At 44.6% G+C, this 71,395-nt stretch overlaps 2 protein-coding genes across 2 annotated transcripts in view; both read left to right on the top strand.

Moving 5' to 3' along the window:
• Nucleotides 1–2,104, top strand: part of GRAP2 (GRB2 related adaptor protein 2) — a 14,016-nt gene extending 11,912 nt beyond the window's left edge. The window contains exon 7 of the mRNA XM_009952902.2: nt 1,878–2,104. Coding sequence (XP_009951204.1) covers nt 1,878–2,057 — 180 coding nt within the window. The 3' untranslated portion in view covers nt 2,058–2,104. The remainder of the gene's footprint in view (nt 1–1,877) is intronic.
• Nucleotides 2,105–22,634: 20,530 nt separating this feature from the next.
• On the top strand, nt 22,635–40,999 carry SACK1F (scaffolding CK1 anchoring protein F). Its single transcript, XM_009954820.2, has 5 exons — nt 22,635–23,090; nt 27,072–27,239; nt 34,654–34,775; nt 35,362–36,074; nt 40,935–40,999. Exons 1-5 carry the CDS (start codon nt 22,635–22,637, stop codon nt 40,997–40,999), a joined length of 1,524 nt encoding a protein of 507 aa, XP_009953122.2.
• The last annotated feature ends 30,396 nt before the right edge of the window (nt 41,000–71,395 follow it).

A 71,395-nucleotide genomic window follows, 5' to 3' on the forward strand; every position in this document is an offset into this window, starting at 1 on the left:
CCAGTCTTAGTTAACATGCAGACTTAGCAGAAGAGGGAACTTAGAATGAGCTCAACAAAACAGGCATCTGGGATGTTGTGAATGAGCCCAAGATCACCCATGGGTTTGGATCAAGCATGGGTCCAGTTCAGCAGAAGACATTTCTGAAAACCTAGTGATCTTTCCTGTCCACTGATGCAAGGGACTATCAAGTATCTGTGCCACCACAGCCAGGCTTTCCTAAGCACAGTAGTTAGATGTACAGTACTCTTTTTAAGTCCTATGGAGAGTTGCCTCATGATATTGTGCCATCTACAGTGCTCCTTCTGTCTTGCAAGGCACTTGTAGTCATGCTGTCTCTTCCACTACTTTTTGCTTCAGTCCTGAGAAGACCTGTCATCACCCAGTTCTGCTTGTCTACACCTGGCACATCCTCTCGGACCTACTCTGCCATCAAAGCAGGACTTACCTACCTGTCATCTTTATCTGTCAGAGCCTCTTAGCACAGTGGATGTGGGCATGATCCAGATATGTCTCTGTAGACATCTCAGACTGGTCCCCTTCCTGGATCCATACCCGGCAGTTGACCTTAAGTAACCACCTGCTCTGCAAATTCCCACTGTGGCAATGCCTGCACAGAGCATGGTGTCTTTCTCTGCCTCAGCCCATGATTCCACTGCCAACTCCAAATTATTTCTCCATCAGCTCCTACAAGTGTGACCTAAGGCACACTCCACTTCCTTGAGGTAATATAACAGCTTAGCCCAGAACAACCAGAGAACCTAGATCCAAGGAAAGAAGGGAAGGACAGCAGACCTTTCTGAAGTGTGAGAGAAATAAAACAGATTGGATTAGGAAATTCAGAACAAATTGGGAAACAGGGACATGTCTTCTTTTGGCAAAACCCTGAATCTTTATTATAATCCAGCTCAAAATACAATGGCTTTTATCACTCAGAGGCTGTGGCAATGAATAACAACACGCCCTTGCCTGCCACACCTCATCAGTGATCTAGAAGCCACAGATCCAATTATAGGAAGGTATATATGTCCAGCCAAATAACTAGGAGCCAAGACTAAGCAGGGCCCTGAATGGAAGATTTAGCAAAAGTTAGTCTGTCCTCAAACAGATCTCTCCATGTGTGCCCACAAAATATACCTCCCAAATTGTCCACACCCTGTGGTGTGGGCGCCAACAATTTCCCAGAAAAGAAATGGGATGTCCTTTAAAATCTGATTTCTGGTCAAAATGGGAGATTGACTGCAAAGTCTCTTAAGATGAAGTTCTTGGGGAGAGTCCAAAGAATGCTTAAGACCTTCCCCTCTGCCCCAGAAGTGCCTGAAAGGACAAGTATCATTCTTTACCATGTTCAGTAGACTTGTCTGTGTGCTGGTTCTCTTGTTTTACCTCTCATAGATCTTTGCTGGCCAAGGACACATTTCTATATCCATACCAGCACAAGCTTACCTCCCTAGAGCCATTTACTTATAGTGTATAGCCCAACAGGACTCAGGCAGGAGCCCTTCTCTGTGCTCCCATAACTGGCTTCAAACATGGCTTCCACAGCTGATCTCACAGGGCGGAGGAGACAGAGCCACGTGAACATTATTTCCTAAGGACCTGCTCTCAGACTGACTTTTCACCTTATGGTGTGAATACTCACGAATATACTGAGGCTGCTGAGAACCCAAGCGCCAGCCCTTGGGTGTCCCAGTAAATTGGCTTGTCCTTCCTGGCATCTTGGCCACTTCCTGGTTTAATTGCAAGATGGTCTCAATTTCAGCATTGCTTGTCCTCTCTCAGTGAACGTATGTACTGGGTCATAAGAGGACTGACAGGAGGAGGATCTTTAAGAGTTCTGACTCATTGTTCCCTGCCTGTCTCTATCTCCTTTCCAGCGAACGCTATGGGTCCGTGCCTTGTACGACTTTGATGCCATGGAGCATGACGAGCTGGGCTTTCGCAGTGGCGACATTGTAGAGGTCCTGGACAGCTCCAACCCATCATGGTGGAAAGGACGTCTGCGTGGGGAACTCGGTCTTTTCCCTGCCAACTACGTTACACCGGTGCCCCTGTGAGAGCACAGTATGCCCGAGAGGGCCACATTGGAGCTGCTCTTCTGACATGACAGGGACAGAGAAGGAGTGCATCTTCCCTTCTCCCCAGGACATATGGTGGTTTTGGTTTTGTCTTAATTTATTGGCAATTGATCTTTTGAAATGTTGGTATGAAAGGCAACCCTTTGAAGAAGACAGGATTTTTTTCCCCTATTTTTTATATTCATGAAGGGGGGGAAGCAAAAATCCTGGACTGTTCATTGAGACCTTTGTTGGATCCTCCTTGCCCTGTCACTTCTTGGGCTAAGTATTGATAACTTCCTGCAATTAGGTTTGTGCTGTGGAAATGCACCTCAGACAAGTCAGGCTTCAGTATTCAGGCAGCCCTACCCCTTCCTTTGGGATCTGGTAGCACTCATAGTTTCTTCAGGCTCCATTTCACCTTTCTTTCAGAGGCAGGAGGAACAGTCAGGTGAACTAAATGATCATTGGTAATCACATTGATCCTTCAGGTAGGGAAGGAAAGTGAGGAGGCCTTAGGTTGAAGTGCAGAGGAACCTTGACTTTTCTAAATAGTTTCTGGCTTACCCCTCTCATACTTTCTGTGGGTATGGACGCTATGGATATACCAGATGAAGGTATATATATAAACCTGTAAGTTTTTGTAGAAACAAAGCGGTGGTGAAGTTATGAGAGGGTGAGAAGCTGATTTCTTTGCTTTTTCTGATAGTCCTGATCTTCTTCCTGCACTCCATGACAACAACTTGTCCCATTCTCAAGCTGCTCTCTGAGGTACCTACACTTCTATTAGACATCCTGGTTAGAGGAGGTCAGGCCCTTTAGCTAAATTATATCCACTGGGTCAGGTAACAATGAATATCCCTCACTGGTTCCTTTTGTAAAACTGAATTGGGGAGGGGTTGGAGAGAAGAGGTTTTTCTGGTTTGGTGGCAGAAATTCTTTCCCTGCGAACGTGGGGTGTTCAGGATCACTGTGTACACAACTCTGACTTGCTAGTGGAATGCTTCATCCAACAGGTTAAGCTGTTACTTCACAGTATGCAGAGAATAAAGTTGTGGCCATCAAATAGTCTATTCTCTGTTCCAGTTTCTTTTGGATGAAATAAGGTAAATGAATAGGTTTTCAAATCATTGCTGAGTGAATGCCCAGATGTGATACAAATGTACTGCAAATGCACATTAAAAATTATCCAAATCCTGTGAAGGAGACACTGCTGCATAACCACTGCTCAGGCAAGTTGATATTAAATAGGCTGCTTGAATTTTTCACAACGTGGGACTTTGGCAGTCAGCAAGGAAGTGATGATTTATCATTCTTGGGAAAGAATGAAAAGGCAAGTGAAAAACTAAAAACAAATCAGACCCAGCAAGAAAAATGTTCTTATCTTTTTTCAGTCCCAGTGGGAGAAAAATAAGCCAAGAAATAGGTTCTTGATAAAGTCCAATTCAATGCAGCTGGCCTAAATAAAGCTGCCAGCTAGACAGAGTATTAGCAGAAAGAACCCATTGTCAAATTTTTGAGAGAACTCCACCAAAAGCAGATTATTAATGGGTGAAGTAAAATGGGAATAATTAACAAGGCATATAAGCTCTAAATAGAATAGAAAACTTTGAAAGACACAGTAAGAGCTTATCTCCATTGGCTACTAGGGTAGTTCAGGAAATGGAGAGACACCATATGACTTCCTCGGCTGGCCGTGTCCCTGTTCTCTTGCAGGAGCTCTGTTTTGGGCCTTTAGCACCTCCTTTTGAAATGAAGTCCATGAGATTTCTTTTGGAACAAGCTACCTTATTATTGGGTTGGTGTGAGGGTGTAACCTCAGTGACTCAACAGTTTGAAGAGTGTTTTGTTGTCATTCACTCTTTCCTACTTTTTTTTTCCCCCTACGGTAATATCAGATTTGGAAGACAGAGGGTTAATATTCAGTGAGAGAGAGGATTAAGACCAGGGGAAGATGGAATCAAAGAAACCAGAGACCAGCAAAGGCAGAGGAGGCATATGAATGATGAATCTTTCATATTCAGGTCTGGCTGAAACAGAAGTAATGGTATGTTCGCCCTTATTCCCACCATGTCAAACCATATTTCAATTATTTCCCTTTTTTTGGTTAGTTACTTTTGAAATTAGAAGCAATATCTCCTTTTCCTTTCCTCGGTCCTCTGAAGACCCTCTTGGTAGCGAAGCTGTAGTTGCACAAAATTAATTGAAGATAATGCACTTAGTTTGATAGCTCTTCACACATTTGAAACCCCTTTACAGAGATTAACTAATTAAGCAAGTCTAAGTAGTACATTGTAAGTACCCCCATGTTAACTCATGACTCGTTTGAGGGAGAGGTAAATTTTCACGTGATTTTTTTAATTGATGTTTAAGGAATTAATACTTAAGGTAATTAGCATTAAAGGACTGCACGCTAATTATGGACAACATACCAGAACCACAGTAAAATCATGATTTCCCATTATGAGCAGCACCTAATGACACCAAAATTACTAGGAGGCAAAGGTATCACAGCGTCTGTGATAACTACACTAGTGCCATGTTCTGCACTGCCTTGTGCAGCTGGCCAGGCTTTGGTCTGCAAGGCCCAGACTCGCTTGCCTCTGCTTTTGTCCTTGCCTGCTCCCCAGAGCAGAGGTAGTGCTACCTGCATTTACTGTACACGCCAGTAGCTGGGAGGCACAGGCGTCAGACTGCATTTTTGTACCCTCCCACAGCAGAAGTTGTTTTCTCCCAGCAAAACAACAACACAGAAAACCACCATGGCCCTTCCCAAGTCAATGGAGTCTCTGGACATAAGGAGAAGTGTGGGCAAAGGGAAGAGTTGCTGGGGCAGAAGGTGCTGTAGTCACAGCATGGAGGCGTTTTCTATACCCCATGTCATTTTCTGCTGTAGTTTGCCCATGAAGTGGTATCTCCCACAGACCAGGCCACTTAAGAAGGAAAGACAGAGAGAAAGAGAGGCATCTCCTCCATCCATATATCCTGCCAACCTTCCTGCTCCTTCTTCCAACAGGTTTTAATTGAAGTCCTTGCTAATATTGTGGCGCTTCACTTACGCCTGTCCTGTGAAAACCTCAGATTCTATTGCGTGCAAGAGGCACATGTTAGCGATGTAGGACAGGAGCCCTAAGATGACTGTGATGCACTGAGTTTAGCTGACATTTGTCAATGTTTTGTAAAGAACTAACCCTCCAGGACACATCCTGAGAGTGCCACTGCGAAACAAAAATGGGAAGGAATCAAAAGAACCCAGAGGAGTATTTCGTTTGGTATTTTTCTTAAGCAAGAAAGACAGTTCATGAAAAAAAGAGATTCTAAACAGAGATAAAAGTCGGAAAAGTATGTGGGAAGGCAAACATCATTATAACAAATGAAACAGAGGAAGCTGGACTTGCACATGGAAAAATAAGCTTGATGAGCACAGCTGAGATGCACTTTCTCTTATCTGAGTGAACTTTTCACCTACATTCTGCTGTAGATCCATATTTTGTTTAGAAATGTCTCTGTGATTAATAAGGCCAAGTGAAAATCAGTAAATGGAAATCCCCCTTCATGTGAAAGCTGTCCAGGAGGTTTTCTGTGCCACAAAATAGAGACATGTCTGACTTGGTGTACATGCTTTCTATAACAACTGCACTCACTGGAGTGTGCTGCAGACACAACCGGAACACGGCTGGTTCCCGTCCGACTGCTGACAGCCTAAGAGCACCAGGGAGACAATCCTCAGTGCTGCCACAAAGTCAGCACCTGCTTGGGCTGCTAGGCCAGTCCCCCCTGTACCAGGGATACAAGAAGTTCCTGGGTGGTTGTTTTTTTCCAATTGAAAGTAGTTCTCAATTTCAGTGGGCTGTGCAAGGAATTTGGAGCTTTTCACAACAGGCACCTGTTCATCACCTTTTCTATTCAGCAGCACCTCTCATCCTTCCTCCCCAATGGGATCCTGATGCTGCAGGCTCATGGAAGGCCATTTTGTCTTCAGCCCCTGTGGAGAGCAACCAAGGATGTCAGAAGCAAAAGATCCAGGAGCTAAGACCATGAGTCAGGAGAAATCAGCCTTCAACAGCAATGTGGTATCAGCTCGGACATTTTGCGCTGCAAGAGCAATGCTCCAGCACCTGTAGTCCAGCAGTGAGGCGAAGGGTGAGCTCTGCCCTGAGTGGGAAGCAGCAGGTCTTTAATTACATCAATATCACATCACAGGGACAATAAGGATGTCTGGTGGGACAGAGATGTGGCCACCTGGGCTAGGGCTGTGCTCAGATTCTTGCTTTGCTTCTTGCAGCTCTCTGCCAAGGAGCCTGGGTTACACCAGACTAGGTGTGAGAACTATTTGGCAATGCTGTTCCTTCTGATGCTGCCTGTCCGTGGCCAATGCAGCCAGGAAGTCTACCCGCACTTCCCGCCAGCTGCAGCCCATGACCTCGCTGGCCCTGGACGCTCTAGAAAGCCCATCACCCAGCTTTTGCCTCAGTGCTGACAGAAAGTCCTCTGCAGACATCTCATTTCAAACACTTGCTCAAAGCAATTGGCTTTGCTGCTTTTAAATGAAACCCTATAGAGATCAGTTAAAACCATTAGCGTTCCCTAGATGATCCAGGCAGTAACATTTACTGGTTAAAACATACACATTGACTAAAGAGTTTCTGACACACAGCCACTCCTTGCTGCTGAAAGCTTTAAGTTTCAGTAGGGAACCGTGAACTGAGTGTACGATAAAGCCTTTGATAGCACTGAGGAAGAGGGCAGAGCATTGCCAATTTCTCCAATTTTTAGAGGCAGCTTTCATGTGACAGAATTCAGGAGCCTTAATTTGCATCAAACGCAAAAGAAGTTTCTTACATAAGCAGAACTGACAGTAGAAAACAACCAAGGACTTATCTGTGAGCTACAGGACAGCAGGGGAACCGGCAAGTGAGCAGGAAAAGTTCACTGACCTTTGTGCAGGGCGAAAATTCAAAGCACATTGTCTGCTGTCATTGTGCAAGTGAGAGACACTTGGCGGATGTCCAGCCTGCTAACATGAAAATGCAAAATTTCATAAATGGCAGGCGTGCAGGGATCCTTGTAGACATGCAGAAATAAAATTAGCTTGGGCAACAAAGGGAAGAAGAAGAAACAAACAAATTAAAAGATCTCTAGATATTTTGCGGCTTCTCACCGCTAGTCCAAGCAGGCTTGTTTCCACCAGGATTTATGAAAGATATAGCCATGGCAAGTTTGTTTGTCACAAACAAAAATGAGAGTAAATCTGTGGTGGAGAAAAAATGCCGTTTAGGACATGAGTACTACTGTGCACTTAAAGCTATAAAATGGTGACTGTCCTGATATCATGACTTAAGTTCAATTCCCTGTTTAAGAGGTGCTTCTGGGAAACCACTCAGTGATATCCAGACACAGATAAAGAAAAAGAAAAATCTACTGATCTAGAGGTCATCGGCATTGTATCTTTTACGTTTGTGCTGTACTGAGTGTGTCTGACTTGGACTGTAATTTCTCTGTTGTACTGGCCAGTCCCTCTCCCTTGTCAAATTCCAAGAGCGGCGCTACTGCAGCACCAACAGAAAATAACAAACAGCAGGAACCAGTCCATGGTGACCCTTCTCATGACTGACTCATTACTGCCGGGCGCAGCACACCAAAATTTTGGTTGCAAAATGCTGAATCAGAAGTAGACTGCATCAACCTTTTTATTATTTTTTTTTATTTGTTTCACGAAAACTTATGGGAAAAAAAGAATCAACTGCAAGTTTGCTACCAGCCCCAAGGGACTGGGGAGCTGCCTTTTGCTCTGCCCCTTCTAGAGTCATTTTCATCAGAGCTGAATGCACCTGTACCACCGACAGCTCATTCTGAACTAGCAGCTTTTTACACTCACTTGGCAGAGGTGTGAATAAGAGGGATATGCGGCAGCAGAGAATCAGCTCTCTGCAGTTGCATATCTATATATCTGAGCTTGCCATTGTGATGGCAGCTATTTCCCTGTTATCGGATGAAGATGGTCTGCTAATAACAATGGCCACGATTTCATCAGAGCAGGTGAGTCAATCTAACAGCTCACTGCCACCTTGCAGAAAACGATCCCCTTGTTTTTTGCTGCGTTAATGAGTTGAATCAGCTTCACCGAGGGCAGCTAAGGAGGCCCAGAGCCAGCACCGGGTGAGCAGTGAGAATGCACAGCCAGAAGGGAAAAGGGTAAGATAGAACCTCCCAGTCCTGGCAGCAGGAGCTATTAGATCACCTCATCCTAGGCTGCAAACTCAGCAAAATGAAAACTTACTTGGCTTTGAGGTTGCCATAATGCCTTCACATGAGTAGGGAACCCTTTCTTTAAAGCTTATTTGAGAGATCGGGGTGGGGGCAGGAAAGAGGAAAGAACTCAGATCTGCTACAAACAGTCTGTCCTACATCTCCTCTGTGGAAGCTCATGGAAAACCTTTCCATTTAAGCAAGCAAAGCTGTAAGACTTTTTTAATTTTTGGACTGTAAACGAAAGCAGGAAAAAAACCTAATTCCTAACAAGGTCACAATAGTAAAACTCTCAGTCATTCAAGCTATTATCAACATTACCTCTACAGGGAATGGACCGTGCACAACAGTTTCCAGGAGAAAAAAAAAAAAAATAATAGCAAGAGGCACCTTGCTGCCCTGTGAAATAGCTAAATTAGTGCCACTTGTTGCTGATGCTTCTCTTTCTGGGTGGGGTGCAGCTATCCGTCGTGTTTATCAGGTTGGAGAGCACACCAGTGCTTACAAGTTTAAATCTTCAGCATCAGCTGACCAAAAATGATAGCTGCATATTCACATTTAAAATGTGCATGACTTGAAGAGCACAGACATTTCCCAAGCACTTACGCAGCACAACGCTCTCTGGAACACCAGTTGTAAACATCTTGAATTTAGAACTCCAAAAATAAGAGGTAAGGCTTCAAGACACACAAGTGGGTGGTTTGCACCAACTTTAGACAAATTCTGACTAAAAACAAAATGTGCATATTTAAAAGAGAAGGTTCATAACCACTTGAACAGCATAGCAAGCTTGCTGTGGTCTCTACCACACAGTCTCCAGCTCAAGGCTGGCAAGAGGGCTGGATACAAGATTTACTGGGCGAAATAACCTGGCTTTGGTTATGGGAAGCTGGAGAACACAGTCACGACTATCCCTTCTGAAGCCTTTGGCTCTGTCGGCGAATTGAAGGCCAACCACTATGACGAACGAGAATCCATTACTAACAAAAGACTGGTGGTGTTTATTGTCCTTACAATAAACATTTAAATATGAAGCCTATTTTTCTGAAGTGCTGGCTTCCCTGGGTCTAGAGGAAGCTGTCTCTGAACAGCAGCCCATTTCAGCTTCAGTGTGCAGCTGTGGGACACGCAGGCTTGAGTGTGGCTCTGGGAGGAATGGGGCACATGAGACGATGTCTGAGCAGGCAAGTGGGACTGAGCTTTGTCTGAGTAAGTTGCTGTTCTATGTTTTAAGCCCATGGAGCTATTCTGATTTTTACCAGCTGAGGTTCTGCCTTGTTATTCCAGAAAGAGATCATACTTCAATTTGATAAGATCTTCATGTAGGGAGCCAAAGGGTGTGGGTAGTGATTTACTCCTCTTTGAAATTATAATTATCATCTTTCATCTATTTAAAGAATCTTTATATTTACCTGTGTAAGACAGTCTAATACGGTCAAAGCCTCGTGGTTTTCTTTTCTCATGACTCAGACAAAGCCAACCACAGCTCCAAAGCTCTTCTCAACGTACTCTTCATATTATGCTTTATTGTTTCTACCTTCCTTATTTCTGCAGCCTCCAGCTTATTGGAAAAGCTGCTGCAAAAGGGTTTTTTTTTCTAACCATGTCTGTACAGGGACAATGTGTCATTTAGCAAAAACAGCTGGTTAACTTAGAGCTAGTTCTGCTCAGTAAGTAACTCAAGCTGGTGACAGAGGCATGACTGTTTCACAGTAAGTGGTCAAGCCAAGCATCCTGCATGGATGCACGCAGTCCACACAGCAGAAATGGAGGACACTGTGTCTGGTGGAGGCCCAGCCAGTGTAGAGTGACAGACCTCACAGGGGAGTCAGTGAAGAACGACTGTGTTGCAAATGTACATAAATGACTATCCCATATAAAGAAGAGCTAACATTTTGAGGAATGCAGTGCCCAAGGAGGCTGAAGACTAGCACATACAAGACACGTGTTCAGAGAGCATTAACCAAGACTGACTAACCCATTTTTTAATGCAGCTGCCTTTTGTTCATGCAAAATTCAAATTTATGTTGAGCATCCTGTTACTTAGAGCGTGGGTGCAAAACTCTTCCTGATAGGATGTGAACTGCTAGTGTAGACAAGGCTTGGCCGGCTCAGTGCTGCAATCACATCAACCTCTTATTTGCATCCTGCCGCTGTCTCCTTTTGCACTCTCATGTTAGCTGGAAGCTCTTGTCTTCATTGTAGTAGCTTCTAATCTCTTCATCCTGCAGCCCCAGCTCAAATGCTTCATTATCATCCTGGAATTCATTCTACAGTGTTTGTGAAGTTTCCCGTCCCCATCATCTTCTCTCTCAAGAGTGTGTAGGTGTGTAGATTTGCTTTCCATTTCATTGCACCTATCATGGACATTAGTGTGCTCTCTCTTTTTGTGTGTTGTTTTTAAGTTTTGCTAGTGTTATTTTAGTGTTTATTCTTACTACTCCCAAGTTGCCATAAGCATTTGGGAATGCTAAATCCAGAGCAAGATCAAGGCCCTGTAGTGCTGGCACTACAGTCTTGACGCAGAGCTCTTGCAGCTTCCAGCTAGTGACAAGAGGAGGGTACAGGTAAGTAGACAGGAGTAGCACAAGGAAGCAATGAGGCAGGATAGATCACTGTGATGGCCAAAGCAGCAGGCATTTTTGACTCATCTGAACATCTCAGTGAATGTTATATGAGTAAAGTATTTCCCTCCCTGACCTGAAAGCCCTTTTAAGACTTGTTTGTGCTACAGGACCTACAGGAGCACCACTATGCAAGTACTAACTCCACGGTCAGTGCTCCCTGGTGCTTCTCCCCTCCCTTCTCACAGCTTTGCCCCCAATGAAGCAGTGAGTTTCCCCCACGTCCAGTGAATGGGGCAGGGGGGAGCTGGACCCCTGCAGACGTGGACAGCCAGTCCACGTGCTGCAGGTCTGGCATGGCCTTGCCAGCACAGGTGATCTGATCCTTTACCCCCCAGGTAAAGAGCACTGAGGAAAGAAGAGTCCTTAAAGCAAAGACCACTCATCTGTGTAGGACCATAATTTTTACGCAGAACAATCATTTTGTCTCACCTTGTCAACTTGTAGTTTGTAAGACAGGGCTGGCCTTCCCTCCCTGTCTGTACAGCACATAGACACTCAGGTCATGGACTAGTCTGGAAGTGCGGGTCGCTCCTGTGGTATGAATAATTGATTGCAATTAATAGGGGATGAATCTGAGAGAATCCCTGTGATGCGGGAATCCAGAGTCAGCAAGTTTGGCAGAACTCTGTGAAGTTTCAGCCTTGGCATCCATGTCTGTGTTTTAGGAAGGAGCAGCCTGTCCTGGCTCAGTGGCAGAGCTCAGACAGTGATCAGAAATAAAAAAGTAACATATGCCAACTAGGGGAAAAAAACCCAAAGGGACCGCAATTGTTCTAAAGCAGAAATTATGAAATGCAGAAAATCGACACAGAAAACCAAACGCATCAAGGACACAAACGCTGCCTGGAAAAGCTAAAAACAGGAAAGGATTTTAAGAAAATCTGGAAGAGGAAAAACTCTAGCAATGATACAGACTTAACATTATTTTTATTGATTCAGAGAAGACACAGGCCTTGTGTCTTTATGGAATAAGCAATGTATATTCATCCTGGCAAACTCTGTCCTATATCTTTGTTCCCAGTCCCACCCAAAACACAAGGGGTGAAAGAAAGACAACATGGAAATCATTTGCCTGAACATACTTACGCTGAGAGATGATGTGACAAGTTCAGAAAATAAGACAGGAGGACTGACAAAGGGGGAAGAGGATAGTTTTCATAGAACCATGACTCCCAAGTCCATGAGAGCCTCAGTGTCACGTGGAATGGAGGACAATGAAATGGGAAGTCACAAAAGCCCAAATCCTTAGACAGGTCTTTATTTTCACATCCAATTTCTTTATATTAATGGCATCTAGTACCCATTAATGGCATCTAATGCCCATTAGTTGCAGTGGAGCTCCCTTGTATAAGCGGGAATTCAATGTCTAACTACACTTGAGGATCTTACCCTCCAAAATGGACCCTGCCAGACCCTGCAGAGTCCCTGGAGCCTCTGATGTCCAAGCGGTGCTGTAGGGAAGTACCACGTGGGATGGGAACAGAGCATCCCGTCCCTGCGGTGGAGGGGAGTTGCAGCACACAGGATACCCCGGCACAGGCTGCTGACACCCTGGATCAAAGTTAATTACTCGTGTCTTCATTTTCGTTCTCTGGCTTTCCCACTAATACTTCTTCCGTATTTCTGTGGTTTTGTGTGTGCGGCTGCCTGTGGTCCAGAAGGTCTATTATCTCCCATCCTGACATCTTGATAGGCAGTAGAACGAGTCGGATAGAGCACTAAGAGGTAATTAGCATTCAAATAGGTCAGGAGCTCGCTTGGGGTTCGTGCATGACTGGGTTTTCCCAGCTTCTTGTCAGAAACAAGTGTTGATAGAGCGAGTGCGGTCGCCAATCATGAAACTGCAAACATGAAATCAAACCTTGGTGGTGCTTCAGAAAGTACATGGGGGCAAGGAGGAATTCACCTTGTACATTTGCTCATCTGCAGGAAAGGGAAGTCATAAAATGCTGCTCAGAAAATACAGATGTGCTGCAGAGTGCTCGCTGTTTGCTTCCTGCACCTCTCCTCTGCTGTCCAGGGCGACCTCATGTTCTGAAAAGTTTCCTTTTCGGTGGATGTAATATGTCCAGCACCTCCTCCTGTCCTACAGCAAGCTTGCTGGTCCCTTATTTTCATTGTATGCTAAGATGTATGTAGACTACCGCATGTATGTGTGCATTTGTAGAAGATACTGTTAGTACCTGTTTAGATTTGTGTGTATGTGTGCTTGTTAGGAGTTTCATAATTTCTCCTGGAGTTTCCTTATGTGTAAAATGGAGATAATAACACGTAATTACCTACCTTGCAGGTCTGTTGTAAGGACAAATTAACCAATGCTTGTGTGGGTGTTTGCAGATGAAAAGCATGATATTAAGACTAAATATAATGATTGAATGTTACAGAAGAGAGTTTGTATTTATTATGGTGATTGAATATGAGACAAGAGCACTTTGTGGGAGTTTATTTCTTGTGCAGTACCAAGTATTTGTGGAAGGTGGGAAACTGGGGGAGCTGAGTTTGGGGTAGGTGTCAAGAGATGGTTAAAGTTAATCTTTAACCTTATAGCCTACTGACTTTCTTCTTCTCTCAACTAAAGCTTCAACTAAAGCTGAAGCTGAACAAGGGACAACAGAACAGAGGAATGAAAACAGGGCCAAGCTATAGAGGAAGGAAATGAAAATAAAATACAATTCAAGATCATGATTTCTAAGAACAAAAATGTAAAAACTGAATAGGAAAATAAAAGCTGGGGGAAATGAGGACAAGGAGAGAACAGAAACCTCAGGGGTTCATGATGTTACATTATCTTAGCACATGGAATTATGAGAAAGTAAACACCAATTTAAAAGAAGCATCAGAAACAATTGATGGAAAGCATGTGCAGGGAAAGAAAAAAAGAGTGGAATGGAAAGAAAGCAAGAGATGTGCTTAATTATTTTTTGTTTTCGTTTCATTAAGTGTAATGGCACTATTTCCTATGCATTGTTGAGAGGCATTTCTTTGCAAACCTTAAAGATGGTGTCAAGTATTTCAGGCACTTTTTCCACGTGTTCCATGGGCAGGTTGGTGAGAGTTAAGGTGCGGATGTGTTTGTCAGCCTGAGAATGCCCCTGTCTGCTTTCATTTGGCTTTCATGCTGTCTCTGGAGAATTAATGGAATAAATTCATTTCCATCGACTCCAGTGAATCTGTACCAGGAGTGAATCAAACCCATTCTCCCTGCTAAATGCAACTGTTGCCCTGTGAAACTCTGATTTCAGGTTTTTCAGGTTAAACCTGGAATGTTTTGCGATTAAACACTAAAAAATAAAACCAAGGCTTAACTGTTATAATCTCTCAGTGCGTATGGTATGTTGGTGTGCAAGCTGTCCAGAGGAGTGGGCAAGGGGAGGTGGACCATGAGAAGGAGGAAGGAGTAAATAACCACTACACTGCAGAGTTCAGGGATCAGACTGCCATTCTCTGCAAAGTGCCCTGGGTTGGAATGAAAATCATTGAGAAACATCCCTGCAGGGTCCTGTGGCGTCTTTGCCTTTGCTCCCTCTTATTCACCCCCTCTCATCATCACCCTCCCTTCTGCAACACCTCTCCAAATCCAGGATGGCTCCAGTTCTTCACCTGGTCCTTGTTTCACACCTCTTCCTTGCACCCCAAAACTTATTTTGGGCTGACTCATTCTCACCTCAACTCATTGACCTAAATTAATCCTTTGTGTAATTCAACTGACTAAAATTGACGTAAATGGAGTTACATCAGAGCTGAAATTAACCCAGTCTGACTAAAATAGCACCTGCCTTTTCTACCGAACCATTGCTTGTCTCTTCCCCACCTCCACCCACATATCATGATTTTAACATTTCTCTCTCTTCATTGCTCTTTCTCTTACCCCGCTGCCATGACCAAGTTGTGTTCTTGGCGGCTGGTGTTGCCCTCTCATCTCCAGCATCCTATTCTCCTTCATCCCCACAGGCTGTCGGTCCTTGTTAACAGACAAGCCTTACCTGTGCCCAAGTCTATGCAAGCTCATCTTCCACCGGATTTTGCTGTCCTTCATGACAGAGATGCACGGGCTGAGTTCAAAGCCTGGTTGCAGTGCGCACTCCATATGCCTGTAGAAATGATAGTCTTGTTCCAAAGAATTTGCAAGTCAGAGTGCCAAATCGTACAAAGACAAGGGAAGTTAAATGAAGGTGAAGTGATTTGCCAAAGGCAGTGTAGCAGGACAATGGCAGAGCTGTGGATGTCAGACTCAAAGCTCCTCTTCCTTTTCCATTACTATCTTTATGCCAGGATAGCATTTCTCATAATCTCTTACAACCCCTACCTTTGGGACCTCACTCTCACACAGTGGTTAAACATTTCCTTCTCTTTCTTTCTCATCCCCTCTGGCTTTCTGGCTCCTTTCGGCTTGCCCTTGGAGCCTGCTCACGTTGGCTAGGCTTTCCTCCCTCCTCTTGCAAAAACCCTGTGTGTCTGCAGCACGCTCCCCTCCGGTTGAGCTGTACTTTTTATGTTTGGCAGCGTGCTCCCCCGTTCGCATCTGGGTGTCTCTTTGGGGCAAAGATTTATTCTGTAATTACTCTAGCTTATTTATTATCGTGGCATATATATCTGCTGCGTTATGCAAACTGTAAAGGCTTCTAGTTCTAAAGGTCACCATGGGTGTACCTTGTGCTTACCTTCTGAACGCAGATGAGCTCAGGACAAAAGAGACCAGCAGGCCACCAAGGAGATGAAGGCAGGGAATCACCCTGATCTAACTAATTTGCCAAGGCAATGTTCATAAAAGTAGGCTACCTAGCACTGCAGACGAACAACCCAATCCAGATTTGCCCTCTTCCAACCGACTGAATTAGCTGCCCAGCATTGCTGCGTAGTCCCACAGCAGTATGTAGCCGCATGTCCTGGACCCCAGAGCACGAGCCTATCCATTTCTCATCCTAAATGTCAGGCCTACCCAGTCTCCCATGCTGGGACTTGTGTATGGCACTTCTCCCGTGGGTACCGTGACTGCCTCCCGTTCTGCAATGCTGAGTGCCAGCCAGAGCTTCCTGGAGCTGGCAGACAGGTTGTGATGTTGCCTTGCCACGGTGGATTTGGCCCCAAGCTCAAAAGAGCCTTGCTGCAGCTAATGCCCATTCAGATGAAGCCTAACTGGAAAGCAGCCATGCTACCTGGTGACCAAAGCCACCAGTACTTCCCTCACATTGCTTGTTACAGCGTTGCCCCAAGCATTGGCATGAGTGATATTTGAGCTGTAATTTGCTATTCACATTGCTCTGCAGTGTTGAAAGAGGATCACAAGGCACTTACCTTACATGAGAGGATGAAATGACCCTACTACATCCTATACACAACTTGTAGGAAGAGCAGAAGGATAAATTAAATGTTTGTGAGAAATGTAAAATGCTAAACCATTAGTTGCAGTCCTTCCCAAGGTCATCCGCTGTCTAATTGCATTTCCTGCCTTACTGTGACTTAGGTCAACTGTCAGCATGAGAAAAAAAATCCAATCACCACTTCCTCTACTAATTGGCAGCCTCAACCAAGTGGAAGTAGAGCCATGAAGACTAGACTGTCTCATCCTGCCTGTCAGAGCAGATATACTCTGGTAGGGATGGGGATCTGCCACAGGCTACACTCTTCCCCAGGGGATGCAGCCGTTTCTCAAGCAGAAGAAAATAAATACAGGAGGGTGGGGAAGAAGGTGTGGGGGTCTGACAAGCAGAAACAATTTACTCAGCCAGCCTTGCTGGAAGAGTAAAAGAAAAAATGTCCATGGTCACTCTCAAGGGAAGAGATCCCATAAAAGGATGGGAGGGCAAATAGAAAAGAGCAGGTGAGGAGGATAGGCTAAACACAAGGAGAGATCTATGGGTTCTCCACCGTCAGGAGAAGAGGGAAAAAGGAACATGGATAAGCTCAGAGCTGTGGCTTATTTCTGCTGCAGCTCCTCCTCCCCCTCCCTTCCTCCTGTGCGTTTTGCACGAGGGTGCAGCACGGTAACCAACTGCAGCCTCAAAATAAAGAGTAGTGGAGGCCAATCTGTCTGAAAAATACTGCTCTGTAGAAAGGAATCTCTTAAATATCATGATCAAAATGTTCAGATATTAAAGACAAGAATGGTTTATGAATCTGGATTAGCTCAGAATCCATTTGATTATTTTTAAACCTCTAAGACTGAAAGCTATAAACCTTCCTAAGAGAAATGCCACTTATTTTAAAATGAGCAGCGAAATCTTGATTAATTGAGTTGCAAAAGAAATGGATGTAAAAACAGGCACTGGAGGAACATAAGTGCATTATGCATTTGGGTTTTGCTTTTGGAAGAATTCAAAACCAGATCCTTTTGCCAACGCTGATCTGAAAATACAATATTGTAAGCCTGAATTCAGGTGTCCGTAGACCTAGGGAAGGACAGCCTGGGTCACTGTCCCTGAGAGACTGTCTCAGGACCAAGACCATCACCGTGCCTCAGGCTGGCTGGCTTAGTTCTTCCCTGCTGCAGTCCAAGCTAGGAGTGTCTCCTGTATCAAACCATACGCATTATGCTAGTTTTGCCTTGCGTGGCTTTGGGGTGGCCGGACTGCACACCTACTTGGAGCTTCACAGTTCTATTCTTTCCCCATCCTTATAACAAACAAGGCTTCCTCTTTTGCCATGGCTTTTTTTGGCCGTCTTCCAGGATGGCTAAAACTTTGTGGGTACCAGAGCCTCGGTCTCTGCTTCCCACTGCTCTCCTTTCCTACATTGATTATGCAGCTTTTCAAATGAATTTGTTCACGCTTGGATGCATCATGTCTCTCTTGCATCCCCTCCACTGACTCCCTCTTATCCACTCCATAGCACTGGGACACCTCATCTTTGTCGTCAGCACGTAACTCCATCGCCCACCTCATCTTGCTGCACTGGCTGGTGGCCTGCTCCACCATATCAAGATTACCCCATTAATTGCTTCCTACCAATCTGCCCCTCATCCCTGCAGCCTCTCCCTGGGACACCCACCCCAGCCTTCCCTCTGTGCTCCACTCCTCTTGCCGTTGACTCCCACCTGAGCATTTTCTTCTCCAAAGAGTCCGTACGAACGCACACTGACAGGTGGCCAGTACACAAAGTAGGTAATGCCGCAGACTTGTTGCTGCCTTAACTTCTCAGGGCCCCCATTCCTGGTGTTCCTTTATCTATAAAGCACACTGTGATTTGAAAGCTACATAATTATAGCTGCAATTAAGCATCCTATTCAGAGACTGCATTGCTTATTCCTCACTGTTTTCTTTAGCAAGAGCTTCCATTCAGGGTTTGGCTCATGTGCAAAGGAACTCTACACTGTCTTTTTTTTTTCCTCCTCCCCCTTGCAGGAGAAACCAAAGTAAATGTAGGTAATGTTGGTTTGGTTTTTTTGGTTTTAAGCTCTTCCCTGTAGAAGTCCTGTGAAGTAGAGCAGTATTTTCCTCATTTTACAGATAGGGAACTGAGGCATAGCAGACAACTTGGCCAAGGCCCCACAGGGTAGCTCAGCCGAATTCTGAATTGCAACCAGTTTTGAGCCCTTGCCTATATGGGAGGTGAAAGATTAAGCAAGAGACCTGAGTCAGCATTATTTTTTACAGGAAACTGCCTCAAACCCTTGCCCTGGGAATGGGAGCAGCCGAGGAAAACAGCTAAAGGCCTTTCTGTGCATGCTCAATCAGCAAATACCTTGCTGCAAGAAATGAGCCCACAAACACAGTTGTTCCTTTCTGCTCTCTTCAGAGGACTCTCTTACCTATTTACTCTCACATGGAAACAACAGCTGAAAAACTGAGTGGGAGGCCAGAAGCACTTCACTCAGTTGCGGCAATTCTCCAATTCAGTAGCTAGGTTTTCTCCCTGAGGCAGTGTAATATGACAGAAAGGAAGCATCTGAAAGCATTTCTTCATCCTCCGGATTGCAGTCTGTCACTGCTGCTGCAGGAGTGACACACCTACCTTCCACCGCCTGCAGCCCTTTGGGTCGCTGGAGGGAGAATGGAGAAGGCAAACGCTGCTTCTTCTCCACCCTGAAATCACCTTGTTTCAGGCTTTTTAGCTCTGCCAATACCTGGACGTGACTAAAGCACCCATTCCTGTGCCAGGTTGGCAGCAAATGAAATTTCAGACTCGGGACGAGCAGAGCGCGGCTTGCTGCACATGTAATAGTCTTCCCACAAACTCCTGGATTCCCGTCCTGAGAACAGAGTCAAGAAGATGTAATCTCCACCAAGTCTTGCTGTGGTGCCAGCCAGCGCAGGGAAGGAGCATAGTGTTTAATAACAACCATGGCACAGGCACCTATTTATTTACCCTTCCATCTCAAGACAGTAAAGCCCCATCACCCCAGGCTAACCTGCAGCTGGGACACTGAGAATTGGAAAACACTCCCTTGTATCCTCCATCCCTTAAGCCATCCTGTTTTCTTTGCAAAACTCCTTTTTAACCACTTGCTGCTTTTTATGGCAAAAACAAAACAAAACCCCAAATTGTAGTATGGGTGATCAGAGACATTTTGGTAAATCACGTTGTTTTGTTTTGAAGGATATCATCCCTCAAAAAAAGGCTCCTGCTATACAGCTCTCAACCACTTTATCACAAAATGATACTTTCTTTTTAATATCTGCCCCCGTCTTTACTCCTATTTTGCATGTAGATGCTGACTGCTTTTGGGAGAATAAGATGTAGGTGAGGGGGAAGGCATCAGAATTTTATTCCTAAAGAGCTGAGCGCCCAAAGGTTTGTAACAAGAGCTTGTAGCAGTTTATGTCACAAGAAAAACACTGCTGGGAAATTTATCAAAGAATATATCATGAGGTGGTCTATTTAGGGACTGAAATTACACAGGAAGGACTGGCAAGTGAGTTGTATGCTCAGGACAAGCATGGCTACAATTCATTCTAAATATAAGATGTCATATCTTTATCTAATGCACAACTTGCACTGCCTCGCAAAGGAAAGTGAAGCAATTAGGCCCAAGTAACCAGAATATATGTGGGAGGTGTTTGAAGGCAGAAGATTTAAAACACTGTAATGGGGTTGGGGGAGGGTTACAATAAGAGGTAATATTTCCTGATAGGTTAGTTTACATCCTTTGGAAAATGTTTTGGAACCAGACCAGAGAAGTAAGCCAGACCTTAACCGTGACTTGGCTGGGACGACACCCAAACAAAGGCAAAAAGCAAAGAGACCCAACCCTGCCTACGCACACGCAGCCCCTCCAGCGAGTAATCCCCAGGAACAAAATAAATCAAAGGACTGATAGTGTAGTTCTCCATGGATTTGCAGCTGCACAATTCAAAAGCAGGCTTCCCCTTTCTTCTTTCTGTTGAGCCAGTGCTAAGGGCAGAGAGAAAAACCTGAGCTGAAACAATAATGACTCTCTTCTGGAGTGGAAACTGGAATTCACCCCTCCATCCCAGAGGGGCAGGGCCAGGCATAAGTATTTCCCCTCACCCTGCCTGCCACGTTTCTTCTTCTCCAGTCCCGAAGGGCTGGGTTATCGCTGTGTCGGAGAGGGCAGTTTGTTTGCACAGCCCTTTTTACCATTCTTTGAGGTGAGGCTGTCAGCCAGGGGGTCAGCGTATATCAAAAGGGACTGAATCATCAGACCTTAGAAAAAACTCCGCATAGGAAATATGATTGGTTGGAATATATTGCTGCGAGAACAGGGAGGGGGAACGGGATGGGACATGTGCACGCGTTGGGAAAGGGTCTCTCCCAGCTTTTGCACAGATCCTTGCCCCTATTTATCATATCAACACACAGACCATGCTTTGTCTTTTAGAGTGAGCGATGGAGGCTAAACATTTCATCACAGCAAACTGAAAAATCTCTGCTGCTTTTACTTGGATGTGGGAAATGTTCACTTGCTTTTAAATATGAAGCTAAACATATATTTGTGAACCTACTGTCGCTTTCATGTGGGAGCCTTAGCTGAACATAAAGGATTACATTGTGCACCTACCAATGAATAGAGCACCTAGGATTAAAGAGATTTTATTTAGCCACACATGAAATAGCAGAGCTGATGGCAGCCTCTGGTCCAGAAAAAAAAAAAAACAAAAAAAACCCCAACAAGTAGTTTAGTAAGCACTGGAACTAAAATAAGCCACATCTCCTGTGTATTTGTATTCATGGTTGATTGACTAGGGTGTCTAAGTTGGCATAAACTTCATTTCAAGCCTTTTGTAGAGATTAGGCACTTATTAGTGTTTCCACTTCTATGGAGTATCTGAAATCTAACAAGGCATGAACCCATGTTGTAACTTTCCCTGTTGGGGACTGTGATAGGGTCTCTTTTTTGCTATCAGGCCACTTATTTTCACAAAATTTGTAGGGAGGTAATTACGCTTCTGCCAAACTTGTTCAAAATCAGCCAGTGGGTTCAAAAGTTATTAGAGAGATGGACAGACAGGCAGACAGATGCAGACACCATGACCACATAAGCTTCATTTCTGTCGGCAATTAGGCTAAAAAAGCCTATATTGAAATTAATTTTTAAAGGGGATTTGATAGGCAGAGGAGTAGACCTCTGCAAAGTGCAATTTCAAATTTTAAGTTAATTTCATGGTAGGAAAAGCTATTGATGACAGTCTGGAATATTAAAATTCTCCCTTCTACCTAAAGAAGCGGAACAGCACAGGATGAGCTCCGGTGCACCACCTCATCCTCGAATTTTTAAGCTAACTCACTGAGCACAGGTGATTGCTTATAGAGAGGAGACAAAGAGCAGCTCCAGCAGCTCTGTCCCTACAGTTTTTTGTGCATGTGAGCACTTAGGGCTAATCACATACGTAATGTGCTGCAAATGTTTGTATTTCACCACTGCCTTGCCTTTATCCCCGTTTCCTTGCTCATCCCTGCCAGCTCTGTCCCTGGGCTGCAAGGGGGACGCATGGCTTTTTATAAACCGCAGTAGGGCCTGAATCTTGATTAGGGCCCCTAGCAGCTATCGCACACCACGCAAAAATCATAATTTAATGTTACAGCCCCCAGTCTCTCAGCTGGGACGTGCGTGTCGAGCCGGGGGTATTTATTCATGCTCCCAGCCTACAACTGGGAGCAGGGCTGGTTTATTCCCAGCTCTGACACCAGCCTGCTGGGCGGCCTGGGGCAAATCGCTCTGCTATCTTCCCATCTGTAAACAGGGTACGTACCTCCTGCTTTTGGGGAGTCGCTGAGCTGCTACTGCTGCTTTGGAAGTGGCTTTCGAGAGGGCCGCCTCGCAGCCAAGCTGCAGCCGAGGGACCAGGGCTTGCGGCCACCATGGTGCTCTGCCCATGTCCCCGGCCCCACTCGCGTCCCCTCATTCCCCGTGAGCACCCCTCGGGTGGCTGCCACGTCTGAAAAAGAGCGGAGGGGAAGCCTTTTAAATAGACTTTTGCATCTGCACCTCAAAATCCACCCCGTGGCCCAGGCCTGGTTCTCCTCCAAGAGCTGTGGTCAGGGACCCCGGCACCGGCCATACCGGGGGCGGGGGGAAACCACCCCTGTTCCCTAGGGTCCGGGGCCACGGACGGGTCTGGCAGAGGGGTAGGACAGAGGAGGGACAGCCGCGTCCCCGGGGCACCACGGGTGCGTGAGGGGCCGGCGCAGGGCGGCGCAGCCGCTCCACCCGTCGGGGCGGGCTCGGGCAGGCCAGGTGAGGCGGTGCCGCCTCTGCCTTTCCCTCCTTCCGCAGCCGCCCGGCGCTGCGGGTGCCGGCAGCATGGCGGAGTCCCAGGTGCTCCTGCTGGACGAGTCTCACGTCAACGAGAAGGTGACGGAGGCCCAGGCCCGCTTCTACTACAGCGAGGAGCAGCGCCGGGCCCTGGAGGCGCTGGTGACCCGGGGCGACGCGGCCTACCGGGAGGCGCTGAGGAAGGAGCAGCTCCGAGACTTTCTCTCCAGCCGGGAGCTGCAGGCCCTGCGGGGCAGCTGGCGGGGATACGACGACCCCCAGGAGGGCAGCAAGGTGGTGCGGGGGCCCGGCGGCGAGACCCTTTCGCTGGCCTACTGGCCCGAGTGCTCGGACACGGAGGTGCCCCCGTTGGATTTGGGCTGGACCGACAAGACCTTCTACCGGGGCATCAGCCGGGTGGCCCTCTTCACGCACCCCCGCAAGGAGGAGAGCGCGCCTCACCTGAAGGAGGTGGTGCGGGAGATGATCCAGCAAGCGCAGAAGGTAAGGCCCGGCCGCCACACGACGGGCCGCCCCTGCCCGCCTTTACGCCTGGGCCGGGGGCGCCCGGGCTGAGGGCCTGGCTGGGGGATGCGTGGGGAGGAAGGGAGGCAAGAGCCCGCCAGGGCCGGGCTTTCCTCGCTGGCTCCTTCCAAAGCGGGAGGAGGACGTTTGCCCTCCTGCTGGTTGGCGTCCATCTGGGGTTTTCCCTGCGGTTTATTGCCGGTCACGTTATGGTTTGCCAAAGCGGATACCCGGGATGGGGTTGAACCCCTGCACGCGCGCACACACACACACCCCCCCAATATTGGGGTTTTCTACCCGTGGTTCTCTTTGTCCTGTCCCAGTCCGGTTCCCTGGCTCAGGGGAAGGCAGGTCGTGATGCTGGTACAGCCACCCTTCCTGTACGTGCAGGTATCCCTAGTTAAACATAGGGCAGCAAGTTTGTTTATGGGGTAGTGGTGTTTTGAGTTTGTTTTGTGGCCTCAACACCATCCAGCCTGGACTGCAAGCAGCCAGAGTCTAGACAATATGCGGATGCTCCTCCTGTTTATCTTTGGCTGGAAAGGACTGTTAGCGGTGACAGGGCACCTCTGGCAAAAAAACAAACCAGCCGTGGTGCTACAAGAGCTTGCCTTGAATAGGTGGGGGCAATGACGAGGGTTTTCTAGGTGTGGGTGAAGTTTCCAGGGAAGACGACCCAGGAAAAGATCTCCTGCAGAGCTGACATCCCCCCTGGGGAAAGAGGATAACAGTGTAAGAGACTTCATTCCTGCTCTTAGTTTTGCCACTTTCTGTTTTTTTCTGCTTTCTAATTCAGTGGTTACTTCCACCTCCACCTGCTCCCCACTCCCCTCGCCCCAGCACACGCTGTACGCACAACTTTTGCAGACTTGTTAAAACCAAATCTGCTGGGAAATACAGAAAACTTTCCAGAGAGGCATTAATCCAGCGGGTGATCTCCTCAGCTCCCTGCTTGCAGAAATACGTGCACACCCCGTAATCCTGTTCAGCGACTGATGTGATCAGTCGTATAGAAGAGCCAGAAGCTGCAAAATCCTTGCACTCTGATTTAGTGTGACTTCACGTTCTCTTCGCGCTGCTACAAATGCCTCTACAGAGGCTGCAAGGACTGGGAAACTCTGCTGGTTTTGGTAGCTGTGCCTGGCACTTAAAAGTAATTAATTCCTTTGTAGATTTTTTTTTTTTTCACTGACTGGACGAACTGTGCCCCTCCCAGCCCAAAGGTGGTTTCATGTTTAACAGCCACTTGAGCGTTTAATGGACCTTTTCGTAGATAACTATGCTTATTGTGTTCAGCTGAGCTGGCCGTGGCAAAAAAAGTCTCCCGGTAGCAGCTTTTCATTCAGTAGATGAGAGCTGGGTTTTGTGTGTTTTTTGAGGGGGGTCTAAACAGATACAAGTAATACATGGCACATGTCTGTGGGTGGCTTATAATAAGTGTTTTACAAACATATGTTAATTAAGCTACCTTGCCGCAATGAGATTAGCAAGTTAACGCTTGCCAATTTTTAAATACCTATGAAGAGCTAGGCACACCTATGGGCCCTATAGATAAATTTATTATCTATAGGGTAGGTAGAGGAATGGAGAAAACCTCTTGCAGGGGTAGACAATCATGCTCTGACTTGCTGTGTTTGGGAACGCTCCTAGGTAATCTTGACAGATCACCAGCTATGGCAGGGATTTGAGAAGACTAACATAACAACAGGGGTTGCCCACTGCACGTGTTGCTGGTTTAAAAGTGCCAGCTGCAAAGCAGCTCATCTGCTTTTCATACAGGACTGCAGTTTTCATGGGTTTAGTCCCCAGTCTTGCAAAGAAGCCTGAACTGACCCAGGACCCCAAAGCCTGGAGGCAACCATCCCTTCATATTGCAAGGCCAGTACTAACAATTAATGTTTGTCCAGGATGTGGTGTAATTTCTCAAGTCATTGGACTCATTGCAAATGGAAGGGATAGAAAGAAAACAAACTCACACTTCTGCTATCTATTCTTGATCAATTCCCTATGTGGATGTTCTTCAAATGGATATTATCTGGCATTCTTGCTCCTAAATAACTATATCCATGCCACAGTGTGTGGAGGGGAGAGTGAGCATAATAGGTCTGAATTAGCCACAGAATCGTAGAAAACTAGGTTGGAAGGGACCTCAAGGGTCATCTAGTCCAACCTTTCTTGGCAAAAACACAGTCTAGATAAGATGGCCCAGCACCCTGTTCAGCTGAATCTTAAAGTTGTCCAATGTTGAGGAATCCACCACTTCCCTGGGGAGATTATTCCAATGGCTTTTTGGTCTCATTGTGAAAAACATAATGTGTGAACTCTTTGTGGCTTTAATTATAATCTGCCTTTACATGAAGTTGTTCAGGAATAAAGTCGCACAAGTTCACTGTATTTTAATTTTCAGAAGTTCTGGTAACATTCCCTGCATCTTGCTACTTTTGCTGGGCAGTGAGAACCAAGGCGGGACCCAAAATCCAGTTCTGCCTAGCAGAAGTTATTGAGGGATTTAGTATAATGTAGCTCCACGATAGTTCACCTGTATCAGGAATCTACATGTTAATTATGAACATAAACACAATGTCAGCTATTTTTTTTCCTTTTCTAACAAAGAAAAGCTTGTGTAAGCATTGCTGACAGAAGGAGCGTGACAGAGCAGATGTGTTGGTTGTTGTTGGCTGTACAAGCAAAGACTCAGCAAACACAGCAGGGGACGTTTACTGTGGCATCACTTTCCCAAAAGCAATTTGTTCAAGGGCATTTTTCAAAGAAAAGTGGTCTCTGGTGAGAATTATTCCCCTTTCCTTAAGAGGCTCCTGCAACTTGTGCTGCACCTCTTCTAAACTTCAAGTGAAGACAATCCTACTGTTCAATCCTGTCTTCATCTCCATTCACACCTGTACATGCCATCCCCAGCACAGCTTGGCTCGTCACTGTGACCCCAGCACCTGGGAAATTAAAATATAGGCAACTCTGTTCCCAAGACACTGTCATCATGAGAGCTCTGACCTGGCAAGTTGATGTTTGCCAGCAGGACTAGGAAAACAGTAGTTCCTTCATTCATAACCTTTCAAATGTTGAGGAGAATAACTCTGTCAGGCAGAAAAGTGAATTGATATTTCTAATGGTGTAAAAGATAGAGAAAGGGAGAGAAAGACAAAGCATGTAAGATCAGCATTAAAGTTAGCCATAACCTTCTTGGTTTTGTTGTTACTCATCCTACGAATGTTCAGGCTTGTCTGTCATGTCAGTGCAACCTTTTGTTTTTATGTAAAATCTATGCCTGGAAAGAATGATTAGTTTTATACCAGAAACAAATGTACATGTGAAGACAGAGACGGATCATTTTGCCTCCAAATCTTGAACGCACACTCCAGTCCCTTCCTGACTAATAGGAGGTGTTTATGTTTGAGCTCTGTAAAGGGAAGGCAGCCCTGAGAGCAGACTTCTTACAGAGAACTGGGAAAAAAAGAAAATAAAATTCTTGTCTGCACTATGGCTGAGGATTTAGGCCATGATTCCTCTGCGCGTTCATTCTTCCATTACTCACCTTCTGATTAAGTGTTAGAGTTGTGCTTTTCACTCTTCTTTTTCAGTCCATTTTCAGAGTTCTTTTTGGTTTAAGTGGCTTCTCACAGAGGCAGCCTAAGTTTCGCAATACAGAGGAAAAGCTTTGGCTTTGGCGTTCCTCAGGCTGCTGAAGTAAGCCATCTTCCCCTAGAAGAACTCTCAAAGAAATGCATTCAGTTTCTTTGAAAGTGTATCAGAGCCAAGCCATAAAATTACAAGATTATTGGTAGTGCTTGGGCATGTACATCCTTGTACTTTTGTCCCCCCTGTATCCTCTTCCTCCATATTCTGCTATCAGTGCTGTCCTTTATTTTGCATCAGTGTGATGGGCCTCCCTTTCAGTTCCTAGGATTTTATTCAGTTGTCTGTCTGCTGTTGTCTTGTTTCCAGATTATTGCAGTGGTCATGGATGTATTTACAGACCGGGACATCTTCCGCGATATCGTTGATGCAGCATATAAGCGCTGGATCCCCGTCTATATAATCCTAGATGAGGAAGGTGTGAAGCTCTTCCTGGAAATGTGCAGATGCCTTGACCTCAGTGACCTGCAGATCCGGGTAAGGTATTCAATACTGAACCATTATTTCCTGCAGGTCAGTGGCCTTTTTCAGTTCTAATGAGTCTTGGAAGTCACTTGGACAGGCAAACACCTCTCTTCCTCCCTGTCACATCACAGCACTTAGACAGGGGTTGATGGAACATAGAGGGATAAGAGAGTTGTTTGCTAATACAGAAGGCAAGAGAAAGGAAAGATTTGGCTTTTTTGCCTTTCACCTGAGACAAGGGTCTATGTAGTTTCTTGGCTTTTGTGACCTAAAAATTCTTGTTTGGGAAGAAAATTGTCTGAGGAAATTCCTGTGGGTCTCCTATGCAAGGATTCAGACTAGAGTCCAGAGTAGCTCTTTGAGTTGTTGTCTGCATGGATCCCAGTTATAGGACACATATACTCTGTGAAATCAAGACTTTCGTATCCAATAGTGCTCATCTGGGAGTGAACGAGCTTGTAGTCCTCCTTTGCCTGGGAACATACAGGACTGAGGAGCACAGCTGCTCCCCAGTTCCATATCAGAGTATGCCTTCATACAGTGCACACAGCACAGCAGAGTAGTCAACCTAGTTTGGTTGGCGGAAGCAGCCTCACTAGGGTCTCATTCCTTTACATACAGACTGAAATCCTTTATGTGTTTATACTTAGTATTGTATTCCTTGCTTTTTTCATGTTTTTTAGTCGCTGTCACTATTAGAAACTTTCCGAATACTGAAAAAGTTGCTAGGTTGGAAACAACATATGGGATGCTGGACTTGCCCCTCTTGTGATCCAACTGTTCTTCTGAGCAGTAGGAAAAAGAAAAAAAAAAAGTGCCTTTTTGCCTAGAGGAAGGGCAGGTCTTCCATAAACACTCAATTAATAGTTTTTTTTTTTAAAAAAAAAAAAAACACAATCAAAACTGAAAAAGCTCTGAAGGTTATAGAGGCTTATATTAGGAGAACCATCTTAAATCTGGATGAAAATGACTTGCATATATCTGAACAGTGCTCCTGTGAGCTGCCACTCTGCTCTGAGTTTCTGAACTTCATCAAAAAAGACATCCAGCCGAGCAGCTTTCTCGTCTTCCTTTAAAAGAGAGATGGAAGTTTCTTTCCTCTGGTATCTTTGAAAGCAAGACACAAGCATCATTATAATAGACCTGTTTCAAGCTTCAGGGGTATTCTGTGGCCTAGACTCGAGTCTTTTTGGTACAAAACTGTGAAATCACAGCAGTACTTCCATTTGCTTCGGTGCCTGTTTCCCAGTACTTTTCTCATTGTGTCATGTGCAGGAATCGTGGCTTCAGTACTGCATATTTTAACTCCTGGGTAGAGTGAATGAAAAGATGCTCTGGCATTATAGAAAAAGTTGCAATGCTATTGGAGAGGTGAGTTCCTTTTGTCTGCCTTCTCTGTCTTTGAACAGTAAGCAGCCCCTTTCTGCTCTTCCTCTTACCTCTTTCTCCATAGGTACCTACGCAGACTTTACACTCCAAAACCAATCATCACAGTGACATGCTACAGCAGCGACTGGGTCCTGCAGCAGCCTAGTTGCGTTACCCTTTCCAAAGAGGCAGAGTTCGAACTGATGCTGTCAAAAGCAGGAGAATACTTTTCTGTGTCCCTTCTGTGCTTCCTTCTCTCACAGCAGCCCTTGCTATGTTTTTTATTAGACTCCTTCAGCTAGAAAGAGTCCAAAACCAAGCTGAGCTGAAGGAGGTCCACTGAGAAGAACCTTTTAACATCCTTCTTTGACCTAGTTGTTCACTCTTCTGCAGAGCTCCAGCCTGCAGAGTGCTGTCCTTCAACTTTTCTCCCTCTTTTCCCAGCTATCTCATACTGTATCTTAAATTCCCCTTACGGTTGTTGTATTCCTTTTCCAGTATGGCTAAGGCTCTAATCTCGTTAAGGTTAATGCAGTTTATTCCTGTCTATAGTACTATGGAAGGACTGGGAAGAGTCGTCCTGTAAGGGGAAACAGGTCATTTGCCTCTCAAGGAAGATGGCCTCTTGGTATCCTGTGCAAGGCTGCCCTGGATGTACCTCTGCTGCTGCTTGGGTCAGCATGGCAGAAATAATCATCTGGTGATTCTCCTGACACCAGGCTTTAGATGCCCAAGGAATCTTAAGCAAGGTTAAGGCTTCCCCTTGAGGACCTCCCCTCAACACACCTCACTGATGCAATGTGTCGAGGGTTGTTTTGAACTTTTAGTGTTGAAGACCCAGATTTAAAGCAAGAAAGCAAGCTGGGTCTCCGGTCTTGTTCAGGCAGAATCATTTTGTCCTGCATTGCTTGATCACAGAGCATGTTGGAATTGCTGAGGAAGAACGAGAAGCTCTAGTGCAGTTAACTCTATCGTTCACTCATTTCTTATTTATGAAATCTTTCTCCTGACATCCGCTTTGATGTATGAGATTCTTCTACAGATTTTCAGCAGCAGGGAAAACGTTCTTTCCTTACAGTCTTTTTCTGTAACCATTTTGCTTTCTTCTAAAAGATTTTCACCAGTGGGCCACAGTTTGTCAGCAAAGGTACTGCATACTCTTTCTTCCTGTCATTTTTCCCACCTTTCCTTTGGAATGCTTGTGCGAGATATACAAGATGGCTTTTTCTCAGAACGTTGCAGCAATGTGGGTTGTAACTTTAAGGTTTAGAGGCAAGTTCTGATCCCAGGGAAAGAGAGAGATGACACACTACCATGGGCTGTCATTGCTGCAGGGTCAGGATGCTTATTCTGTCTTCTGTCATCACCAGATACTCAGATTGTTCTGTAATTCCTGCCTTTTTTTTTCCATTGCCCTGTTCATCCAATGCAGAGTGAATACCTCAACAGTCCTAGTACAGGAGATTTACTGTTAACATTGGATTTTGTCCTTTGTCTACATACAGTGCTGGCCGTTTTTCACAAAATTCCTGGCTGTTGTATCATTTTGAGATGGCAAGGTATCATGATCTGCTGACAGTCTCACAGGAGGGGAAACTGCTGTAGGAAGACAGAGCCTCACTCTGCAAAGGCAAAAAGTTCTTTACTGACTGCAAGCATGAAAAAACCCTCGATTTTTGTCTGAAGGCCAGAGATCACTAGAAACGCATTTAAATTCAACCATCGGCACATTCATCCTGGGATGTTAGTAAGATTGTGCCTTGTGTGTATGAGTCATGTGGCTTCCTGAGCCTACAGGACATGGTTTGCCAGACTTCTGTTATGTTTGACATAAAACTGTTCTTCAGAAATCACAATGAATCAAAGTTCTTATAGATACAAAATTCATAGCCCCACAAGAAGGCCTCCTTTTGTTGACCTGAGGGTGAGTGTTCTCACCAGTTTTTAGATGCGTTCTCTTTCTCCCCACGCTTCTGCTAACCAAGACCCCAGTAACCCTGCTGAAAGACAGGGAGTTCATCTACAGCTCCAGGCAAGCCCAGGGAATGATTACCTGCAGGAAGTTCACCTTAATGTTAATTTTTCCATTCATTTTCTCAACATGTAAGGAGTTCCTCCCCTCACTCCAGGAATTCTTAAAAGTTTCTGCCTAAGAAGTTTTTGGAATTTCATTTCAGTATTTCGTGTCTTTCCACCAATTCCTAACTCAAGTGAGGGAGAAGCTGAGTGTAATGTGATGCAGTGCTGTTGGCTCTTTAATTACCTCTTAGACAATTCTTCTAGACTGCTTGTGACCTTTTGAAAATGGGGGCTTACACAGCTCTCTTTTTGCAAAGACCGAAATAAATAATACTCAGTAATGACCTTGGCAGGCCAGGTCCAGCTAGCTGCATTCCATCTTGTTCTACTTGTATACCTGCAAGATTTACTATTTTACTATTTACCTTTTCCAAAACTGTTCAGAGCAAACACATAGGATAAGTCCACTGTATTTCACCGCATTACTTGGTGGCTGCTTCCAGATTGTGGCTGCTTTTGTGTCCCTGTGTCAGATGAGCACCTGCCACCCATCTCTCTGACCTGGAGGTCTGATCACCAGAAACAAGAAAGTTGCAGACCATGAATAAGAAAAATTCCTTTACTGTTGTTACTATGGTCCTGTCCACATGAATCCCATTCCTCTTTCCCCCTTCTGTGGTACCGCCATCTAGAGTTTTAGAGTTGGAAATAACAGGCATCTGCCCCCCCACCCCACCCCAGCTGTGTGCTCAGGTGAAGCAGAAGTACAAGAAAACAAAGGACAAGAGCTACCCCAACAGGTTCTGTTGACTGAAGGGATCTGATTTTTCCAGGGACAGCAGAAAGGGATCTCCACACTTTGAAAAACACAGGCAATACAGTTGATTTTGCATCAGTGTTGTCTGTCAGCTACTGCTTTTGTCTGTTGCCTCTCCTTAATCTGTTTTACATCTGTTGGTTTACAGATGTTGTTCATGCCATCCATCCCAACTTGAAATAAAGGTCCCTGCTTACCTTGCCCGTATATGTCAGTAGTTGTTCCAAGAGGGAAGGTACACACAGGATTCCCTGGTGGAAGTACCTACAATGCGCTTCCCTTTAGGGTCTGCCTTGTGTATCCCCTGTACTCAACTCCAGCTTGTGAGCACTACTGCCCGGGTCTGTCAAGTGACAACTAAGTGTCAGTCACAGCACAACCTATTACTGACTTTCTAAACTGGGTCTAATTTAACTTTCTGTGGATTCAGGTTGAGTTTTAAAAGTGCATCACAATAAAGCAAGAAAGACTGATTCCTTCACTGTTTGCATTAGGATGCTCTGTCAGGCTTGACTGTTACCAGTCCGTATTAAGTTGCTGCCAGGGAGACGTTAGTCACTGCTTGTGATGAGGAGTGGTGCAAGCCTGTGTAAAGAAAATGTGGAAATGTAATCCAGACTGCAGCTTCCATAAGCCAGGATATGACAAATGTTAAGCAGGCTTCTGCAAGAATCCACATCTGGAGGGGTCCCTTCTATCTGGTGAACTAACTGGTCTTCTGCACAAAATATTTGTTACTCCTGTGACACCAGTGCCCCCCCCCCCAGAATGGCTGCAATCTCACCTCATTCGTATTTGTCTTTCCTCTTTTGTTGTTGTGTAGTCTTCAATACATGAACCCAGGCTTGTTCTTCCTCTGTACAGCTTGATTTATCAGTCTACAAATGCTCCAAGATCCTTCAAGGCAGAAAACATTATACAAATAACCTGTTAAGTGACTCGATGTTTATATGACTTTGTGCTTGTTTTCTGCATTTCAAGATGTATTTATTCACTCCTGTGCCTATTTTGTTCAAGGAGGTTTATGAGTTCAGCTGTTTGGTTCTATCCCCTCTGTGCCTTTCTAAGTGTTATGTGTAGCTCAGTTACTGCAGAAACTCAAATGTGCTTTCTTTCCACCAAAAGAAGGGATATAATTTACAAACACAATAAAATCCACACTTGTTACATGCTAAGAAACTTTCTGCTCACACAAGCTGATACTTCTTGGTTCACAAAGGTACATGACATGGACTGATTTGAAGAACAGAGGTCCTTCTTGATACTTGCAGTCAATATTCCATGATTTGGCAAATCCCACATCTAATTTTACTCAGCAAGGAAAAAAAAATATTTCAGGTGATCAGCCAGCCAACTACAAATGTTATTCTAAATACTGGAAAGGGCACCCTTTCTCCTGTGCTCTACCCAACCTGCATTCAGCATCCCACACATATGAGTCACTGCTAGGCCTTGGGCAAGTCACTTCATCTTTTTCTCTCTCAGGCGCCTCATCTTTAAAACAGGGTAATAATACTTTCAGCAGTGTTGGGAGCATTAATTAGCTAATGCCCACACAGGACTCCAGACAGATCAAGCAACAGATGAATGCAAAATAGTAGTATCATCAGTTACTCTTAGTCAGAATTTGTACTGCCACTGCTGTATTTTAGTGGGGGAAATAGGAGCAGATTCAAAAGGCAAGAGTCATATTCAGAAAAATGTTTTTGAAAGAAACCTGCATTCTTATAATCACTCGTTCCTGCATGCTGATTTTTATAGCCTGTCAATATTTAAGCTGTCAGTGAGGTTCATAGTAATAGGACTTAGCTCTTTGTGGGATCCGAGGCTGTGCTAGCATTAGCCAAATCCTCATGATTCTCCTGCTCTGCAGATGGGGGACAAATAAGGCAAAGGTGAATTAACTTTCCCAGAACATCACAAGCAATAGTGTCAGAACTGTGATTACACCTGGGACTATCTGGCTCACAACCCTGGATTTATTACTCCAGATCACAATACCTTTTAGTTTTTCGTTGTTTAAAGAATTCTTCCAGAAACAGATGGTAGAATGAAGAAAATGGTCTAAATTTATGTGTCAGAGTGACAAGACAATTTGCTCTAAACTTATACTGACAGTCAATGTTTTGGGGTGGGGGGATATTTCATGTTAGACAGTTTGGCAGTTCAGCCTCATGCAGCCAGGACCCATGAGCAGGATAACACTCAGTCCAATGTATTCTTATATAGTAAGTGCAGGCACACGTTTGTTGTTGAAAATTGTGTAACCTTAAATCTGTGTTTTCTCCATGCCTGGTAGTGCTTTGTTTTATTACTTGTAGGTTTGCTGGTCAAAAGGTGTGAGACGGGAGGTTTGGGGAGAGATGTTATCTTTTTGTAACTACTTCTATTCATTTCATGAAAAGTTTTTCCTCCCCCTTCTTCAGAAATTCTTCTTTGCTGATCTCTTCAGGACGTCAGTGAACTGAACTATTTGGGGTTCTCAGCAAAATTATAAAAGAGTTCTCCTTTTGTTATAACAGGCAGGAAACATCTGTCTTTTGAGCAATAGAATTGTTTCCTCCTCTCTTCTGTAATAATTAAATTGTCTGGTCTTCTAATTTGCCCAGTTTTGTCAAGCCACTTGTTGCTGGGAATCAGAAGACAAGCACAAAAAGAACCTAATATAGACCTGTTTCATACACTGCCCTCAACTGTGGCCTTTGCACTGCACAGGTGTTGCAAAGTTCCTTGGTTTTGTGGTCCTGCTGATGCAATCTGGAGAAGAGCTCACGAGTGCCGTGGAACAGGGATCAGGATTCAGAGAGTGCAGACGTGACTTGGAGATTCCTCTGATTCATTCCCCTGAACTGGGCTGAGCCTTCTGAGCTACAGCACAGGATTGGAGGTGGAAGATTATTTGATTTTGAAAGTGTTGACTTGCCAGTGGCCTAAGATGAATAGCTGAAGACAGCAGGCAGGCTTACAAAGATGCTGACCCATTGGACAGGGCTATAAACTGATGGACGGGAGTGACTTAGATAGACAGGGGATGACAACAGGTCTTACGGCACTACGCTTTCCTTTCTGCAGCCCTTCTGATTGCTGGTGGCTGATACAAAATGAGCTGTAGTCCCAGAAGTGGTGAGATAACGTGAGTGACATGTTAAGACTTGGAGCTGGCAATTATCTAATTCTCTGCCCTATTGATTGTGACATTTTGTCTTTTCACCTCCCTGTTAGAATATCCGCATACGTTCTGTGACAGGAGTTGGGTTCTACATGCCAGCAGGGAAGATCAGAGGCACACTGGCATCCCGATTCCTGATGGTGGATGGTGAAAAGGTGGCCACTGGATCATACAGGTGGGTCGCTGTTGCTTAAGGCAAAGCTGCATTCTTTGTGTAAAGAATGCCTTGTGGCTTTGCTTGAGAGTCTTCTCCCCATGTCATTCCCTTTCGTATCCCAGTCTCTAAAATCTGTCTGGCATCTGTAGAAATTAGGGTGGGACGGCAGAGAAGGTGGCATAAAGCACAAGGTGCTCCAGAGAGTACGGAACATGCCCATGCTAGTGGACCGTTTCAGTGGGCTAGGGATAGTTCCACACTGCATCAGGTAGTGGTCTGCAAGGACTGCCCACCAGCCATTGTGCTCAGTTCTCTTCAGCGAGGTTTTCAGTCTGGAGACTCCCCCTCTTGATGCAGTGTTGCTTTTTTAAAATGATACACTGTCCTTCAGAGTTTTAGGGCCTTTTCTTCCAGATCTGGTCTGCATGCCTAATGAAGAAAATAATAAAGAGCTTCATGCATCTGTCCTGACCCATCCTGACAAGGACACATGGGCAGATGGCACAATGCTACATATTTCCATGTAGTGTCTTAGATATTGTTAGGTGGGCTGGGTCAAGTATGCCCCCCAAAATCTAATGTTTGTTCTGTTTCCTACTCTTAGCTTCACATGGAGTTCATCCCACATTGACAGAAACATCCTGCTCGTGTTGACAGGACAGCACGTGGAGGTGTTTGATGTTGAGTTTCGTGAGCTCTATGCCATCTCAGAGGAAGTTAATTTCTACAAGGAACTGGGTATTGCTAACCCATTCCTTCTCGGAATTGGGAAGCCAGGCCTTCATTCCTCCACCGTGGCTCGGAAGTTCATTAACCCCAAATACGGTTTAGTGGCAGGGGCAACCCGTGGTGATATGATGCTCTGGGCTTCACGACACAGGCAGGATAATCAGGGGAACATGGAAAAGGAGGAAACAAGTGAGTCAAAGAAACGGTTAAATCAGTTTCTGAATGACTTGGTCACATTGGAGCAAGAGTTCCCAGAAATTGATCCACCTTTGGAGAACTTGAACAAGCTGAATCGGAGCCCTCAGAAACTGTTCTCCCGGCTCCACATGGACCTGAAAAATAAATCCAAATCCAGAGAGTCTATTCGTGACGTGAAGAAAGAAGATGCACAGGTCAATTCAAAGCAAGGAAAACGGTTTGCCAGTGGGCTTTTCAGTCGCAAGGCCAAACGATCTCCAGGCTCAAGCATTGAGGCAAATTCTTTTGCTAGTGAAGGACATTCAGGAGAAGACCTTGGGAACATGAAACTGGAATATGAGCGTCTCAGCATTGGCCATGCAAGTGTTCGGAGCACTGGAGGCATCTCAGGTAAAACCTCTTCTACTAGCATATTCTGCTTCTGTCTGTCTTGTTCTGAGTTTGGCTGATTGGTGCAAAATATTTAGTACAGGCTCCTGTGAGTAGATCCTCTATATTAAAATGAGCAGAGTCAAAGAAGAGTAGAAGTATCAAATGATACAGGCAATGCAAGTTGAAGGCAATTTAATGGCATCCTTATTGTAAAGTTGGTACTTCTCCTGTAAATGTTTTCTGATACTTCTCAGCAGGTGGGTATGGGGCAAAGGGAGAGGAAGGTGAATGTCTCCTTGTGTGAAAGAGGTTGTGTGTACGGTTCATGAAGTGCGCTGTCCTAATAAACAGGAGCAGTATGTTCACTGTTGTAGTGGCTAGCAGGGTGCAGAAAGGTTTTCAGTGTAACCCCTCCTTTCCTCATTTGGGTTTAGTCGGGTATGTTTACTGTGACAAGTTGCTGGTGGAGAAAAGAGGAAAATGTGTTTACATTGAGTTGAGGGGGCAAGGAGTAGAGGAGAGGGTGGAAATCTTTTTAATTTGCTCCTTTATCACTTTTTGAAGTGGGGAGAAAGGTGTCAAAAATGGAGGCTATGGAGAAGTACTAGATCTCAGATTTTCTTTCTTTGCTGACACACGATTGATATTTGCACTAAGTCCTTGCAAGGCTTCATCTGGTTGAAAACACAAATGATAAAGATTTCTCCCAACTTACAGGTTCATCACTAACTTCCCAACATTTTAGATGTTTTGTCAGATTCAAGTAAATCTATGGACTATTCAGCCTGGTTATCTTCCTTTCTCAGTGAGCTGTGCTGGATGTCAATACATCCTGCGCCAGGAGAAAAATGAACTAGTTCCAGGGAGAAAATTTCTCTTCAACTTGTCTGGCCAGAAACCATTCTGTGCTCTGATGGATGCAAAATGCAGGTGTAGAGAGACTGAATTCCTTTGAGACGGCCATGATGTGAAATGGAAAGACATTCTCCTGAGACCAAAAAGAAAAGCAAGGTGTTGGGAAGGTCAACAGCAGCGATTGATTAGGTTCTTAGAAATATTTCTGTCTGCATGAAGGACAGACTCAGAAATGCCAAATGAACACAAGAGAGAGGAATTGTAAGAAGGCATGGATAGTTTAAGACTATAGTAGACCCATTTTAGGATGTGTGTTTGGCATTGGGGAGGCAGAAGTAAACCCTGGTCTAAAGAGGTCCTCTCTCCAAATCACTTTGTCTTGAGCACAGACAGTACATGCTGCTGGGCCCCATTCCTCAGAACCCAGAAAAGCGAAATCAGTGGAGATCTATAGTGAGATGTATGGTCATCTCCTTTCAGAGGAACGGACCTGAGGGCTTGCACTACCCTCTAGTGACAGAAATAGAGAATTGTGTAATCTCTGATTTGTCAGCACTTTACAATATCAGAGATTCCCTGCATTTCTCACTGTCAGCTGTTTTAAAGCAGACAGCCTGCCATTCCCACATGTCATGATGAAATTAGGCCCAGATTAAGGCACGGAAGAGGTGGATGTCTCTAGTCGAACAGCGAGGTACTGTGCCCTTCGGGGGCGTTGCACAGTCAGGGCAGCAGGGCTGTCCCTGTTCCTTTTAACACGGTGGATCTGTGCCAGACAGTCTGATGCTTGATCTGGACCATTTCCACAAAGACACTATCATGCTGTTATGTTCAGGTTTTATTTATTGCCACTGCTACTACCTGAGGGCTGCCACCTCTTTCAATAAAGGGGAAGGAAGAATTGAGAACAGGTGCAGGGAAGGCGCAGAGGTTCAGCACACCAGCCTTCCTGCTGTGCTCTTCCTGACCTGGTAAGTCTTTCAAAGGGTCCGTGCAAGTATTTTTTTGCTTTATGCAAAATGAGAATGCCTGTTCATGGTGGCAATGGGAGGCTCCACTGCTTTTGAAGTATGATGTAAGTAGACTTAGGTCATCTGATGTTGTAAAAGGCTGGAGGAAGATCATGCTTGTGTGTTGCTTTTGAATTGAATCACTGTTCTTGAGAGAAAGCTTCTCTAGTCTAATGGTCCCAAAGTGGCATGTGAACAGGGATGGGAGAAGGCACACTGCGAAGATGGAGACTCATGAGAAAGAGAAAAAAAAATTAGTTACCCAGAAGATCCTGCAGCTGCTTGATCAGTAGCACGTGCTTCATTAGGATATAATAAAAAATTCTTGAACGTGGGCATGGAATAGAGTTCCAGCTTCAAGACAAAACACAGGAGGCACTTTGTTCTTGGGTAACTGTAGGACTGACTTAGTATTAAAAGTTTAAGTTGTCCTTGAGCAGGTCTAGTAAAAATTGGGAGGGTGGGAAGTGGAAATGAAGAGGGAGAGGGTACTTGGTATGCAGTCAGGTTAGGATGCAATTATTCAGAGCTTCACAGTTTGAAATAGCTGCCCTTACCTTTTGTAAAGATTAAACAGCACACTTAAGCCCTGTGGGCCTGTCTGTGCACACATCCTCCAAAGTCACTGTTAATTCTGTAGTACCACAGAGACACATCCCACCTTGCAAATGCATAGAGAGACCAGATCCACACCCCAAGTAGCGTAGCTCGAAGAGTAATTGAAAGACATTATTCAAGCAGGCTAAAGGTCAGGTTCAGTCTTGGAAGAGCAAATGGTGATGAAGAGAATGTGAACTGGGAAAGGAAGTGATGAAAGTGCATTCTGCAACAAAGTCAGAAAATCTGACTCAGTATTTACATGCTAGAAAAGGATGCCTACAAGTCAGAATTGGGAGTCTGGAAAATACAAGGGCCACAGATAGTAATGTCCCAAACTAAGTGCCCAAATTCAAGTTAACATCCTGAGATGTTGTGCTAGCACGCTGCACGGACATGGTGCTTTGTCTTACAAGGCTTTCTTAAACCACATCATCAAATTGACACAGCTCTCAAATTTCGCTGTTGCCCGCTTAGGAACACAACAGCAGCAGCTCTGAACCTGACCAAAATCTTGTTAATTTTAAGCTGCTGCTGGGCAGACTGTGATCAGCAAAGACACTGACGTCTGTGTGCAGTTTCTGGGAAATACTGCAAGGATTTCAAAGCTATGTGCCTTTGGAAGGCCCTCACTTTTTGTTTTGTTTTCTTCTTCCCTGCAAGAAGCAAAGTGGAATAGCAGACCGATTTGTCCTCATGAATGTTGGTTGCAGAACACATATACTTAATAGCAGGATTTTGTGTTTCACATTTGGGTGCTTTTTGCAACAAGAAATGGGATTCACACTGAGCACTTCAATGCCGCAGAAATAGCTGCTTAGTTATCACCAGTGTTTTTCAGCTGAAGTGGGATCGTGGACAGGTGGTAACTGGAATTTTCAGCCTCTTTTATAAAGAGAAAGAGGGGAACGTTGTTGGGTACATACAAGGAGGGTGTTTGCTCTAACTGTAGCAGGATCTGTAGAAAAAGGTCAGAAGACAAAAGCAAAAAGTGAGAAGAATAAAGGAACTGGGAGTTGAGATTAAGCAGAGGAGCACAGGCGCTTTTGAAAGTAAACATGAGGGTCTTGAATGTGATACAGACAGGGAGGGGAAGAGGGGTGGTGTGGAGACAGGACTAATGATAGACTTAGTAGTAACATATAAAATGGGTCAAAGCGGGGACAGGAGATACAATGAAATGCCATGGAGAGATGTGGGGAGGAGGCAGTAGCATACAGAGCAGCCACAAAAGTGAGGGCAGGTTGCAGTGCAGCCTCCCACATGGATATCAAGAAGTTGCAGTGTGGAAGAAGTGGAGAGAAGGAGGGAGAGAGGAGAGGGTTCTTCCCTTCCCCATTATTTATCGATGAGGAAAACATTGATCAAATACCCACAAGCAAGAGAGTAAGGTGGAAAATGACTCACTTGAAGCCCCGTTCAGTGCTTGGGCTGAAAGCTCCATCGTCTTACCAAGGTTGAGACTTCTCAGCAGCATGTCACCATGACCTGTGACAGTTTTCCCTCCCTGTTCTCACTCTGTACCAGCCACTGGCTCCAACTGCTTGGGAGATGCACGTATACCTTCCTTCTGTACAGACACGTGAGTGGGGTCTGCCCTTGTTCAGAATGACTGCCAGCCACATGGCAGTCCCTCTCAGTACATGCTGCCCTGGGCTATAGGTGATGTAAGCCGTGCTGAGCTCAGGGCACAGACGAGCTCTCTTACTTGCAAAAGCCTCTGCAAACACACTTTAGTACAGCGCTTGAGAAAAGTATGCTGGGGCATCCAGACCAACGCCTGGCTGTAACGAAGGAGATCAGACAGCAGTGCAAGCATTGAAAAGTACGGATACTGGGAACAGAAAGAATCCGTAGAGTGAGCAAGGAAAAAACCAAAGTTGATAAAAAATTGGGGCAGCATACTGTGCTACTTAAGGGAGAGACCCTGAGCCCTCGGGATTTGTCTTGCAGAGGAAATGGTGGAAGTACTGGCACTTGAGATGTTTAAAACAGGACGTGAAAAAACCTCTACTGAGAATGTGTATGGAGATGGAATGGATGAGATGACCTGACTTCTTTTTTTTTTTTTTTTCATATCTCACTCTTTGGAAAACCTCCCACCCAAGTCATGACCGGACTGTTTTTCAGCACCAGCTGGGACCTGAGAATACCCCTGAAGCTGGCCTGGGTACAGGCCAAAGCCTGGAAATACTTCTCCAGTGGCTTTCTCCACAGTATGCTCTGAATTCGCTCTTACTTTAATGTCTTTTCATTTCACAGTAGTAGGAAATAAACCCACGAGAGAGCACAGAGTAATGTAGGTCTAACACAAGGTGTGTAGTGAATAACAAGAGAGGATTGAAACGTGAGTCCAAACTTTATCCAGGTCTTGTTTACTTAACATTAACATTACTTTAACTTCTTTTCATTCCAGGTAACCGGGGTCCAAACTCCACTACGAGCGATAAAAACAAACAGTCTACCTGTGTGTTATCTTGATTGGGAAGGACTGTCTGGAGAACTGAAGACTGAACAAGCTGGAACAGTAACCTCTTGATTGATTTTGAACCTACAGCCTTGTCCTCACACGGTGGTCTGTAAAGCCACTGCACAGTCCTGGATGGCACCTGGCACCCCCCAGTTAAAGTACATTTACTGGGTGAAGCATAGACTTTGGATGGTCGGTCCCTTAAATGAGGGTTAGTGATGAATGTATTAGTCCGTGTGTCTGTGTGCACACATATTTTATGTATAAAAACAACTGTGATGACTGGTCTCAGAGCTTGCTCTGTGTCCAGATGAATGCAGGAGATTTTCTGACTTACTTGTGCTGCTACTTCAGTCTGTCTAGCTACAGACTCAGAATCACTGTGTTGCATTGTTTACTCTACTGCACTGCAGAAATGTATTGGTCTGACTGGCTGGGAGGCTAAATCCAATCAAAGTGGCAAATTCTGGGTGAAATAAGGATGTTTACAGACAGCGTAGCAATCCTTCGTCCACAAGGAGTCTTCCTGTAGATTCCTGTTGTCACTGATCCACACAGAAATGAGTGCTCTGGGAGAAGGGTGTAGCTAGCAGAGGCCAACAGATTCATATCTTAACTGTTTCATGTCAGAAATACAGCAGTCGAACAAAATGATTTAGCAAGAATGTAGTAAAGAGAAAAAATTTAATGTAGGGGGATGTTTAATCTGTGGTTGAGACTGGGTCAGGAGAAATGCCTTATAAGGGGAAGTGGGCAGGATCTGGGAGCAATAATGCAGCCTTCAGTGGCTGTTATAAAATCCTGTTTGTTGCTAATTCAGCAATACTTTACTAACTGAATGGTTAAGGAGCACATCTTTGAGGGCTGAAAGAGGAAGCAGAGGAGGCATACAAGCTTTTCAAATGTTTGTTGGTTTTGTTTTGGTTTGGTTTTTTTTAAGTTAACCTTTCCAAACTCTAAATCATGCCAAAATCAAGAGCTCTGATCCGTAAGAAGCACTGCGTGCGATCAGACCAAAGGCCATCTCATCTGCTATCCTGTCTCTGAGGATAGCCGGTAACAGGTGATCACAGAAGCATAAAGTACAAAGCTTGTATACAGGGGTCTTTCTCTGACACCATTTCAGCAGTCTGTGGGCTTTCTGAACTGGCAGTTCCTTCTGGACCTGGCCTTAATGAATGCACTTAGTCCCTTTTTAAAAATCCTTTTCTACTTTTGGCCTCCACCGTGCTCTGTGGCAATGAACCCTGAGTTCATTGTGTGGTATGAAAAAGAACTGTTGTCAGGCTGTTTTAATGGTTTTCTTGACTGTTTCATCAAGTGACCCTAATTCTTCCACTATCAGATGCAGTGATGACCTCCCCTATTCCTTGTGTCCTTGCCACTTGTGATTTTACAGAGCTATATCATATATGTCCTCAGTCATCACTTCTTCCAAGTTACAGGTTCATGGTACATGTAGTTATTCATTGTATGGGACCTGTTTGACACCTCTGTGTTCTTACTCACTGGCCCTTTTCCAGTTCTTACCCACTAACAGAGTGGAGAAGTGGGTTGTTTTTGTTTCTTCAGTGTGTGGATTGATGTTTCACTCTGCTTTCTTGCTATCTAAATTATGTACTCTGCTGATATAAATAAGCCCTCTTTGATACCTAAGAAAAATAAATCCTAACTGTAAGCAGACACCTGAAAACTAACATACCTACTTGCCAAAAAACTATTCAGACATCAGAAAAATACAGGTTTAGTTTTCTTTCTTTTTGTTTAGAGAAACCATTTGGGTTTTTCACTGCACAAGGAATTCACAGCAAAGGTAACTGCTGCACTCCCAACCCAGAACAAGCTGTTCCAAAGACTCTTCTAGGTGGTGCGTTGCAGTAGAGGTTATTACACTGAAACAGCTGTCTGTAGTTGATGATAAAATGCAATTGATTGATTAATTGATTAGCTGCCTTTCCTGGAAGTGTATTTAACTTGAATGGCAAGCAGGTCTGTTCTACTCTGAGTTTACCCCGTGGAATGTCTTGAGATCCTAAAATACCAAAGGTATTGTGTCCTCTGTTAACAAACATACTCATCCTCACTCGGTGGGTTAAACGCTTGCTACTCTATACAGCTATTCTATACAGCCTTCTGGGAACAAGCTGTAGTTTTACAGCTGGGTCTGTCAGCTCCTATTATCCAGCAGTGTTTTAGAAAATTGTTCCTGGTAATGGGAGAAAAGCGGTGTTGGAAATGACACCATCACTTGGACGTAGAAGTAACTTAATACGTGAGTTATCCTGTTGGCTTCAGGTGTACGGTTCATGTGCCAAAATCTACTTGCTCTATGTTTGTGGGATTGTCTAAAACGGTTTGATTTTGTCATGCTCCCGTTATTCTGCGGATGTTTGGGAGATTTTTTTTTAATCTCGTATTTATTTCACTTTGTTAGCAGAGATCAGAGATAAATTTATCAGGCAAATATTGTTCCACTTTTCATTCTGATAAGAACATTGTCATCTGGTGCTTCCTTGTTCTCCCAGACTTTTAAAATATTTATTTATTTTTTAATTGTGCAATAGGTTAATTAACTAATTAGTACCATGTTGATATATATGGTCAGGTTTTCCAGGAAGTCCTCTATCTCTTTGGTTTTATGTCTTTGTTGCTTCATCTTGGGTGGAGTGACTTCACAAATAGTCTGAGAGGCTGATTTCACTTGCCCTTCCTTTCCTTCTGTGCTTACTTATTAATGTGCTTTACTTTCTCTTTCCTATGATGGATGTGAGAGCACTTTTCTTTAACCTTGTCAACTAACAGGATCTGCTTTCCAGAGAGAGTCTCTCATCTGTTTGTTTTCTGTTTTGTTGCCGTACCAGTTCTTGAAAGGTAGTGTTCACTTGTTTTTAAATTGCTTCCCCTGTCACAGAAGCGGAGTCTCATGCCTTGACTCCAGGGCCTAGTAGAATTCCATAGGCTTATCACGCACTGTTTAATTACTTACTTTGAGAAAGCAAACTTGCTTTCTTGCGTGATATGAATCTGCTCTTTAAACTCAGCGTGACTCTTTGGGGATGCACGCAGCCTTGCTGATCCAGTTGGATGTTTCAAGACTCTGGTGGAACTTGTTCTTCCCTGAAGATAAGATCAGCTGAACTTGGACTATTTGCCTCCTCCTGTGGCAACAGAGCTGAGTCTGGGTGAGGTGACCGCATTTATTTTGACTAGTTTCGCTAATTGTAGGTTCTTGATGAGTGCTAGAAACCCAAGGCTGTGACTTGTAATACGAAATCTCTATCGCTTTCCAGATAAAATGTGGTTGATGGTGCTGGGGGGCAGAGGGACAAGGAGCAGTGGTTATAGATTCTGTTGGGAGTCTGCTAGCGGAGGCTGAAGGTACAGCAGTACCTGCAGTGGTCTTCAAATAAGCTACCATTTGGTCCTTGCCCAAGATGTCACCTCTTGCAACAAAGTCACTAACCTCCCAAGGGGGCGGGAAAGAAGGGAGGCATTTGTTCTTCTGTTGCTATTTTAAAGAACAAGGTAGCTCTCTTTGGCATCTGTGTCCTGACCCTGGACAATCCCAAGAGGACACCTGTTTTCCAGATCTCATTTACTCTTTGGTTTGTCAGCCCAGGTTTGCTGATTCGTGTGGCGTACCATGGGGCCTACACTTGCGGTCCTCATTTTGGACAAAGAGTAATGAAGCTGGGGCTCATGGCTTTTTTCTTTCTGGCTTGAAATGGTGAGTGGTTCTGGATGAGCCTCTAGGCTGAATGTGTGCCTTCTGGGTTTCTTTTGGTATGCGTTTGTATATTTAATGTATATGTGTCCAGTGAATTATGCCGAAGACCTTTTCTAAGTCAAACAAATAAACTCGTTACTATCTTACATTCAGATAGTTTGTTTATTGGTGTTGCTTTTAATTTCTCAGCTACAGTGCCTGGGTTTGGGGGATTTTTGTTGCTTGTCAGCAACCTGTACTGTCTGGATTAGGGCAGGTTTCTGTGTAACACATGAACATCTTTGGCCAATGTTTGGTGGTGCTCGTTAAAAGATGTGTGGGCAGCTAAATTCCCCACAAGTACAGTGTCCTGTGGCTTTGAGAGTACCTTGAGAGAATCTAACTCATTCCCGTTTTCTCATTGCTGGAGTAGGCTGTAGCAGATGTCCACTTCAGTTTTTCTTTATTTTCTTTATGTTTTACTATCGCTCTCTTTGTGGCTGAACTGTATCTTGCTGCAGCTATAAATGTACCTGCCAAAGTGCCACCTCTGTTTCCCTTTCCATCTTTCTTATATAATTTGTACCCATCAGCAATGACATTTCACTTATGAAACTGAGTCCCTCCGCTACATTTCAGTTTTACCTGGTACAATGTAATCCTTGACATTTAAGTAACTCCCAAGTTCTTGTTTCCCGTGCTCCCTTTGTTTGTGTATACAAAAAGCCTGTTTTAAAATTCCTGACCATGTTTCAGAATAAATCCAGCCTCTATTTTACTTTTGGGCATTAAGGTACATAAAAAAGTATTTGCACTAAACAAAATCTTCATCTTTCTTTCAGTGTTTAAAGTCCACATAGCAATTGAACTCGTACTGTTTAACGGGAGCTTGTCTAATCCAAGTTCGTTTCACAGGGTGTGTCAGGGCTCCGTGAATCCTGAGCCTCTTTCTTTGCAGTATTAGCACCACCATCACTTTGTACCGTTTCTTTTTCTGCGCTTGTTTTAGGGAGGTTCTCCAAGAAAGTAAACTTGTCCTTCCCCTCGCTTCACTGCTACTTTAGTATTACACTTTTCTCTTGGTTCTTGACACTTTTGTCTGTGCTCTTTCAAAACCAGGGAGCAGTCTGGGAATGAATGACCTCTTTGTGTCCCTAGACCTTATGTCCCCTGTCCTTAGCCTGCTGAAGAAATGCAAATTTGAGAATCCTCATTAATAAGCAAGGCTTAGGAAAAGCACAGTCAGTGGCTGTAGGAACCGCCTTGGAAGAGAAACCTATGGATGTAGATGAAACGGTAAAGCCTTTATGCATGTAGGAAGGCCGGCAGATGTTTACCTAACTCTTTGCGCAACACCTATTTCTGATCTTGCAAGTTTGGGCATGTGCACTTGGGGAGTTAGGGTACAGAAAACCACAGCATAACATACAGCACCCCAGCTACACCATTCTCACTCCCAATGTGGGCTAATTTGACGTGCTTTTCAGCAAGATAGGGAAGTAAGGGACAGTAGCCGAGAAGTGTCTGCACAAGAACTTAGGGGCAGTGTAGCTGGTGTATCCTCAATTCATAACATGTGTTGATGTCGCAAGTTTTGGAGATGTTTCTAACCCCGCTTTTCTATCATTTTCCAGCCTGCCCATCTGCAGTATCAACTGCCGCCTGTTCATCTGACTTGTTATGTTTTCTTTTCTTTTTCTAAAACTTTATGTATGTCACTTGTAGGAGAACTGTAGGCATAAAACAGCCCTTCTGCCTGTCTCAGGTAGAAAGCAGCAACTTCTAGATGACAGGTGGTGCTGAAAGCCATGATTTTTATAGACACTGGATGTATGAAATTGCACATCATCAGGAAAACACAACCAAAAGAATTTGTGCAGAAAGCATAAAGGCAAACTAGACATTTGAATGACGAGGATTGTAGCTATTATAGAGGGCCTGAAACCTAGAACATAAAAATGAAAGCTGATTTTAATGCATATTCATATGGTAGCATAGGGAAGGATCAGGGAGGTCAGGCTAAGGATATTTTCCATTTGTTAGTGTTGACTGTATTCAGGGGGTCCTTTGCCTTTTTAATTTATTTAAAGCGAAAAAGCTGCTGAGTAACAAAATTTCCGACGTGCAAGAAAGAAAAGTGCATTGTACCAGTGGGCTGTGGACTTACCGGCATTTTACATGGGCTCGGGGGTGGATTTGGCACATGCCTGCTGTGGGCTGAATGAACACCCGTGTTTCTTCAGCTATTTGATTTGCCAGACTGGAGTGGCTGTTAGAGGAAGGATACTGCTTTCTCCAATCCTGATTGCAGGATGGAGCGCTCATGTCAAGACTCTCCAGCCTTGGTACTGTGGCAGGTGTTGTGCCCTTTTATTTGAAAGTGCCGAAAGCAGTATTCCCAAGCCAAGGGCTAAGACATACAAGCTAAATGAACATGAGAACATGGGGTGACAAAGGAATAGGGACATTTCTGTGAGATCTGCATCCTTGTGATACAGCTTGTGGAAGACATTAGTCTATGCCTCCCTTGAACTGGCTACAGACTTAACAGTAGGATGGAGAAAGGGGGAAAAAAAATCGAGCACACAAGAGAGAAGGCTGCTTACTCCAGAGCTGGATCCTACACCAAGCATTAAAAACAAAGGCTATGTCTGGCACAGCATCAGGGTGCGTGGGATAGGAATGCCAGTTGTCTGTATCTGCAGAGCTGCAGCAGCCCAGGTCTGGGGTTTTGCACATTTAGGATTGTGAAGAATATAAATGTTACACCTGAGTGTTTATGTAGGCAGACCTTTGTGCCTGAGGTTCCCCCTAGGACCCAAGAAAAGGTGTAAGTGTTGCACATGCTTGATTAGAAAGGGCAGAACCATACTTGCCCCTTCTTGCATTGTTTTGTGGGTGTTGTACTTAAGAAATGCAGGGGCTATTTTGTTATTACTATGCTCTGGCTTTTCTGAAACTTCAGTACTAGAGGAAACAATAAGGAACTTCCAGGTAGCTGGGGTCTAACTTCTGTGGAGGGGACACTTCCATAAAGAAAGATAATTACAAGAAAAATCTAGCTCCCTGAGAAATTACAGTATATTTGGTGAAACTCTGCGTGGAATCTCAAGGTGTAGATGTTAGACAACCTTGAGAAAAGGGCATTTACCTCAAGTGTTTGAAAAGAAAAGCTATTTAAACTTTGAAAGAGCTATTGGTTTTATTGTTGCAATATTTATGATCCTCTCTTTATAGGTCATGCAACTATTTCCTTAGTTATCCTTAATCTCCTACCAGAAATTCTTTCCCTTGTCTGGCAGTCCCCTTGTGCTGAGCACTTGCACTACAGCAACAGAAAACAGCAAATCTAAACAAACTGGGATCATTTATAGCCATCTTGCTAAGTACAAAACACATCTGCAGAAGGATCAATTGCTCTGATTTAGCATGGCCATTAGTGACATTTTGCTGCCACTGAAAGGAAGAAAATGGCTCTGTTTAGTGTCCCAAGGTATAACTGCGATAATCATAGACATTAGAAATGGAAAAGGCCACTAGGTCGTCTCATCTGTTGCCCAAATACAATGCAAGGCAATTCACCAATGTACCTTTTCTAGGACTTCGTAAATTATTCTACCACTTGTTGGGATTCTCCTTCACAGCCTAATAAATCTCATAGGAAGGAAGTTAAAAAATAACTTTTTGGAGAGTTACAGTAGGTAGATGTTCTGACAGGCATTGCACTGAAATAATGACCTGTCTCCTAGTTTATCAAAGCATCTGCCATTGCCCTTTCACAATGAGGACATTGTAATATATTCACTTCCTTTGTTCTGTATTTATGACTGCAGCATTTCAATATGTCAAAAGTTTTCTGGAAGGAAAAAGTGGAGCAGTTTCTACTGGTTTCTCATCAATTTCCAAACCACTTTTCAAGGTGTTAATTCAGCTACAGAGCTGAAGTTATGCTTTTGCAAATCCAGATTAATTTCCCTGAACCAAATGAGGTTACACTGGATTCACACTGGAGTTACTGACAGCACAGTATGACCAACAGTTTCTTCTCTGCGTCCAAGGAGACAGACTCACAAGAACAAAGAGAGAGACAGACAAGCACAGGCGCCAGCTACAGATGCTGTACCCTGCAGCCAAAAGGAGGGTGTTATTCCAGGCAGGCCCCATCTTGCTTCAAAATCTTCCATATAAGTAGTGCTTGATATAAGTAATTGGGAATTCACCCGTGCACAGCAGCATTGTTAACATGAGGACACCCTTGGAAATGCTGTAGGGTCTTTGCATGGAATATTGCTGTGAAAACAATTGCTGCAACAGAAGGTCTTCTGGAGGAGTCGGGCTCCCCTCATAAACACGGGCTCCCCTCATAAACACAGCCTCCCTGTCTTCTTGAACACAGCACTGGTCTGGAATGTCCTGGAAGACATTATTCTGAAACACATAGCTTAAATGTCTATTTGCCTTGCTCTTTGGGCACTAGCACTACCCTGTGGAAGCAGGACCATAGATTACAGTAGGTACTGGGGCTGGTTTAGGCTCTGTAAGATCCTAAATGACAGTAAGTAATCCAGCAGCAGAAATCAAGTGTGGTCCAAGCAGTGGAAGCAAACTGACTAGAACTGAGCTGCTGAGGTCTCCTGAGAGGGAACATGCTTTCTTTTCAGCAAGGTCCTTGAATCCAGAACAGCGGTCATAAAAGAAGGAACATTTTGCTCTCTTTCAGGGGAAAAAAAATCTCCAACAAACTGGTGACTTTCCTCTAGCAATCCACGAGTTGCTTTAGGGCAGGATTAGGAGGAAAGCCCTGGGGTTTTTGCTTGCTTTTTCCCAAGTGAGGGAGAGAGAGAACCTGGTATTTGAGCAGGGCCATTTGCACGTGATGAAATCCACTAGAATCTCTATTACCTTTCCTTCCTCATGCAAAAAAGAAAATGGCACAGCGGACCAAATGCTGCTGTAGCCCCTGAGCAAATCAGTCTTCATTGGTGACTGTTTATCAGTGTCTCCTAAGAGATCATCTTCCAGCACCAAGAGGTCTTATCATTGCTCCCAGGAGTCGGCCTAAGGGCTTTGCCCACGCAGCCCCACCTCAAGCTCCCAGCAGCCGATCCCGTGGAAGCCGCAGGGAAGCTGCTGGCAGATTTCCATCGAGGAGGTGACAGGTAAAGCTGTAGTCACGAACCTGGGCTGACTTTGCTGCCAACAGTTGCAGAAGGAGAGCTGGGACAGCGAGTGAGTCACGGGGTTTGCAAGTCGGCAGGTTTGAGTAGTAAAGAAAAACGAGCTTGGCCCACCCAGCTTTGCTGTTCTTTGTTCCTGCAGCTGCCAGAGGCAAAGTCATGGGAACGGCTGCTGCCTCCTTCCTCAGGATTCACCCCACCTCACGTGGGGTGACCCTGGCCCATTTTCCTTCACAGCTCTTCCTCTTGGTACTCATAGCCCACTGTCGCCATCAGTCTCCCTTCTGCCTCGCCACACGGCCATCTCTGCAGGGTCTTTGCCAGGGACTCCCTGCAGCTGATCAGGGATGACGCAAGGGCGAGGAGAACACTGCAGCTGATCAGCGCTCTGTGTGAGGGACAAAATACGCCCTTCTGTGCGCAATGCTGGCCCTAGATCCAAGCAACCTCCCATATAGCTTCCCTCTCCCTGGCATATAACATCTTCCCTGTGTTTTTTCCCATCATCCTCATTCTGTCTTCCACTGAGATTTTCAGTAACCGTGTTTTTTTTTACCGATCCCAGTTTTATGCTGGCTTGCAGCTGGTTTTCTCCTCCGTGTGTCTGTCTGATGATGCTTCCTTACTGAATTATTCTCACTTTCTGTCCTCAGGTCCAGTCACGGTTGACTCTGGCCCCTCTGTAAGTGTCAGTTAGCAGTCCAGTTAAACACCCAGAGATGGGTTTTTTTGGTGTTGGGTTTTTTTGTGGTTTGGTGTTTTGAGGGTTTTTTTTAAATAAAAAAGTAACTGTTATGTTTTCCCATCGAACACCTGTTTTGGAAACTTTGGGAAGAAAAGGAAGCCTGTAAAGGGGAAATAAGATAGTCACCATCCAAAGTGTGGGAGACTTTAAACAGTCTAACTGTAGCTTTAAATCCCTAATCAAAACTGACAGCAACTTTAGTGGGTTTTTTTTTTTTTCTTTTTCACCTTGGCTGCCTGAAGGAGGCACAATTCTCCACATACTAGAAAAGGAAACTGATTTTTTCCCCACCAGACTGTCTGCCCTGTATTCTGCACACTCCACTGCCTCATCCTCCAGTAACTCTTCAGTCTATCCCCTGTTCTCCAGGCCCTACTCCTTGCTTTCTCATATGTTTTTCTCGCAGAGCATTATTCCTGCTCGCTGTCCGTGTCCAGCTCACTAGACCAAAGAAGGGCAGCCACTTTTTCTACGGTATTGCTTTCAGTCCCGCTGACAAGTATGGAGAGCACTGTGCTTTTTTACTACAGACAGGCTCACTTCCACAGACCAAGGAGAAACGGCAGCCGTTCTGCTTGCTTTGATCTCATTAATAATAAAGGACAATGGGAACCCTTTTTAAATATGAGGAAAAAGCTTGCGTTAAAATAAAAAATTAAACAGCCTACTCAATTAATTAGAACCACAGCAAAGCCTTGGAAAGCTGCCATCTTCAATTACAGCTACAACTCCCAGAAAACAGTAATAATTACAAAAAATAATAATAATAAAAAAATCATATGCTCTTGATGTTCTAATAAGAGTTTAGGATAAAAGGACAGCTGGGAGCTTTCCCCAGCACCAGTATTGATCTTACATGTGTGGTATTATCAGAGGTAGGTTACCTACATCTAGCTGTAAAATTCTGACGCTGTCCTGATGATGAAGGGGGAGCTGTGACAATAAAATACTACCAGAGCTTTCACATACCTATACTTTAGTTTTCATTTAGGTTCAGCTAAAGGTGACTCAAAATAGTTTTGCACAGGCTGCTACTGGTGTTGAGTATCACAGCTCAAACCAAGTTGGTGGAGTGGGGAGGTTAAAAGGTAAAGAAAGTCTTGTCTGAAGAGCCACGTGACCTCTAGCCTCAGCATAATGTCACCAGTCCTAACCAATAATTCCTACATGCACACTGGTTCACTTTCAGCACTGAAAGCACAAAGCAGGGATCTTCCTCTGCCACCACAGTGAAAAAATGGGAAAAAAAAGACTGTTTGGGTAAAAGAATACAATTATTATTCAAAACATTTTTCTAATTGCCTTTTTTCCATTTTAAAAAACCCCACATGTTAACATTGTTCTGCTGAAAATGGCAATATTTAAAATAGCTTCAAATAATGTTAATGAAGCATTGTTTTAATTTTGCCTCCAGGAAAAAAAAAAAAAAGACACCACAAAACACTATTATAAATTGTTCTCCATTTAAAAACACAGATTAGTATTTTTTTTCCCTTTAGCTGTGGGCTGACAACCTTCTCTTTTCCCCTTTTCCTTCCAAAAGTACTATGTGAGCATGACAGAACAATAAATTGAAACTTCTGCTAAGCACTTTGCCTAAGACATGCATAAACTGCTCTTGTTTCTATTGCAACTGCTTGTCTTTCCTGGGTATGACTCGTAAAAATAGGTGATGTCAAAATAAGCCTATCAGATTAAGAACAGTTATAGATGTGGAGAAGTCTGACTGGGACTTAAAGCTCAGATCCTGAACACTAACAGTCATTAAAGGTATTTTTTTTACGTTTGTGGGTTGGTTTTTTTTTTTGTAAAGGAGGAATGTTAGCACAACATACAAATTTGAAAATTACATTTGACATTGTCTCCCTAATTTCCTCCTGCTATTTCATTTAATTCTAGCATTCATTACTTCTTTTTTTCCTTAAATTGCTCTTTTGTGTTTGTTCTCTACTGTTATAGGTGACCTAGAAAGGAAAAAAATAATTGGGTTGAAATCTGCTCTTCTCTACTTTAAATACAAATTCCTTTTTCCTACCCCCATTTTTACAGCTCCCAGGCATATGAAGTATTACTTCCTCTCGCTTCCCTGAAAAGCTGTGTGAAGGATGCAGGAAAATGGTTGAGACATCTTCTCACTACTCAACTTAAGGAACAGGAAATGCTGAATCCATCGCAGATACCTTTTTTCTGAAAGTAATTGTTAGCATAAATACTTTTAAATAAGGATAATTGGTGTTTTAAACAGTTTCCAGTATTAATGTTTTATTCCTTTGGTACTTTGATGTCATATGCCTGCTGAAACTTCACTGAAGTCTTCTAGGAAAGGGACAGATAAAAAAGCAGCTTCCAGGGGAAAGAAATAAGCAAAAGAATAAGCTAATCAGCCTGTCTTCATGTATAATAAGATAACATCAAACCTTTTATTACTTTGTTACGAATCATCTTTTTAACAACAGCCATCTTCTTTTCCAGTGCTGCCTGCATTTCAGTCACAAAGTACAGCATTATAGAATATGGTAAATGCCACATTTCATATCAAAACACTTAAAGATAATGCACCATAAAGGGCATCAGCATACGCTGTACTGTGGCTTTCCAAAAAAGTAACCTATCTCTCAATCACAACGCAGGTAACTAACTGATTACTTTCTGTGTGCACTAGATAGCTGCTGCTTAAAGCATCTGAAGCAGAAAAAAAAGCAGGGCCAGCAAAGACTGTTTTTCAGTATCAGTAGCTTTTAGTGACTGACTATCCAGAGTTCATTCAGGTACACTACTTTAAAAAACCTAGCAAGCCTATAAAAAAGATGTTACAGCATGTTGGAAATAAACAACCCGTGTCAGATCTAAAAAACCCTGCCTTTCAACATCCAATATCAAAGCTGCTTCTAGTGTTTTCTCCCCTCTCATTCCTGCATTCAGAATAGTCCCAAGCTGGCAGCACTCCTTGTTTGTTTAGAGAAGTCCCTTCACGCAGCCTTTTCCTGTGCTGTATCCCTGCCAGGTGCAGTATTATTTGTCTCTCTGATATCACAAGTAACTTAATTTTAAAAGAGAAGAGGCCATGTACTTTCACAGCAGAGGGAGGTGACGTTCAAATAGTCAAAACGTTGTGGAACTGACCCCAGCACTCAAGTGTGTCTGTCTCTCAGGCTACGGTCCCTGTGAGGTTTGTATTTGAAGACGTTTGCAGGCAGGGTCCCAGCCTGCTTCTGCAGCAGCCGAAGGGAGCACATCCACACCACAGCGAGCCCGTTCCCCTGAGCTTCAATGGTCTTTCATATCATCTGTCCGCCACAGAAGAGAAAGATCTTCCAGAAGTCCTCACCCCAAAGACGACCAGCCTTGCCCAGCACCTGGGAATGCACCGCAGCGGTAGTGTAACACTGACATCCAGTGGCTGAAAAAAATGCAGTTTCAATAGCCAACTTGGTCCCAGTTTTGGACAGAAGTGGCAACCGGGGAGGTATGAAAAAAGCAGGAAGAACTATTTTGTTCCTAAAGCATTAGGACTTTGAGAGCCAAAAACTAGCCTGGATTCACCCAAATTCACAGGTGAATCCTAGTGAGAACTTCTGAGTCACCCATTTTAATTTCAGACAAACGAACAAAATCTGCTTGCTTTCTACAGTTCAAATTTGTTCTGTAGCACGAAACTACAGGGACAGTGGAGCATAGTATCTTTTGTTCCTCTGAAATGAAAACATCTGGTTTCCTACGCTCATGCAAAATAAATCATATTGCTTCACCTTGCTTTCCATGTCCTGCTACAAGTGTACCAAATCCCTGAGCAAAACATATGAGGGAAAACCAGCAAAAGAACACCAATAAGGGGAATGTAAACAGGGAAACTTTTTTTTTTTTTTTTTTTTTTTTTACTTACAGCAAAGGCAAGGTCAGCATCTTGGACATATCCCTCTCTCCCAGTGCGTGCAACCTGTACTCTCAGTATATTAGTGATTTCTGCATACACCAAGAAAAATACATGTGGATATAGACAGGATATAGACAGTTCCTACTCAGTGAATAAACAACAAGGAACAGAGGCGAGGTGCAATCCCAATTTATACTACTACTTCATATTGATTTATACAGTGCCTTTTGCATTCCTTAAAGCACTATGCTAACAAGTATGTATATACACAGTATAGTCTTATTCATATTAATGGAGCTCTTTCCCCCACAAATCAATGTAAAAATCAATTACCCATTACTGAATGGGGAAGCCACCAAAAGATTCACCGCTGTGTACTGACCCGTGTAGCCCACGTTCACGTGGATCTTCTCTGCCGTCCGTGCCAGCAGCACACATTGTTTTGCTGTGCTGGCAGCTGTCCCTCCTGGTGGTGACTAACCTGTGAAGAGCTCTACGGCTCCACCAAGACAGACTGTGTTTCCACTGAACACCCATAGACCTGTTCACTAGTCTGACAGGCACATCACATCTCTATAGCTCTCTCTTCAGCACCAAAACAGTATTTTCAGCTGCCCCACTATTCTGTTGATCAGGTTGTAACAGGATTCTCCAGACGAGATCAAATGAAAACATTGCACTGGCATGCAGCCCTGGGTGAGGTCAGGAAGTGACAGCCATTAAGATAACAGCAGTCTTCAAAAATACTGAAGAATAAGGAATATGAGCATAGAAAATTGGTACAAGCAAGGATACCCTCACTCTCCTCCTAGTTTACCCTCCACATGCTTCTATTACTTCATGTATTCCCTCTCAGTGCTTTCTCTCCCTGCCAGTTTCAGAGACTTACATGCTCCCCCTGGCCATGCTCTTCAGCTCCTAAACCCTTCTTTGTGCCATGTGGGTCCTTCTTATACATGTCCCAGCTTCTTCCTTCCCTTTGTGAGATCGCCAGAGCTGCCCCATGCCTGCTTCCCAGACCCTTCCAGCCCCAGACTAACACTGCTGCGCTTCATCCCCAGCTTCACATCGTCTCCCAGACAAGTGCCCCCAGGCCAGCTCCTGCCTCAGTCTCCCACTGCCCCATCCCCACAGCTCTGTTTCTGGCTCAGCCCACTCCACAGATACTGAAAATCAGTGTTTATTTTAACAACTACATTTATGAGTGATATTGCAGCCACTGCAAAACCATTTTTCACAGGTTTTCCTGATTGCTATTCGCAGCTTCCATCTGAAAATTATAAAAGCCATTTTCAGCCCAGAGAGCCTGCACAAAAAAGGGGCTGTAGATATTCTGGACTGAGTTGTCTGGAGCGCTGTGGCCTACAAAGCCTCAGGTCTTGCTCCAAAGGAGACCGCAGCCGGCTCTCAAAGCACGAAGGGCAAAACACCACTTCGCAGAAGCAAATGGCCGAGCTCCTCTCATCCCTAACGGACCCTGGAGTCCGTCCGTGACATGTAAAATATGTGTGGGCTGGGTAATCAGGCGAGCCCGGACCACTGTCCACCCCCAGGGCCTCCCTGAGGCCGCCGGGGACCCGCCTCCACAGCTGAAGGCAGGCCCTGAGGGCACGTGAAGGCCAGCAGGCGAGAGGCGGGCCGTACCTCTCAGAGTCAGAGAGTTGTGGTCAATGGGACAGAGTCTAGTTGGAGGCCTGTATCTAGCGGAGTCCCTCAGGGGTCAGTACTGGGACCAGTACTATTCAATATATTCATCCGTGACCTGGATGAGGGAACAGAGTGCACTGTCAGCAAGTTTGCTGATGACACAAAACTGGGAGGAGCGGCTGACACACCAGAAGGCTGTGCTGCCATTCAGAGAGACCTGGACAGGCTGGAGAGCTGGGCAGGTAGAAATTCAATGAAATACAACAAGGATAAGTATAGAATCTTGCATCTGGGAAAGAACAACTTCATGTACCAGTATAGGTTGGGGACTGAGCTGTTAGAGAATAGCGTAGTGGAAAGGGTCCTGGGGGTCCTGGTGGACAGCAGGATGACCACGAGCCAGCAATGTGCCCTCATGGCCAAGAAGGCCAATGGCCTCCTGGGGTGTATTAGAAGGGGTGTGGTCAGTATGTTGAAAGAGGTTCTCACCCCCCTCTACTCTGTCCTGGTGAGACCCCATCTGGAATAGTGTGTCCAGTTCTGGGCCCCTCAGTTCAAGGACAGGGAACTGCTTGAAAGAGTCCAGCACAGAGCCACAGAGATGATGAAGGGGGTGGAACATCTCCCTTACGATGAAAGGCTGAGGGAGCTGGGTCTCTTCAGCTTGGGAAGAGGAGACTGAGGGGTGACCTCATTAATGTTTATAAATACGTAAAGGGCGAGTGTCAGGAGGATTAAGCCGGGCTCTTCTCAGTGATGGCCAATGACAGGACAAGGGGCAAGGGGTGCAAGCTGGAGCACAGGAGGTCCCACATTAACATCAGGAAAAACTTTTTCACTGTGAGGGTGACAGAGCACTGGAACAGGCTGCCCAGAGAGGCTGTGGAGTCTCCTTCTCTGGAGACGTTCAAAACCCGCCTGGACGCGTTCCTGTGTGATCTACTCTAGGTGGTCCTGCTCTGGCAGGGGGGTTGGACTGGATGGTCTTTCGAGGTCCCTTCCAACCCCTAACAGTTCTCTGCGATTCTGGGACACACCCCCCGCCCCGCCGCCATCACACGCTGTGACCGGATCCGTCCCGTGCCCCCCCTTTCCTTCCCCTCACCCCCCAACCGCCGCGGCGGCTCCTCGCGGGCCCCCGTCACGTGCGCAACTGCCGGGGACACGTGGGGCCCGGCAGGCTCGCAGCATCACCCCGCCTCGCCCACCGCTTCACACGGCCCGGCACCGCCCTCCCGAGCGCTTCAGGGAGATTGACAGTGAAACCAACCAATCAAAAGCACCCCCCCTCCCCCGCGCGACCACCCCCACCGCCTAGTTGCTGTGTCATCCGGCGGGTGACATCGGGGGTGGTTGCCAGTTGGCTGCGGAGGCGTCAGCCTCCCGCCAATGGCCTTCACGAGCCGCACGACTGACATCTTCCTTGCCGAATAGTTGTTTCAGGGTGGGCGTGCCCGTGAAAGGAGGGGCGGAGCCAGGGACAAATGTCGTTGGGGACGGCAGCGAGTGTGGCGTTGTTGCCGTTCCGCGGCCGGGGCCGCGGCCGTACTCGTTATCGCGTGCGCCCATCACAGCGCCCCGCCCTTGGGGCTGGCAAATGAAGTAGGCACCCTGACGTAACCTCCCCTCCCGCCTCGGCTGAGGAGGGCCCCAGCGCCGCCGCGAAGGGGCCGCGAAGGAGAGCTGCTCGGTGGGTGGGTCTTCGCGCTGTTGCGGTGTAACGGGCACATCTCTTCTCCAATGGTGTCCGAGGGTGCAACCCGCAACCCAATCCGTAGCGCGGAAGGGCGGGGCAAGTAGGGGCGGGCGAGCGTGTGCCCCATTTAAGGGGCAAATCTCGCAGCCAACTGGCAGAAAGGAAGAAGGGGTGGGAGCCAGTGAGGGTGGCGAAGGGGGCAACGTTAACTGATGACAGTCACCAAGTGCAGCCAATCAGTGAGGGTATAGTGACGCGACAGCCCAATTAGAAAAGCTGAGAGGTGGGTGTTCCGCTGTGATTGACGTGGGCCGTGGCTAATGGGCGGAGGGATCCCCAAGGCTCGTCCCAATAGGCAGCGTGTAGGGGCGGAAAGGGGAGCGGAGGGAGAAGACGAGCAGGCGGAGCACCCAATCAGCGTGGGGGTCGGCGGGGCGCCGTCCAATGGGCGGCGCGGGGGCGTGTCTCGGTGTGTTTGGGTTCGTGCTCCTCGGGGGAGGGAGACGGCGGCGAGGAAAGTTTTTTTTTTTTTTTTTTCGGTGGGTTTTTTTGGAGGGTGGGGGGGCGTTTTTCGCAGCTTCCTCGCGTTTATTTCCTGGGTTCGTGTTTCCCGGGCGGGCGGAGCCGCCCCCGGCACTGAGAAGAAGGGGGCTCAGCGCACCGCGGCGGCGCCTCAGCGGTGAGTGCGGGACAGGGTCGTGTCTTCCCCCCCGCCCCATTCCCACCACCTCTCCCCTTCCGCGGGCGGAGGGCGGGCGGGCGCGCTGCGGGCCTCCCTCAGGGCCCTTCCCGCCCTGAGGACCCTCGCGCCGCCTGTGAGGGGGGCCTTTGGCGCCGAGCGCGCGCGCCCCCTTCCCCCGCCCCGAGCTGCGATGCCTCGGTGGGGGGGAAGGGGGGGCCGGCCCGGGCCGGGCCGGCGGGGGGGGCCCCGAGCGGTGGCTCAAGGGCGCTGCCCCAAAGGGGCCGGGGTTGCCGCTGCCGCCGCCGCCACTTCTGCTGCTGCTGCCGCCGCCGCCGCTCCCGCCGCCCCTCCGCCCCAGCGAGCGCCTGTCCCGAGGCAGAGCTGGGCTCGCGCCGCCCCCTCCCCGCCGCCCGCCTCACGTGCTGCTGCGCCCCGCCGCCGCCGCCCCCTCCGGTTTATCCCGGCAGGGCCCTGAGGCCGCTGCCCGGCGTCGTGGTGCGCAGCGCCGTGCGCTCGGCTGGCTGCCGAGCCCGGGCTCGCCGCCCGCCCGCCGGCTCGCCCAGGCCGGATAAAATGTACAACGGCGGAAAGACCCCGGGGAGCCTTTTAGTGGTTGGGGAGAGAAGTGTTTTTGTGTGGCGTGGGGACGGCGCTGAGGTTACATTGATACCACTACGAACCGTGCTGGATGTATTGAACATGATGGTAGTTAAAATGTGTGTATGTGGGTGGGAGGAGTGACCGTGCTCAGAGGTGTGTCCCAAGTGGAAAAAAAAAAAAGTTTCCCGAGCTGTTTGTAGCAAAACGAGGGAATGTTTGTTTCTGGAGACACTCGCTTCACAGGCTGTGGGTAACGCTGCTTGTAGCATGGCATCTTGCAAGCTCAAATCTGCTTTATGTAAATGCATGTAGGAGTATCTACTACAGGATGGAGCTGAGGCTTGTTGAATAAAACCAAGTTTCAACACTGTGTTTTCCTAGTTAAAGCAGACATGCTTACTACTGTAAGTGGTACTTCGTTTTTTCACGTTTAACGCTAAACTAACCTTAAGAATATTTGTTAAGCTACTTCTCCATAAAGTTAACTTCTCTTTTTTACAATCCATAATTACTGTTTTTAATCACGACTTGATTCAGGTTTCAGTGTTGCATCCTCTACAAAAACTGTGAATCTTCCTGAGAAACAGTAGGGGTTGTAGGGGGGTTGTAGCTCTGTATCTGTTTTACTTTGTATTTTCCAGTAACGCTGCTATGCAGATGAATTGGATTTTAGTTTCTGCTACAAGTGTTGCAGAGGTAATAGCTCAGATTCCCAGGGTTGTTAAATACATGCACAAATTCGAACAGCTTTGTAGTTAGCTTGTCTACACTGAAGTTGCTCAGGAATTCCTCCTCCTCTGGTGACTCTCTCCAACGGTACAGATGCCAGAGAGCAAGCGAAGTAAATGCTCTCATCTGCTGCATTACCCGAGGTCCTGAATGTAATGATAAGGTCAAGGTTTTCTACGTGATTGCCATGGTTAGTGCCCGGACTGCCATGTAGATGTACCTCAGGAAGTGGTTTGTAAGAGGGACTTTTCACCTTTTAACTAAGTTGCAGGTAAAACTAGTTAATTCTGCAGCGAAGAAATCTCCCTGCAAAAAGGTGAGGCTCGGGAAGGGGGAACGGAGCCCCGAGCGGTACTAAGGGTGTGTTAACTTTGCTACTGTGAAGTTCTGGGGGCAACAAGGGCAGGCACATCTTTCTTTGTAGAAACTAGGTGAGGTTATCATTATAGCTTTTAATTTCATCTTGGTTAGCTATGTTGCATGTAAATGTTTCATGAATATACAATGTAAAACTATACATACATACAGAATGACCTCAGGTGTTTCAGTGCTAATTGGTAAAATCCTAATGTGCATACTTCTCTTGTGAACTCGGTCTTGGTTTATGTTTTCTTGTTATTATCAGGATGCATAGTAAAGGAGATCCCTTCAATCCTGTAACGTGGAAGTACTGGAAAAAAAAATTAATTTAATTATAAAAGTCAGTATGTCTTGATTAGGCAGCCTTGTGAATTGGTGTAGTACTGCAGTTGTGCTGTATAGCTGCAAATTTAGCTGGGAATCTTAAGTTTTCATTTAAATAATAAGTTCAAATGTTTGGAAATAAGAATCTTGAAACTGAATCAAAAAAAGCTTCATCTGGCAGAGACTGTGTGACTGAATAGTCCAATAAAACATTTAGGTAGAATGTGTGTCATGGCTTTGCTTGGTGATGAGTGTTTGATCGTTAAAACTTGATGTTGGAGGACAACTTGTAGAGGAGAGAGCTTCAGGAGAGAATTTTGTGTAATTCTGAGGGAGTGTATTTTACCTTAGGTCTGCCTCCTGTTGTAGGAAGTAGGAAATTAGAAATATATTTGTTTTGCAGAAGTGATGCATAATAGAAATTGTATCTAGAGACCACTGCATCTAGAACAGTGGGATGAATAGCTGCATCCAGAATGATGGAAAAAGTTAGAGGACTGCTTTAGAAGAAGTGATTTGAAAATATGTTCAAATGGGATTTGTTCTCTTGGGGTTTTGAGTGGGAGTTTTTCCTTCAGTAAAGCTGGTGTATTTCTGCTCGCAGGAGAGATTGGATTTACAATTAAGCAGTATGAACTGGAGATCATAGAGTAAGTCTAAGGAGCTTAGTTATTGACTTGAATGAGTTTATTAATAGTCTACTTAATGGTTCAGTTACTTTATTCTCCATTTTCTGCAGAATGCTTAGATGCGAAGTCTTTTGTCCTAGTCACTTACTGCCATTGTCGTGTTTTATTTTCTCAGAATGTCTTTTCATACATAGATATTGTCTGGTTTGTGCAGTAATAGTAATAATAACAACGATTAACTGTCATTTTCGAGCTTCTTTGCAATGACTTTCCTCAGTAATTGCTCTCTAGTGCTGCTATTGGATTCACAAATTCTGTCTATAATTCTGAAGATTTACAAATTCTGTGATATTTCTTAGTGTACCTTACAGCTACTCAATTATTTATGACTAGATTTTATTTTTTTTTTCACTCAGCCTTTTTCTGTGTATAATTTCTGGATCAGTAAATGTGTCGTTGTGAAGAACTGGCATCGTTTGCGTCACATGATAAATTAAACATATTTAGCACATAGATAAGGGGGGAAGTAACTGCTACTAGCAAATATATACTAATGTTTTTCTTCTAACTTCTGACAGTTCTGTCATCTTAGTGCTTATAAAATGTGTTTGCCTGAATTAGCTCTGTAACTGCTTTTAAGGCTTTATTTCTCGCGATTTCAGAAATTTTATTTGTGGAACATTACACTGTCTTGGGGAAAGAACAGGAAGAGGATGGCAGTCTTCAGTTCTAATAGCAAGAACTTAGCACAGAGATGTTGAGCAAACAGATAGTAACATGTATTTCTAGTTGTTTGACCAGATGTGTTAGAAGAAGACATGGATTCTTGCTGATCGTCTTCCTTAGCTTAACATTTACTGTCTTTCTCCCTTTTCAGATAAATATATATGCTAAGTTTGCTTGTTCTTTCAGCTAACAATATGTGGAATAGGGGCTGAAGAACTGGTTTTAATTTCTTGTGAATCCAAACTAAACTTTCTACCACTATCTGCTAATAAAAATAGGGGCACTTTTTGGTACTGGAGCCAGCTGTCACTGTCAGACAAGTAGTTGCCTGTTGGTATTTCTGCTTGTGAGGTGACTAGGGTGATAGTAATCAGCATATTCCGATTGCTGTTCCCTGTCACTTTCTGCGGATAGTGAAGTTCTTATTCTTCCTTCCATTTCTCTGCTTTACTGTTCATACCTTCTTTGCATTGCCTTGATATTTTTTTTTTTTTCTTCAGGGAAGTAAGCATGCTTTGCTGCCAAGAGTTGGTGTATTTTCTCTTTTAGAGCAGTAGGCAATGAGTAAGTTAAATAATTTTTCCCTTTGCTGCCTTATAGCGGTAAGAGGGAGAGGGTGGTTTTGCACTTATTATGGTTTGCATCATGTTGTAGGGGAATGTTCTGAGGTTTTTAAGTTTTCATCAGTGTAAGGGTTGTGGTTGGAGTTTGGATGTTCTCCGTGTTTACCATGTAGCGAGCTATGGAGATGACCTTTTCCAGTTTCAGCTAGTCAGTACAGATTGCATTTCTGGGCCTTGCCAGCTTTAGTAGTTCTGAAATTGGATATCGTGCCTGTATTTCCTGATTTAATATCTGTGGATTAGAAAAAACACAATAGTTCTTCTGTGAAAAAACCTGGGAAGAAAATTGATGTTCTCTCTGAGACTTCCACTGTTTTTAAAAAAAAAAAAGTTAAATATCTTTTTAAAAGGGTGGAATAGATCTGAAAGTAGCTCTTACCCAGTTTAGCTTTGAGGTCTGTGGAGATACATAGTGCTTGTAGGGAGAAATGGGAGGTACTGTAAGGCAGCAGTCACGCTACACGCATAGGACACTGGTCAGAAGAAATGTGTTAAAGTATAAACATAGTCAATATATTTTGACCCTGTTCAGCAGAAGATTGAAGGCTGAAAAGCTAATTAGCGGATGAAAGGATAAGAAGCAAAGTTGCAAAACCAAGAGTTGATAATTTTAGATAGCCTGACAGAGGATTAGGCAAAAGGTGATACAATAATATCATGTTGCCTGTGTGAGGGGGAGCCTTCTAAGCAATCTGAGTAGCGAAGTAGGAGTCACTAATGCTTTTACTTGCATTTAATTTTTATAACTTCATTGTAGCACTTGACAGCGTTGTAAAAAGCACTATAGTGAAAAACAACCTGACAAAGGGTTTTTCAGTACCATATTCATTTTTTTGGTAGCCAAGTCTGTTATGTATTAGGAGAAAGTTATTCTTTTATGCCGTTTGGTTTGGTAGCAGCCTAGAAAGAACATAGTTTTTATGAATGCTGTTAACTTTCTTCTTAGGTTTAGAGATTTTCAGACTCTAGCATCTGTTTCGCTAGTTGAAAATGCTTCTTTCTGTTCCTCTGATCATCTGGTACCCTAGGGTTGCAGGTTTTTCTCCTACTTGAGTCTCTCTCTTTTTTTTTTTTCTTACAGCAAACATTGGTTGTACCTTGCAGTTCTCTACTATCTTCCTCATGTGGCACAAGCAGACTTTGTGAGAAAGTTTCACAAGTTCAATTGAAAGGATGATTTTTAAATCAAGAAGCTGAATGTTTGAAAGGCTGTATGCTGGCATTCTTGTTTTAAGACTGGTCTATTAAGTCCTCACATGATCAGAATTGAGAAAAGTCTGGGCTGCTCTAAGGCAGTCGTTACTGATTTTCCTGGCCCCGTGACCGCTCTGCAAAAAATCTCATGGCTGTATCTCACGTGTGGTGGGAAAGGGCTTCACTTCTAGGAGACAGAAGGAACTCTCCAGGGACTTGCCAGTCCACTGTGGACTAAACATGCTCTGGCCCTGGGGTGATCCACCAGTGTTAACAGGAGTAGGCCCTCTTGTCTTGCTGCTTCTTACAGCTGAGAGATATAAATTACCCAGCAACCTCTGTCAGCATGGTCTAGTTATAAACTTGGATGTCTTATGAGCTATGTGTGGCTGAAGAGACACAGGTTGTCCAGCTCTTTGCTTGTATGTTTGAAAACCTTTTACTTCTCTCCTGGGGCATTTTTTTGATCTTTAGAAATAGCCTGATGAGACTGGAGATGATTGAAATGCCAGAGAGTGCGTTTTGTTTTCTCACTACAGCCAACAGTAGAATCTGCTTTTTGTACAGCAGTACCATAACTTCATAATTTAAAAGTTTTCCGGAAGTTGGATTTTGTAGAAGTCTAAATCACCTATGCATTCACTTCCTTTACTGATACAGTGAAATGCTATTTCAAATCTCCGAGGTTTCTGTTGCTTGCACGTTGTGACTTAAGCCATAAGTTAACAGTATTAGTGCATGCAACTAGCTTGAGGAACAATGTCTTTAATACAAACTTAAAGAAAGAATTAGTATGAATTTTTCATTTAAAAAACTTGTCTCTGAGGTAGAGGAAGGGAATGTGTCCTGTCACCCCCAGCTTCTCACAGAAATGCAAATATACCTCAGTCCAAAATGAATTATGACCTATCCTTGACCTGAAGCAGCTGAAAATCACTTCAAGAAAGAAGGCTGTAATACCTGTTACATGAAATAGTTGCTTTACAATGATGTCAGCTACTTTTATGGGTTTTAGTATCTTTCTTTGTGACCTTCTCTAGGATTTTTGTGTTGAGATTTTTCTCAGATATATTTGTGTGATTATAACAATAGACTTATATTGCTGTAAATGTAGCAGTTTAAGTCTGTTTTGGGAACGTGCTTATATTGAAATTCATGTTTGGGTGTGTTTTGGTTTTGTGTTTTTTTTTTTTTTAAAAATTCTAATACTTAAACTGCTTCTGAGAGCATCTCTTTTACGAGGAAAGGCTGAGAGACCTGGGGATCTTCAGCCCGGAGAAGAGAAGACTGAGAGGGGACCTTAAATACCTAAAGGGCAGGTGTCAAGAGGATGAAGCCAGACTCTTTCCAGTGGTGCCCAGTGACAGGACAAGGGGCAATGGGCACAAACGGGAGCACAGGAGGTTCCGCCTCAACATGAGGAAAAAAATTCTTTACTCTGAGGGTGGCAGAGCACTGGAACAGGCTGCCTGGGGAGGCTGTGGAGTCTCCTGCTCTGGAGATACTCAAAACCCGCCTGAATGCCGTCCTGAGTAACCTGCTCTGGGTAAACCTGCTTTAACAGGGGGGTTGAACTAGGTGATCCCCAGAGGTCCCTTCCAACCCCTACTGCTCTGTGATTCTAAGAAAGCAGCTGAAAAAAGAACACTTTAGCACAAATGTGTGTCTGCACAGGAAGTTTTACTGTTACAGCCATTGTAATTTAAATTCATATCCTTCTGTATATATTTGGGTTCTGAGAAGAATTTGTTTCAAACTAGCTCTCTAACTTTCTCCATTTGTCAAATGGCTAAGATTCTGCCTTGTCAGATTTTACTTGCGTTGTACCAGATGTTTTTTTGTGGAATTAAAAATGCAGATGAGGTTTTTTGAGGAGAACAAGAATGAAAAAGAAAATCAAGCCACAGTGCTTCTTTGGGACTGTTCATCAAGATACAGACTATTTTTCATGGATATTGCCAAAATATTTTTTAATATTTAATATTTTTGGAATTTTTCTCATATTGAGAAGTTTTTTAAGGTGGATACTGTGTTTAAACTAGTGTTCCCCTGTCCTTCGTATTAAGTGTCTCTTTTTGTGGTGATTTTACATGGGCACAGCTCATGTATTTTCTAGCCCTCCAAAACAAAGTGGGATACTAAAGCTTAAATTGAGGGAGGTTTTAATACAGCTGTGCTTTGTGCTTGGATAAATGTTCAAGTGCTTCAGGATCTGCTCATCCACCTTTTGCTGGTGTGGTGACAGCATGAAGAACGTGTGCAGATTTTAGTTGTTTTTCAGTGTTTATTATATTTGGCAGAAGGTTAGGGGAATGCTACCAAGATTTCTGATGGCACTCACTTTGCTGAATGGTACTTGAAAGGGGACAAAATGTTCAAACTATGTAGTTGCAGTAAATTAGCTATCTATAACTTTCTTTGCTTGGCCTTTTTTTTTTTTTTTTAGAGTACAGGAAGAAGCAACCAAAACTGACCGATAATCTTATCTTTTGTTGAAAGTTAACTCGTCTGGTTCTTTCATATTCGAAAGCCGACTTACTTTATTTTTCCCTGTCCTTGGCAATTCGTGTATTGCAGAAGATGGATTCAAATTGAGAAAGACTTCCTGTTGATTGATAAGTAAATTAACTTGTGGAGAAGTGTCTCAGGGGAAAAAAAAGGTGGAAGTCTCATTGTATCAAATATTTTTAACGTTGGCTAATAAGCAGTGGAAAACCACTCCTGACACTATAACAGAGTGGTGGCCTCAGGGCAAGAATTCAGTGACATAATTGGTCTGTTCTGTCTCCAGCTCTAACCCTGTACTTACCCAATGCTGGATAATGTTACTTTCACCAGTTTAGGTTAGATAAACTGGTCCTGCCATGTTTATGGATACTGTATATCAGCTTAACTTGCCCCTGCTTCATCTGGGTTTGTAAATAAACTAAAAGTAACACTGTACAGCTAAAGTTTTAACTCAAAAAAATAGCTGGGAATTTTTACTACTACAGTTTCAGATTGAATAAAGGATGGACATAACCTAACATATAAAAGTATTAAACATTCAAACCTAGGAGCAAATTGACAGACTTAGGTTTTTAGATATGGTGGGAGAGCTTGTCATGGAATCATTGAGAATGGTTTGGGTTGGAAGGGACCTTAAAGATCACCTAGTTCCAACCCCTCTGCTATGGGCAGGGACACCTTCGACTAGACCAGGTTGGCCAAAGCCCCATCCAACCTGGCCTTGAACGCTGCCAGGGATGGAGCATCCACAGCTTCTCTGGGCAACCTGTTCCAGTGTCTCACCAGTCTCACAGTAAAGAATTTCTTCCTGACATCTAATCTAAATATCCCCTCTTTCAGTTTAAAACTGTTACCTCTTGTCCCATCACTACACTCCCTGATGAAGAGTCCCTTCCCCCTTTCCTGCAGGCCCCCTTTAAGCACTGGAAGGCCACTGTAAGGTCTCCCTGGAGCCCTCTCTTCTCCAGGCTGAACAACCCCAACTCTCTCAGCCTGTGCTCACAGCGGGGTTGCTCCAGCCCCATGATCATCTTCGTGGCCTTCCTCTGGACCCATTTGAGCAGGTCCATGTCTGTCTTGTGCTAGGGGCCCCAGAACTGGACGCAGCACTGCAGGTGGGGTCTCAGCAGAGCAGAGGGGGAGAATCACCTCCCTCGACCTGCTGGCCACACTTCTCTTGATGCAGCCCGGGATGCGATTGGCTTTCTGGGCTGTGAGCATACATTGCTGGTCATATTCAGTTTTTCATCCACCAGTGCCCCCAAGTCCTTTTTCACAGAGCTGCTCTCAATCCACTCATCACCCAGCCTGTATCTGTGCTTGGGATTGCCCCAGCCCAGGTGCAGGACCTTGCACTTGGCCTTGTTGAACTTCATGAGGTTTGCACAGGCCCACCTCTCCAGCCTGTCCAGGTCCTTCTGGATGGCCTCCCTTCCACCCAGCGTGTTGACTGCACCACACAGCTTGGTGTCATCAGCAAACTTGCTGAGGGTGCACTCAATGCCAGTGTCCTTGTCACCTGCAAAGATATTAAAACAGCACCGGTCCCAATACCAACCCCCAAGGAATGCCACTTGGTGGTGGTCTCCACTCGGACATGGAGCTGTTGACCGTGACTCTTGTGAGTGTGACCATCCAGCCAATTCCTGATCCATCCTGTGGTCCATCTGTCAAATACATGTCTCTCCAGTTTAGAGACAAGGATGTCATGTGGGACAGTGCTGAATGCCTTGCACAAGTCCGAGTAGATGACATCAGTGCTTTTCCCTTATCACCTAGTGCTGTAACCCCATTGTAGAGGGCCACCAAATTTATCAGGTGTGATTTGCCCTTAGTGAAACCATGTTGGCTGTCATCAATCACCTCTTTATTTTCCATGTGCCCTTGTGTAGTTTCCAGGAGGATGCACCCCGTTATCTTGCTGGGCACAGAGGTGAGACTGACTGGCCTGTAATTCCCTGGGTCTTCCTTTTTTTTCCCTTTTTAAATATGGGGGTTACATTTCTCCTTCTCTAATTGGCAGGAACTTAGTCAGACTGCCACGACTTCTCAAATATGTGTTGCAAGTAGGTAGCCTAAAGGCAGACTTGTATATTTTTGATGGAAATGATAAAAGTTGGTTAGCTATCTTTTAAATGATGCTTTCAAAGGAAATCAGTTGTGAGTGTTGAAGAACTGTTTTGTGCCAAACGCAAAAGAATGAAAATTTAGCTCCCTGACCTCACACATACTTGAGCAGGTCCAAAACTCTTCTTACAAGTAGTTCCACATTTGGTAGTTCTAACTGAGCATGTTTATCAGAGTGCAGCGTTGAAGACTAGGATTGTATCACTAATAACTTCCGTTCTGTTTTTAAATTAAAAAAAAAAAGTAATTTAGCTGTAAAAAATGTGTATTGTCTCATTTCTTTGAAGAAGAATGAAAAAAACCCGATGAATATAGGGCAAGGGTGCCTAAATTTCTTAGGTGCCTAAATAGCTGTAAAGTACAGTTCAGACTGATGTCAAGCTATAAATACTGATGAAGCTGAACTTGATGGCTGGGTAAGTTGAAGGTTGGTGTTTGCAATTACAGTTTAGAATTATTTGCCTAACAACTCAGTATTTGTTTTCTTTGACAATAATAGTGTTAAAATCTTGGACTTCTCTGTATATGTAATCATGTTAGTAGGAAGTCAAAATGTCTTTGTATAAAACAAAAAACTCTGTTATTAATGATTAGAAATGTGATAATTATGGAACATTCATTTGGAAAATTTCCAGCTGTAAACTAGCAAAGAACGAACTAAAAAATAAAAGTGAATTGTGATTTAAGGTTCATTCTCCATCAACTTTCCCCGCCAGCCGCCCTCCCTGGCTCTGACTTGGCTCAGTGGCTGTAAACGTCTGCCCAAAGCTGTGTTACGGGCGTAGTGCCGAGATCCAGAGCTGCTCTGTGTGCAGCAGCGTAGGCGTGTCTGCGTGTCTGCTGTAGCAGCGAGCACCTGTATTGCCGCACGGGCGTGAATTTCCTAACGGTGCAGCGTTTACTGTGAGAGATAAGAAAACGAAAGGGTAGTTTAGCAGGGGAAGCTTTGATACTCTTGGAATTACAATGCAGAAAGGTAGTAAGAACTAAAGAGCTTGGGACGTGCAGTGTCTTCCAATCCTGTGATGCATTTGAATGATTTTTAGTAATGCTGTCTTTAACTCTTGTAACTGCTGAATTTGCCATTTAGACATGTCAATGGATAAGCCAGCCCTCCCCCTTTGCTGTGCACATGCCTGCTTTCTGCCTTATCAGTTTTAATTTAGTTACTACTGCTGGTTTTGACAAACGTACCGTTATGTAGGACTTGATGACTGTTACTTTTGGCTCAAAAGGAAACCTTTGATCCCGAGTTGTCTTCTGTGGTATGAACAGTCTGATGGGATGATTCTGTTGGGATTATCAGCAGTAAAGGAGTTATTTATAGCTTTCAGGTTTAAAGTTGAGCTGTTGAGAAGTAGGCTTCTCTCTCATCTTAACATTTTGCTTAAGATGGAGAAAAATGTTTAAAGTCTCTGGTCTAGTATAATCTCCCTGCCCTTCTCTTCACCTCTCCTCCAGGAAACTCAAGTCCTCTGGATTCTGAAAATTTTGTATCATTTTGCAAATGCCCTGGAATAAAGGCTTGCTACCGTTGTACTGGTTTTGCTCCAGCAGTGCTGAATCATTGGGAATGCTAGTATTCATGGATTGCTGGCACTATGAGCATGTTGACTGCATCCCCATTTTTGCCACCGGGACACCATTAAATGACATGATAGTTGTAATACTCATGGTAATGACTGCTTGCGTGCCAGTAGGATTCTGAGCGTTGCTACCATTATCAAGTAGAAGCAGTAGTAGTAGCAGTGGTGTGAAATAGCCCTTTTTTTGTGCCTGAAAAGCATTAGTTTGCAAGACCTAAGAGAACAGAAGATAAACAAGTGAAAAGAATTAGTTTTTTTTATAGTGATAGTCTGTTTCCAACTTTGCTCAAAAATTTTTTTCATTTTGTTGGCTGGGTAAAACTTTGATACGGAGTGGAAAAAGTAGCCAGTATTCTCAACTCATTGTGTTTTGATTTTAATTCAGTGCTGCTGACTGTCAAGAAGACACTGTTGGTCAGTTGAGATAAAATAAAGAATGCTTCCAACAACCTCAGTTTCTGTAGTTTCTGTGAACATTGTGGCAGAGTATTAAAGAACTTGAAGAGGGAAAGGAGAAATAGTTTTGAGGATGTTTATTACATATACCCATGTACGTACACACACATACGTGTATATATACACTGCAGCCACACTGGAAAGATAGAGTGGAACAAAGGACTTTGGAAAACTTAACTAGTTGACAGCCTTGGCCTGAATATAGTTGGGATGTAACCTTGATTACAGTTGAGAAGTGATGCAGTGTATGATAGGCTGCTGAGGCAAAGTAAAGACAAGTACATTTTATGTTCACTGTAACCTTTAACAGATTCTTTAGCAAAATCAGTACGAGCAGGAAAGAAGTGATTTTTTTTTTTATGCTGCTTTTGCAGTAGAAAGTGGCAAAAAGGTGTAAGCAAAACATTTTTAAAAAATACACTTCTCAATTTACTTTTCTCTTAGTGGGAGGAGGAGAATTTAGCACCTTAAATGCTGTTTATGTAAATGTTTTGGAACACTGGGAAGGTGGCAATGCAATGTTCTATCTTCAGCTCTTCAGCTTCAAGAGCTAGAAACAGGATTTTCTAAACAGAAAATCTGACTTAGGACCATTTTTATGCAGTCCAGGATTGCCTTTCCTTACCCTGCTTTTGAAACTGGTGATCCGGGAGCCAGCTGATCAACTGAATAAAATTTTTGCGTTTTTAAAGGTTGTATAGGCATGAGTTAAGAAATATTGCTGGTTTGCTCAGAAGCAGCCCATAAACGTGGTTTCAGAAGTATCCTTTTGCCCTTTTTTCTCATGCCCTCCTTAACATCAAGTCAAAAAGGGAGACATTCTTTAATTAAAACAAACCAACCAACCCAAACTCACTAATGATTGGGTTTTCTTGAGCAGGTCATGTTGCGTAATTGTCCATTTAGCAAAACTACCTGACATCTTCAGGAGTGTTCTGTTTTATAGAAGTGGTTTGCTAATTTATATTTGGGATGTTGATGTGAAAAGACTTAAGTGCTATGAATTAGGGTGTGTGTT

This window comes from Leptosomus discolor, chromosome 1, assembly GCF_034619465.1.
Source record: "Leptosomus discolor isolate bLepDis1 chromosome 1, bLepDis1.hap2, whole genome shotgun sequence".
Lineage (NCBI taxonomy): Eukaryota > Metazoa > Chordata > Aves > Leptosomiformes > Leptosomidae > Leptosomus > Leptosomus discolor.

What these genes read in the sequence shown, in the direction of transcription:
- SACK1F (XM_009954820.2), top strand. Translation starts at nt 22,635, where the DNA reads ATGGCGGAGTCCCAGGTGCTCCTGCTGGACGAGTCTCACGTCAACGAG. An exon ending in TGATCCAGCAAGCGCAGAAG is followed by an intron (nt 23,091 to 27,071) that starts GTAAGGCCCGGC and finishes TCTTGTTTCCAG; the next exon opens with ATTATTGCAGTGGTCATGGA. An exon ending in GTGGCCACTGGATCATACAG is followed by an intron (nt 34,776 to 35,361) that starts GTGGGTCGCTGT and finishes TCCTACTCTTAG; the next exon opens with CTTCACATGGAGTTCATCCC.